This window comes from Neofelis nebulosa, chromosome 10 (assembly GCF_028018385.1).
Source record: "Neofelis nebulosa isolate mNeoNeb1 chromosome 10, mNeoNeb1.pri, whole genome shotgun sequence".
Taxonomy (NCBI): Eukaryota; Metazoa; Chordata; class Mammalia; order Carnivora; family Felidae; genus Neofelis; species Neofelis nebulosa.
In genome coordinates, this window is record NC_080791.1 from 62,126,330 (window position 1) to 62,190,180 (window position 63,851).

General features: G+C 41.2%; 4 protein-coding genes across 8 annotated transcripts; 3 read left to right on the forward strand and 1 right to left on the reverse strand.

Annotated features, from left to right (window-relative positions):
- Nucleotides 1–485: 485 nt before the first annotated feature.
- LOC131488676 (olfactory receptor 52H1-like) lies at nucleotides 486–1,436 on the reverse strand. Its single transcript, XM_058690537.1, has one exon. The coding sequence runs from the start codon at nucleotides 1,431–1,433 to the stop codon at nucleotides 486–488; it is 948 nt and encodes a 315-aa protein (XP_058546520.1). The 5' UTR covers nucleotides 1,434–1,436.
- An 11,048-nt stretch (nucleotides 1,437–12,484) lies between these two features.
- LOC131488677 (olfactory receptor 52B6-like) lies at nucleotides 12,485–13,674 on the forward strand. Its single transcript, XM_058690538.1, has one exon. The coding sequence runs from the start codon at nucleotides 12,500–12,502 to the stop codon at nucleotides 13,454–13,456; it is 957 nt and encodes a 318-aa protein (XP_058546521.1). The 5' UTR covers nucleotides 12,485–12,499; the 3' UTR covers nucleotides 13,457–13,674.
- An 11,352-nt stretch (nucleotides 13,675–25,026) lies between these two features.
- TRIM6 (tripartite motif containing 6) lies at nucleotides 25,027–40,322 on the forward strand. Of its 5 annotated transcripts, none has more exons than XM_058688000.1 (8): nucleotides 25,027–25,139; nucleotides 32,806–33,294; nucleotides 33,767–33,862; nucleotides 34,554–34,784; nucleotides 37,298–37,320; nucleotides 38,646–38,746; nucleotides 39,034–39,060; nucleotides 39,293–40,322. In XM_058688000.1, the coding sequence occupies exons 2-8, from the start codon at nucleotides 32,872–32,874 to the stop codon at nucleotides 39,853–39,855; spliced, it is 1,464 nt and encodes a 487-aa protein (XP_058543983.1). In that variant the 5' UTR covers nucleotides 25,027–25,139; nucleotides 32,806–32,871; the 3' UTR covers nucleotides 39,856–40,322. The 5 variants fall into 5 exon arrangements, with proteins under 5 accessions (XP_058543983.1, XP_058543986.1, XP_058543985.1 ...); XM_058688003.1 differs by having other exon boundaries at nucleotides 38,649–38,746; XM_058688002.1 differs by having other exon boundaries at nucleotides 33,770–33,862.
- Nucleotides 40,323–55,069: 14,747 nt separating this feature from the next.
- LOC131486596 (olfactory receptor 52B4-like) lies at nucleotides 55,070–56,032 on the forward strand. Its single transcript, XM_058686503.1, is given in 3 exon segments — nucleotides 55,070–55,454; nucleotides 55,457–55,542; nucleotides 55,544–56,032. Coding segments are annotated over 3 exon segments (960 nt in total).
- The last annotated feature ends 7,819 nt before the right edge of the window (nucleotides 56,033–63,851 follow it).

The window sequence follows — 63,851 nt, forward strand, 5'->3', positions numbered from 1 at the left end:
GGAGGAGCTACCAAATACAGAGTTGGCTATGTGGGATAGAGAATTGGGAGTAGAGCTTTAGATGTGGGAATTTTCAGCATGCAGATGGTTATTGAATTTATGAGCTTACTGAGTGGTAAACAACCTGTGAACAAAGTACTATTTTTTCTTTTCTTTCCTTTTCAAAATGTATTTAAAGAGGACATTGAAACAGGATAAAAGGACCAAAGGAAGTGTAAACCTATCTTGCATTTATACTTTTGATCGTAGAAAATTAGGATACTTCCATCTGATGTCTGCCATTTTCTAGGGACTTGAAAAATCCTTACCTTTCTTACTGTAATTCTACCAATGATTTTCTCCAACAGAATTAAGGTCTTGAAATTCATGGGAATTGAATCCGTATTGGAGGGCTTCCTGCTACTGATTTACATAAGAAATTCTATTAAATCAATACGATTACTTGACTTTTCATAATTTTTTCTCTCCATGTTCTCAGCCCAGAGTCACTTCATCCCTTTAGGAAAGAGTAGGAGGATGACCTTGTCCCTGATCTGCTTGGTTTTAACACCATAAATGATGGGATTGAGTGCAGGAGGGATTGCCACATAGAGGTTGGCAAACATGATGTGAAAGGTGCGAGAGATATTGTGTCCGAAGCGATGAGTGAGGACAGAGAACATGGCTGGTGTGTAGAATATGAGAATGACACAGACATGGGAACCGCAGGTGCTGAGGGCTTTCTGGCGGGCATCTCTGGATGGAAGATGGAAAACAGCATGAAGGATGAGAGCATAGGAAATACCAATGAGGACCAGGTCTGAGATAATAGTCATCACAGGCACAGCAAAACCATACCAGATGTTGATGGAGATGTCAGCACAGGCGAGTCGGGCAACCCCTATATGTTCACAGTATGTGTGAGGGATGATACGTGACTTGCAGAAGGGCAAACGCTTCACCAGGAAAACAACAGGCAAAATGACACCAAAGCTCCGACCCACAATGCCCACCATGATCTTGACAATTGTCCTTGGTGTCAAAACACTTGTGTATCTCAAAGGGCAGCAAATGGCCATGTAACGGTCAAATGCCATGCCCAACAAAATGGCAGAGTCCAGAAAAAAGCTGAAGTGAAGAAAGAACAACTGGGTAAGGCAACCAGGAAAAGTGATTTTCTGAGCTTTCAACCAGAATATGCCAAGTGTTTTGGGGACACACGTGGTGCACAATACGAGGTCTGCAGAGGCCAACATGGAGAGAAAGAAGAACATGGGTTCGTGGAGGCTGTGGTCCACAGTGATGAGGTAAAGAAGGATGCCATTACCAGCAAGGGCCACCAGATAGATAGTGAAGAAAGGAATCCCAATCCAGATGTGGAATTGCTCCAGCCCTGGGATCCCCACCAAAATGAAAGAACCTGGATTGAAACTTGTCAGATTCAATGTGGCCATCGTGGTAACTGTAATTCCTTGAAGACAAAATGTAATTTTTTTTCCTAGAACTGAGTGGCCATAAATTCCCTTTAAGTCTTTTCCAGAACTAAAATCCTTTCATTCCCAACACATAACAAACACTAAGGCAAACACAACCTACTTCTTGTCACAATCTCTGTAGCATTTACCAAAGGCTGCCAAGAGACATCAACTAAATCAATAATTCCCTATCTATAGACATTACCATAACGGTATTGTTACTATATTGGGACTATGTCCCACCAGATCCATGACCTGGGATCATTACTGGCCCCTTGTTGTCAACTAAAGTTCCAAGTTCAGTCTGAAATTTCTCAAAGCTGTAAGTATTGAATATCCTACCTGCCATAAGTCTCAGTAACATCTTACTGAGGTATCCATTCAAAGAAATAACAGGGGTCAGGTGCGAATTAGCAAATCTGCATTCCTTATTGCCAGTGCATCATTAGGACTCTGGCAAACCAGCCTACTACTGCCTATTTGCCCCACTTCTTCAATATCTGGAGGAAAATTTTCACCTAAATATTCTTCGGTCAATTCAACAATTCTCCACAACTCATTATTTTTTCACCTGCCAACTTCCTGACCAGCTACCTTATTCTTTCATCACATCATTCTCCCACCACTGGAGCATGGTGATCTGAGGGTTGACTGGGGCTCTTCTTTCTCTTTCAGTCCCTGTGTCTCATCTGCCAGCTCTCCTGATCCTCTTTAAAATCCCTGTTTGATCTGCCTACTCCACTTCTTCTCCACTTCCTCACCTAATCGCTTCAAATCATTAATCATTAATCGCTTATTGGAGCCATGCAATAAGACATCCATTCCATTCTTTCAGTATCTTGCAAGCCTTTTTCTTTATCTCATGCTTCCAGATTTCTCTCTTAAAATATGAAATTATTAAGACACTCACAACCTTATTTAAAAATTTGTAACTGCCATTACACCTATAGAATATATTTTATCTCCTGCTTGGGAGGCAATAGTTTCCTTTCATATTTTAGTTCTACCTATGTGAATGTGTCTCTCATTCTTCCCTACAAGGCATCCATATAGCCTTCCATAGATTTCTCCATCATTCCTACATCTCATTGCTTGGATTGCTGCCTTTTCTATCAGTGCAATATTGTCTTCTCTCAACATGTGTAAATTCTATTCCTTGCTCCTGATCCTTACAAGCACTAATGTCTCCAGGAAACCTTCTCCAGTAATCCTAAACCATGCAGTCCATTCCCCTGCTTAAAATCACAGCTCTTAATCATTTTACCAAAAAAAAAAAAAAAATCAGATGGCTGTATTGAATTTTACATGATTTTCCTGGATTCTCTTTCCTAGATATATGAGCATCTTCTGTTAATGATTGGGAATCCCTCTCGAAGACAAATTTTCTGTTCTCATGTTTCTCTTCCAGAGTAAAAGAAGGCAAGATTTCACATAGAATAACCATTCATACAATCTAAGGAATAAAACTGTTATTCCATTGTTTACTTATTTTTTCACTGTGTCCTCTTTGGGCCAGAAAGTATTGAATATATATATCTGTGTACACACACACACACACACACACACACAAATATCCTTGGCTTATTTTTGCTTCTACCATCTTCAAAGACAATAAAAGTGAATTGAGTGTTTTTTTTCAAATCTCATTCTAACCTCTGTAGTCACATCTCTGTCTCTCTCTACAAACTTTTCTGTCTCCCTCTTCTACTTATAAGACCACTGCAATTACATCAGACTCACTCAGATAATCCAGTATAATATCCCTATTTTAAAGTCAAGTGATTAGCAACCATAAATCTCCTTTGGCATATAAATAACTTACCAGCAGGTTCTAGGGGTTAGGGTATGCATATCTTTGCAGGGCCATTCATTAATCTAGCTACCATAACCTTTTTCTGGATCTTCCCCATCTGTCTCCCCAAGACCCCTATCACAATTACCACATTCAGATAATACTCACAGACTCCTTATTCTGATGTTAGAAAACCAATAAAGGGCTTGAAGAGGATAAGTTCAAGATGAGAACAGAAAGGTGCAGGAGGTAACACCATTGGGGAGGACATGTAAAAAGAAAGAAGCATACCTAGATGAGAGGTGAGGCATGGGAACAAAGAAATTTAATTCCACCCAGGAAAGACAGACACACCTGCACAGCATAACTTTTTATTTCTCATTGTTTTTCTCAGGGGATGGAAAGACTTCAAAGTGAGGGCTCTGAAATATAGGGAGACTCCAGGGACTCCAGTCAACAGTGAATACTATTAGGATTAGTGCGTAAATGTTTACATTAATATTTTCCTGATCTAGAAATGACATCATATATAAACATGCTTTGATTCAGAGTTTTAGATAGAGAGGAGAAACCAGGAAGTGCTAGAATTCCTGTGTAGACTAGTCATTCACAGATCATCAAAAAATAATGTTTGAAAGAAAAAACAAATTAAAATAACTAGGCTCCTGGTTCTGACTGGGGAGAATGGTGTGATAATAACCCTTTAAATTCTGGATCCCAAATGTTTATGTGAATGTTTGGAGAAAAGACAGTAGACTGGTTAGGGATGTGGGTAAGTTCTGATCATATGCTTGTAGATATAAACATCACCTTTTAGCCCATTGGATAGGGCTTTCCGGTTTCTAGTTGTAACTGCATCAAGGTACTTCTTAGACTGAAGAAATTCTGACTTCTGAGCAAGAAGAGTTAAACTTTTGCATAAACCACTTCCTCAGGTCATTGCAGACTATTCAATGTTTACCATAGGGCTGGAGATGTATCATTAATGTTCAGAGGCTTATGGCAGAAACCTTAAAGTTCTTCTTGAAACCTCTTTCTCTCACTTCCCTTGTTTTCTTTCATTTTATTGATTCTATTAAATGCATCGCTAAAAAGAACTACTTCTAGTCTTAGTGTCTTACACCTTTCACATTTGAATTGTCTTGTGTAACAGTATAATAAACATATAGGGAAGAGCAATCTTTGCATACTATAGAAAGAGCTGAAGTTACATTGTAATTTTGTGGTGCTAACTAAGCTCTCCATTTCACTGAATCAGATAAAAATAACAAGTTCAGAATACCTTCAGGGAAAATAGACCAGCTATTAAAGGTTGTAAAGCTGGGTGTATCAACTGTGGCACAGAAAAATGGGTAAAGTAACTTCCTGCTTCCCTAAAGGTATACTCTTTTGTCTCTGCTATGTCCCTGAGTTCTTGCAGATCTCTCAGCAACTTACATGAAATTGACTTTCTCTCATCTCAACCAGTCAGAGTGGAAATTCTGTAGCAAAAAATCAAATTGAGCACACAGGGACACCAATCTGGTTCATTCCAACAATATAGAAAAAGAAATTTAACATTTTAAATTAAAAACACATGGTATACATAAAAACTCCATTTAAAAAATCAAAGTAAAATAGTAACACATTGAAACATTTTAAAACTATACTGCTGTATCCAAGAAGAGCCTAAGGGAGACATGACAACTCAATATAATGAGGTTTCCTGGACAGGACTCTGGGTCAGAAAAAGGACATCAATTAAATCTAGAGAAATCTACTGTGGCTGTTTGTACTAAATTCTCCTTTGTCTCTGACCTAGGATTCCTGTGTCTTCCACCAGCCACCATGAAATGAATAACTTGTTAGTTTGCAAGTAGAAGAAAATTTCATACTCCTCACAGTTCTTGACAGACAATTTGGGATATAAAATAAATATACTCTGAGTGGAAAAACAGGTAAACAAAATATCCCTAAGAAACAGTGACTCACAGACATAAAAACTATCTTTACTATTGTCTGTCCTCTTTATTAAGCCATCAATATTATAATTCTTTGGAACAAACAAATGTAATTATAAAATGACTTGTTGAAAATGGAGCAGATATATACCATTCTAGAATGCTATATCATGATAAGTAGTGTTGAGTTACAGCTCTTACTTTTTTTTTTAATTTTTAAAAATGTTTATTTATTTTGAGAGAGAGAGAGAGAGAGAGAGAGAGAAAGAGCAGGGGAGGGGCAGAGAGAGAGGGAGAGAGAGAATCCCAAGCAGGCTCCACACAGTTGGCACAACCCTGATGCAGGACTCAAACTCATGAACACTGAGATCATGACCTGAGCCAAAACCAAGAGTCTGATGCTCAACTGACTGGGCCACCCAGGTGCCCCTTGAGTTACAACTCTTTCTAATAAACATGAGTTACTTCCTGAACTTACAAAACATGTAGTAAATGCTCAAAAAATGTTTATTATTATTGGCTCTTGTATATAATAAAGAATATATATGTATGTATATACAGGATACATATACATATATGTACATACACATACATGTACACATATGTACATACATGTGTGTACATATACATATATGTATATACAGGCTTTTGCCACTTTTATTCAACAGTGTACTGGAGGTCTTAGCCAAGGAAATTAGGCAAAAATAAAAAATAAAAGGCATCTAGATTGGAAGAGAATAAGTAAAACTATCTCAATTTATAGAGGACCTGACCTTGATATAGAAATTCCTAAGGAATCCACTAAAAATAATTATTAGAACTAGCAAATGAGTTTATCAAGGTTGCAGGTCAATATACAATATTTAAGATCAATATACAAAATTGTTTATATTTCTATTCATTTGTAATGAACAATCTAATAGCAAATTAGAAAAATGATTCAATTTATAAGAACATCATAAAGAATAAAATACTTAGGAAGAAGTTTAAGAAGTATAAATTTTATACTCTGAGAGATAGAAAATATTGTTGAAAAAAATTAAAGGAGATCTAAATAAATGGGAAAATTTCCCATGTTCAGGGATGGAAAACTCAACATTGTGAAGATGACAATACTTCCTAAACTGATCTGCAGATTCAACTCAATCCCTACCAGAATCACAGCAGAATTCTTCACAGAAATTAGCAAACTAGGGGCACCGGGGTGGTTCATCAATTGGACGTCGGACTTCAGCTCAGGTCATGATCTCACGGATTGTGCATTTAAGCCCCGCATCGGGCTCCTTGCTGGCGGTGCATAGCTTGCTTGGGATTCTCTCTCCCTGTCTTTCTGCCCCTCCCCAGCTTGCACTTTTTCTCTCTCTCAAAATAAATAAATAAACAAACAAACAAAAAAAAGAAAATTAACAAACTGATTCTAAAATCCATATGGAGTCACAAGGGATGCAGAAGAGTCAAATCAACTCTAAAAGAGTAAAATAGGACTTGTACTTCCTGACTTTAATTTTTTTTTAATGTTTCATTTATTTTTGAGACAGAGAGAGACAGAGCATGAGCAGGGGAGGAGCAGAGAGAGAAGGAGACACAGAATGTGAAGCAGGCTCTAGGCTCTGAGCTGTCAGCACAGAGCCCCACGCTGGGCTCGAACTCTCAAACTGTGAGATCATGACCTGAGCCGGAGTCTGATGCTTAACAGACTGAGCCACCCAGGCGCCCCTCATACTTCCTGGCTTTAAAACTTGTTATAAAGCCACAGTGATCAAGAACATGTGGTGCTAGCAAAAGAATAGGCAATTCAATCAATGGAAACTTCTAAAGTTCTTTCACATTCATTGTCTCAGTTGGCACTTTAAAAAGTCATAAACACACATGGACACACACATGTGTGCACACCACATCCATTTCAGTCCCAGCTGCAATCTGACACTTTGTGAAGCCTCCCCTAACTTTACCAGGCAGAATTATTCTTCTGGCCTCTGGATTCCATAGCACTTTGTATCACTACTTTATGGTAATTACTAGTACCCGCTCATGGTAAGAGGACATGATTCCCTTACCTATTTACCTGAAATGCTTACCAAAAAAGGGATCAATCTTGTCAAATTGTTGAATGAGCAAGACTAGGGACAATGATTCCTATATATCCTTTCCTTCCTGATGCCATATGAGTGCAATAGATTTTTAGGGGCAGTGAAGGAGTGAAAAGGTTAAAAAGACACAGAGATTTGAAGACAGACACTAGGCAGATAATTAATGAAAGAAGCCCAAGAGGAAAATGCCTTAGGGAAGACAAAATGATGAGAGGAAGAGAGAAGAGAGAGGGGGGTTGAAGGCATGGAGGAGAATGAGTATTGAAGCAGGAAATGCAAAAACAGGTTCAAAGGAAACTCTCATGCTAAGAGCCTCTGAGTTGGTGCTGACCACCACTGCCCACTCCCTAAGATGCTCAGTGTCTATCAATAGATTTCTTCTCTCTGGCTCTATGCCAGAGCATATCCTTGCCTGCCTTAGATCCTTGTGTTGAACAGAAGCATATTGGCCCAGATGGCAGGGAAGGGATTTGAAACTAAGGGAGGAAAGGGGACACCAAGGGAGGAGAATCCCCATTCCCAAAGGAGAAGAGGAAATAAACACCATATGGAGCAAGGCCCAAGATTCAACTCTATATATGGAGGAAGTTGAGCTGTGTATGAAATGTTGACTTGAGAAACTGTGATTCTGAGAAGGAGGCCTCAGGGAGGTAAGTGTGGGTCACACATTTTCAGGATGCAGAGGAGGTGACTAATATGGAGGAATGGATGGGAAATGGGTACAAGATAAGTAGACAGCTTTGTAGCAACGTTCAAGGAGAAGTGATGGGTGAAGAGGAAGAATGGGCTAGGTCACTTTGTTCTCCTGTGGAGTGAGATGAGGGAAGAGCAGTTTGAAGGGTCACTTTACAGGTGAGGATGTGAGACTAATGAGCAAATAGTCCTTGGCTGGTAAGGAGGATGCAAGAATCATAAATGACACACAGCTCTATCCTCAGACATTGAGAAACAATGGGGGAAATGTTATTTTATTGCAGTTGTAGGGGGAGGGGGAGCATTTATAAAGGATAACATTCCGGGGCGCCTGGGTGGCTCAGTTGGTTGGGCATCAGATTTCAGCCCAGGTCACTATCTCGTGGTTCATGAGTTCAAGCCCCGCATCAGGCTCTGTGCTGACAGCTCACACAGCACAGATTCTGTGTCTCCCCCTCTCTCTGCCCCTCCCCTGCTCATTCTCTGTCTCTCCCTCTCTCTCTCAAAAATAAATAAACATTTAAAAAAGTTTAAAAAAAAAGGATAACATTCCTGAATGGAGCAGTCAGGTAAAGGATTCAAAAACAAGTGGGAGTACAAATTCATTGGAATAGAAGGAACACGTTTTTTGGTGATTTCCCCAAAGCACAGAGAAGCAAGAATGAGAGGGCAAGAGAACTGGGCATACAAGCAGCGGAGGGTCTGAAAACAGGAGCTGCCGGAGAAAAAACCTAAAGTGGGGCTTTTGGGGATGCTACCCAGTTTGGGTGCCTGAACTGGAGTGAAGTCACAAGTCCCATGGATTAGCGATAGGGAGGTGCTGTCAACAAAGGCTGCCTTGGAGGCTGACTATCTAGGAGGAGAACCGGAGCTGGAGAAGCAAAGTTTGCATAGGGGCCAATGTGACCCACAGAGGTGGGAGCAGGTGGCGGAGGATGCACGTGGTGAGTGATGTGGGAAGCATGAGTGCAAAAGGCACAGGACAAGAAGAGGGTGTGAGAACAGAGGATCTGTGATTACAAACCCATGATTTTTATGGCATGAGTGTGTGTCCCTGACAGTGTGAACTTATACGGCTGTGTGGGTAGAAACCTACCTATTCTCTCATTTTTGTTAGCATTCACTACATGTCAACTCTATCCCAGACACCAGTGGATAAGACGCAGCCCCGACCCTGAAGGAGCTTCACAATACATTAGGGCTGAAAATACTTCAATGTGATAAGTGGAGAGAGAGGTAATTGCAGGGGAACATAGGTGCACAGAGGAAGCACATAGCCCAGCCTTGAGGGATGAAGAAAGTCTTCCTGAATGAGAAATATAAACTGGGTAAATAAAAGTGAGGAAGGAGATAGAGGAAGCAAATTGTAAACTCAGAGGCATGCATTTGATCCAGTATTAGAAGAGCAAGTGGGCAAGTTATTTGTGAGAATCATTCAGGCAGAAGGAAATTAGTATCTGTAATCAAGTAAGTACCATGCTCAAAATTATCTGTAGGAAACATAACTTAGGCATAGAATCTGGCTTAGATACTGGAAGGACTGCAGACTAGTTGGGGTGAGGACGTGGGTAAGTGGATCTGAAGCCTGGAAAACAATATGGATGGCAGATATAGATTTGGGAAGTACTAGCATAGGTGGGCTAAATGAAGCTAAGGCAGTGGACCAGATTAGCCAGGGGAAATGGGCAGTAAGGAGAGGTTAGAGACACCTGATAGCAAATACCTGATAGCAAATCCTGCTGGGACAGAATCACCCTTAATATGGACTGGAAAGGAAGATCAGGAGACTGGAAAAGCACCAGGGGAGGGTAGAGACGTCAAAGCCCAAAGAGATGTGTATGGAAGGACTGACTTTGAATATTTATTTTTGAGAGACAGAGAGACAGAGCATGAGTATGGGAGGGACAGAGAGAAAGGGAAACACAGAATCCGAAGCAGGCTCCAGGTTCTGAGCTGTCAGCACAGAGCCCAATGTGGGGCTCGAACTCATGAACTGCTGCGTCTTATTCACTGGTGTCTGGGATAGAGTTGATACGTAGTGAATGCTAACAAAAATGAGAGAATAGGAAGGTTTCCACTCACACTCACACCTGAGCCAAAGTCAGACGCTTAACCGATTGAGCCACCCAGGCGCCGCTGGAAGGACTGACTTTGGAAAAAAGGAAGAAAGACGCAACAGTAAGTAGTGGGACAGATTAGTAGAATAAGATATTTTTATGACAGCTGTTGTTATTTTTTGTTTGTTTTCAAGGTTATAAAGATTTGAATGTTTATAAATGCAAAAGATCTAAGAAGGAAGATCCAAGAATTTAGGAGAAACTGAAGATATAGAAGAGAGGGGATAAATTGGCAGAACAAAGTCCCTGAGGAGGTAGGAAAGAGGGGATTCAGAGGATAGATGGGGAAATTATTCTTTTAGACATACATACACACTTACACGCATATGCACATATGTATATATGCACATGTACAAGTATACAGGTGTGTGTATTTATCCATCTGGTTTTAAAAATAATTTAAGACCACACACACAAAAAGTAACTATGGGAGGTGCTGGATAATAAGTTAATTAACTTGATTGTGGCAATAATTTGACAATGTACACTTTGAATATATATAATTTTTACTTGCCTATTATTCAAATAAGTTAAAATTTAAAAAGCAAACTATAGATTTATTTTGAGAAAGCTGATGTCTTAACAATCACTTGGGTCCTCTGACTTGTATACATGGTGTACATCTCCATCTTTTTATGTTCTAAAAAACCTCAGCAGTAGTTTGCAGCTCTCAGTGTAGGGGCTTTGCAAACTTCAGTTACATTTATTTTTAAGTATGTGGTTTGTTAACATACATTTTGTATGCTTTTATGTTTATATTGTAATGGGACTTTTAAAATTTAATTTTCCAGTTGTTTGCTGCCAGCATAGAAAGTCACAATTGATTTATATTATCTCTAAATAAATCAGTAAAATAACTTGAAGAGGCTTTTTTATACCTAAGTGAAGTAAAATGTATTCCAGCTCTAACAAAGGAATCGTTGAAGCACAGGAAAAACAGTCACACGGCTTTCTCTAAAACTGGAGGAAATGAGAGGAGAATGGGTGCAGAGATAAGTCTGTAAGAGTGGAATAATTATATGAGGAGTTGGCTCCCGACAAAGTTGAGGTCTGGGTTATACAGGAGGAAAGTTCAGTTGATAGAAGAATAGGAATTTGGGCAGTGGTAAAAGTTGTATGTTCGTTGTGAGAACGTTGGAGAGGGCTGAGGGGTCAAGTGGCTTAATTCGTAGTACCGACTGTATGGTCCTGTCATTTTCTCCACATCCTGACCATGTGAGCTGAGGATCACACTGGTTAGATGCAGCAGAAGTCTAGGCATTTCCAGGGAGAATGCTGCAAAACCAGTGGGAACTGAGAAGCTATTGATCCCGGAAGATGGGATGGGCATCTGGACCAGACACGGAGGAAAGGGAAAAAGTCTTGTATCAGTGGCTCGGAAACTTTACCATGAGTCAGAGTCACCTGGTGGCCTCGCTGAAAAGTAGATTGCTGCCTCGAAGCCCAGGTTCTGACTCATGAGATTTGTGGTAGGGTTCAAGAATCTGCAAGCTCCCTGATGATGCTGGTGATGCTGATCAGAGGACCTCACCTTCTGAAGCATCACACCACACCTTCCTTCTTGTTCCTGGTGACTGCATCACACTTCAGAGCCAGATGGGTGATTAAGGAAGCACCACACAGTTTAATAAGGCTTCCAAAGACAAAATCTCATGTGATATGCCAATAGGACAACAATCATGCTCATTTAAAAGATCAGAAAATTGTTTCTTAGAAACCACAGTGAAGTGTCCAAAATTACACAGTGTAATTGACAGAGCAGATATCTGACCCAGGATTTTTTTTTTTGTTTTTTTGCACATAATGTCTAGTGTTCTTTCTAAATGCCACAGCTGCCTTCACTACCTCCATACTTGTCAGAGCATCAGTGATGGGGGAAAGAGATATAGTGTCTGCAGTGCCCACAGCCCCCAATCCTACTCTTCCACATGGTCTGATAAGAAGAGGTAACTGTTGCTTGGTGGCAGACTGTGGCCCTTCTGTGCAGAGCCTGAGCTTTGCAGAGTTCATTACAGTTCACATACCTGGAGAGATTATAGAGATTGTTTTGGTGTTCTAGCTATTCCTGTTCTTTTCAGAACCTGTGACACTGTACTGAGTCTGGCAAGGTTTTCGAGCCCCACAAAGCTCTTAGAACTATGTTGAAAACCTCTGAATAAGAACACAGAGCCTTTCTGTGGGCAGGGTCTATAACCGTGCACATCGTGCAGAGCCCGTGTGTAATTGTCTACAGAGAATATGCCTGTGCCGACCCCATAGTGGTTGTAGGACCTGTGTGTACAGACCTTGTGGTTGTTTGCAAGAGTTTGCAACTGTTCACTCTGCTAGTGTGTACAAAGTCTGAAGTTATGTTTCCCCTCTGGCACAGGCGAGGGCTCTGAAGAAAATCATGGCCCTTTCATCTGCCAGGAGCATGGCTGCCGTGAACGACTCTGACACTCGCACGACAGGCTGCCTCCTCACTGGCCTCCCTGGGCTGGAGCACCTGCACATCTGGCTCTCCATCCCCTTCTGCGCCATGTATGTAGCCGCCCTGGCAGGCAACGGCATTTTAATTGGTATCATCCTCTCGCAGCCAAGCCTGCGCGAGCCCATGTACATATTCCTGTCCATGCTGGCCAGTGCAGATATCTTGCTCTCCACTTCCACGATGCCCAAAACACTGGCCAACTTCTGGCTAGGTTCCAGCCACATTTCCTTTGATGGCTGCCTCACCCAAATGTTCTTCATCCACTTCCTCTTTGTGGCCGACTCTGCAGTCCTGCTGGCCATGGCCTTTGACCGCTTTGTGGCCATCTGCTCCCCTCTGCGATATACCACAGTCCTCACGAGCACTGTCATTGGGAAGATCGTCGCTGCCACCCTGACCCGCAGCCTCATCATCATGTTTCCATCCATCTTTCTTCTCAAGCGCCTGCGCTATTGTCAGATCAACATCATTGCACACACTTTTTGTGAGCACATGGGCATCGCCCGTCTGTCTTGTTCTGATATCTCCATCAATGTCTGGTACGGGTTGGCAGCTGCCCTACTCTCCACAGGCCTGGACATCATCCTTATTGCTGTTTCCTACATTCACATCCTCCGAGCTGTCTTCCGCCTCCCTTCTCAAAATGCCCGGTCCAAGGCCCTGAGCACATGTGGCTCCCACGTCTGTGTCATCCTACTCTTCTACGTCCCTGCCCTTTTCTCTGTCTTTGCCTACAGGTTCGGTGGGAGACGCATCCCACGCTATGTCCATATCCTCCTGGCCAACCTCTATGTGGTCATCCCGCCTATGCTCAATCCTATTATTTATGGAGCAAGGACCAAGCAGATTTGGGAAGGGGCTAAACAGATGTTTTCACATCTTGCCAAGGAATCTAAATAAGTGTTCTCAACTTGACCTTAACTTAATCCCTTTCTGTATCTATTAATTGATCCTACGTTCACCCTAACCTCGTCTCTACGTCTTCCAGTTATCGCCATGCTATTATCATCTATGTCCCAATTAATTCACATACATGCTCTACTCAAACCTACCTTTGATTTCTTTTCTTAGAAATCTACAGTAACAGCCACCCCACCTTCTTCTACCTATTATTCAATATCTTCTGGTCCTCCACCGTCTCAGGAGAAATTGATTAGGGTAAGGGTGATAAGTTATTTGGAGTTTCCCATCCAAACAGGACTTTTCTCAGTATCCACTTGCATTTTCTCCTTAATGTGTGTATGAGAGATATGTATTATATATTCTATAATATATATTTTATAATACATACAATATGTATAAATATATATTATATATATATAGTATAAAAGTGCTTGGTATATAATAAATGCTTGACAAATGATAGCTTTATTTGTATTCTTGCTTTAGTTATTATTAATTAATAGCTCATTCAACTCAATTAATAGCTCATTATCTCATAATTAATAAAAAGTTGTCCCGAGACCCAAGCAGATTGCATAATCATACATGAATTTTATTTCTACATAGAAGAATAGGAAAGGGAAAACAAGATTTAAAAAAAAAAATCTAATTTTTATAATAAGTGAATTTAACCAAATATAATGTTTAAATATCAAAATTAAATGCCTTTAGAAATTGTTGTAGATGTTGCTTTAATTACACCTGCTCCAGGGGCACCTGGGTGGCTCAGTCAGTTAAACACACAACTCTTGATTTTGGCTCAGGTCATGATCTCAGGATTGTGGGATTGAGTCCTGCACAAGGCTCCACATGGAGACTGCTTGAATTCTCTCTCCACCCATCCTCTCCCCCACTTGTGTGCATGCTCCCACACTCTCTCTCTCTCTCTCTCTAAAATAAAAACAAAAATAAACAAGTACACCTACTACAAAACACATATACTTAATCACTGTTTTGCAGATACACTAAATTCATCTCCTCCTCAGATCCTGGTACCTGTTAATCTGTTGCCTGAAACATCCTCTTCCTATATCCTTTTTATTTTTTGAAAGAGAGAGAGAGACAGAGAGACAGAGAGACAGAGACAGAGAGAGAGAGCACCTGTGCATGCACAAGTAGGGGAAGGGCATAGGGAGAGGGAGGGAGAGAATCTTCAGCAGGCTCCATGCTCATGACCTAAGGCCAAAATCAGGAGTCAAAGGCTTAACCAACTGAGCACTCTGATGATCCACTCTCTTCTTAATCTTTACATTACTCTCCTTTCCTTCAGTTTTCTGTTTATATGTCTCTTCCACAGAGACATCACTATGATCTTCCAATAAAAAATGCCTCCCCCCCCTTTTTTTTCATGGCAAAAAAACAAAACCAAAACCAAAAAAATCACCATAAGGAAAGTCAAAAGCCAATGTCATACTGGGAAGAAGTATTTTCAAATTATATTACAGATGAATGGTTAATTTTTCCTAATACACAAGGAGCCCATAAAGTGTAGGGGGAAAAAATGATCAAGAGTCTGACGAAAGATGACAAAGTCAGTTGGAATATGCTTAACTATTAATAAGTGAAATGAAATTAAGGCTATAGCCTAGTTACCATTCCTCACCTATCAGATTGGCAATATGAAAAGGATCAACATCATGTTGGCAAACAATTAAGAAAACAAGCTCTTTCATACATTACTCATGAATATAAAATACAACAGAATTTTTGTGGAATTTGGAAATACCTCAACCAAATTCTCATGCATTTCTCCTTTGATCCAGCAACCACAAAGGAAATTGCTTTCCAGACTTACCTTCACAGATACAAAACAACATGTGCACAAGTTTAGTAATTATGGCAAGTACAATTGCCATAGTATTATACAAACTAATGTATTTGAAAAACTTGAATGAAGTCTGAATCCCTGAGCCCCAATGCCATACCCATATGCTTACTAGGAGTGGAAACTTCCCCAAGTTCCACAAAGGCTTTAAAGCCACTCAGACTTGACTTAGAGAAAGTCACCATATTCAGTACATACCAGCCGTTTGTCACTAGGCAATATGGAACCTCTTTAAATTTCTTTTCCTTCTCTGTAAAAAAAGTAGCAACACCTACTGCAGAGTTGTTTTGATTATTTAAGAGATTAGCCTGACAAAACAAAATAAATGGTGTTTTAATGGATATTTTGTTGCTACCAAATTTGTCACTATTATAAATTTTTTAATGTTTATTTTTTGAGTGGGGGGGAAGGTAGAGAGAGAAGGACAGAAGTTCCAAAGTGGGCTCTGTGCTGACAGAGCACCTGGGTGACTCAGTTGGTTAAGCGTCCAACTTCAGCTTAGGTCTTGAATTAAAAACTATATATTTTTAACATTTATTCATTTTTTGAGAGACAGAGAGAGACAGTGTGAGTGAGGGAAGGACAGAGAGAGAGAGAGAGACAGACAGACAGACAGAATCCAAAGCAGGCTCCAGGCTCTGAGCTGTCAGCACAGAGCCCGATGTGGGGCTCGAACTCAGGAATCGTGAGATCATGACCTTAGCCAAAGTCGGACGCCTAACCAACTGAGCCACCTAGACACCCCTAGGTCTTGAAATATCAAGAATCATGATAAGAGAATTATGGAGGGGCAGAGACAGAGACAGAAACAAAGAGTCAGGAGCAAGACCAAGAAAGGAAAGAAAATATTCCAAGAAGTTGAGTTTTTCTGACAGCTGACTATAAGTCTCAGAATGTCCAGTGAAGAATTTCAAAATTTGGAGAGGGGTGGTATGTGGAATCAAAACTAGGGATATCCAGGGCCTTATGGAGATGAGAGTCTGAGCAATGACTTCGAATCATGAGCTTCTTGTATGTGACAAAACAAAGATAAAATGCATAGTGACATTGTTTGTGAAGGTCTCAAAGCAGTGAGTGGTGGTGAGCATCCTGAGGAGGGAGGTATGATGGAAAACTCATTGTTGTCTTTTCGGTGGGGGAAGGGCTGGCCTTCTCTGAAGCAGAGGGTCGCTCACTTGATTCTGGGGCATCACTCCAACATTCTACGCCCCTTTTGGACAAAATGGACTTCAGCTATTCTCCACAAGCCAGTCGAGTTCTCCCAGGCTCCTTTCTGTCTTAAATGCATAATGATGGACTCCGGGACTTCCTAGATGCTTACAAAAATATTTGGATCCTGGGGCGCCTGGGTGGCTCAGTCGGTTAAGCGTCCGACTTCCGCTCAGGTCATGATCTCACGGTGGGTGAGTTCAAGCCCCGCGTGGGGCTCTGTGCTGACAGCTCAGAGCCTGGAGACTGTTTGCGATTCTGTGTCTCCCTCTCTCTCTCTCTGACCCTCCCCTGTTCATGCTCTGTCTCTCTCTGTCTCAAAAATAAATAAACGTTTTAAAAAAAAATATTTGGATCCTAAAAACAATTGGATGTATTGACTCTGTGATATGGGGGAAGGCTAAGCTGTAAAACCAAACTTAATCAATACTTAACTATTAACCATGCTGTTATGCTTCAATTCGACTCTCCTAGTTAATTATTTTGAACATATGGGATGTGGGCATGTTTTTCTTTATTTATTTTTTATTTTTTTATTTTAATATGAAATTTATTGTCAAATTGGTTTCCATACAACACCCAGTGCTCATCCCAACAGGTGCCCTCCTCAGTACCGATCACCCACCCTCCACTCCCTCCCACCCCCCATCAACCCTCAGATTGATCTAAGTTTTTAAGATGTTTTTCTTTGTGTTAAATCAGGAAGGAAGAATAAACATCCCTGAGGCCGAGGCCTCAATATCACCATCTACTGGCCTCTAGCAATATCCAAGCCCTTTGTATTTGCTGTTCAAGGTCCTATCACAGCTCTTCCTTGCTTGGGATACACATTCCTTCCTCTTTCAATTTTCTGATTGGTATTGCAACATTACTGACAAAACCACAGACTGAGAACGACTGGATGTACTTTGAATTCCTCCCTATAGCAGGCTTTTCCTGCTCCTCCCATCACTTTAAGACACTGCCCCATTCCATTCTTTTCTCTTTTACCCCTCCCCCATCCCCAGAACTTTCCCTAGCTTCTGGTCCTGATCTGTATATGCAAATATAGGTGGGTGAAGCCAGGTGTCCTTTAACCTTCCTACAGAGAGTTTCGCCTCTCTGTCAGACTTCAGCAGTGGACTGTGTCGAGTGGAGAATTGTAGAAATTTTGCAAGTTTACGATGTGATACAAGCTTGGTGACAGAGCGCAGAAAAGTTGACCTTGGGCCATGAAGTAGCTGTGTAAAGGCTATTGTCCAGCACACCCTGATACAGAAAACTAAATGGAATGGAAGAGGCAGGCTTGAAGCCCTGAATAAAGGCATGGAGCCACCAGATAAGAAATATTGAAAGGCCCATGGCCCACACTTCTCTTTCTTTTTCTGCTCCAAGAAATAAGTCCAGTTTCTTCCTTCCTTCCTTCTTTCCCTCCTTCCTTCCTCCCTTCCCTCCTCACTCCCTCCCTCCTTCCTACTTTCCTTCCTCTCTTGCTTCCTTCCTTCTTTTCTTTCTTCCAATATAAGTAAGAGCTTTACTGAAATATAATTCGCATACCACACAATTCATTTATTTGGAGTGTATAATTCAGTATCTCCTATTGTATTCATAAAACCGTGCCACTGTCACCACAACCGATTTTAGAACATCCCCATTTCCCCTCCTCCCCCAAAAAAACCAGTGTCCCTTTTTCTTCCATCCCACCTCCTGGCCTTAGGCAACCACTAAACTACTTTCTTTTTTTATAGATTTATCAATTCTGGACTTTTCACATACTGAATCATACAATAGGTGATCCTTTCTATGGTTTCTTTCCCTTAGCAGACTGTTTCCAAAGTTCCTCCATGTTGTTGCATGTATCAGTACTTCATGCCTTTTGATAGCTGAATACCATGCCATTGTATGAATATACTACATTTGTTTACCAATTTATAAATTAATGGAGTTTATAAATTCTTGCAGTTTCTTCACAGAATCGACAAAATTTGTTATTTGTCTTTTCAACTCTAGCCCTCTAAGTGGTGTGAAATGGTATATTATTGTGGCTCTGAATTGTATGTCCCCCCTAATGGCTAATGGTCGTAAGCCCTGTTTCTTATAAGTCCCCAGCTAGTTTTCATCTATACTCTTGGGAATGGGACTACAATGTTAGAAAGATTAATGAATAAAATATGTTAAAGTGAATCCAATTCATTTAGGATAGTAGATGCCTTATACTTAGACTTATGTTCTAGTTTTCTGGGAGCCATGCTTCCGTCCTCATCTCTTAAACAAGATTATAATCTCTTGCCCATTTTATTTCCCCGAGTTGTCATGAATGTTGAATAATGGCTTAAAAGTATTTGGTGATATTAAATGTATGATACAAACATGGAGGAAGAAAAATGATGAGAGTTTGCTCACAAAAGTGGCCTTTCCAGCTAGATGAGACCAGATATTTGTACAGCAGAAGCAGTATTCTAGGCATACTCAGTGTGGTGTAGAACTGTGGTATAGAAATCACCATATTCCTGTGCTTGTTCAAGTAAATTTCTAGGTCTCTGTGTAAGATGCTAAGGGACTACAGGAGAGGTCATGGTTGATTGCCCAAGAAAGAAGACAGCTCTGGCTCCCAGCCTCTTCCCTACCTAAAAGGAGATACCTCTTTCTCCACTCTCTCCCTATTTCAGACACAGAGATAACTGATAGACTCTATTAGAAGACCATTATATAAGTCTGTCCTCATTTTGCTTCTAAAAGTCTCTGGATACAAGTGTAGAACATCTTGCTGACATGGAATGCAGCAGTGTGTTCTACAGTTCAAGTTGTCCTGGGTCTTTCCCATAGTCCAGAGGAACATAGAATCTTTGGCTCCTGAACTAAAGCCAAAGCTTCATAGAGGACAAATTGCCTGGCAATTCAAGTGAGTATGGAAAGAGCTAAAAGCAGTCAGAGAAGGATCTTTTAACTCAAGTGACCTCAACCCCACAGGAGAGGCTTTTACAGTAAGCATGGAAACTAAACATGGAAAAACGCTAGAAATTCCAGCATCTAGGGTATGGGTATTGTATGGTCTGAGGGCCAGACGGGTTCTTCCCTCCACAATGATGGAAAGCACGAGTTACAATGCTACAAGTCCCAGAAGCGATTCAGAATTTGAAGAGGCAAATGAGCACCCAATGATGAGATCAACAGGTAAAGTATGGCTCAGACCAATAACCAAGTCTGCAGTGATAAAAATAATGTAAGGACACAGGAATCTGGGAGAATTACTAATCCTGAGACTCCTTTTACTCTACATTCCCCCACTGACTTTGAGATCTTGACAAATTCTCCTACCACAGACATCTGTCCATTCCTGCTGATCGTGACTCCTTGGTAGCCAGATCAGTGACCTGTATCTGCTAACTGCTCAATATCCCATCTTCTTTGCCCTGTGATTCTCACAAGGGCTCATACCAGACTTCACAAGTCAGCGACTAACAGTCTCTACCCCAACCCCGTCCATGTATTCCTTTCTAGGACACTTTGCACTCCTAGACACTTTGCACTCTAGGACACTTTGCACTTTGCTCCTCCTGTGAGAGCAAAGAAAGCCCGGTTAAGTCCAGAAATCACAGAACACACCCTCTTTTAGAAAGGGTTAAAATTGAGGTCAGAAAAGGCAGACTATTCTAGAAACCCACCAGGGTACATGAAAAATGCAAAATGTGATCTCTAGTGTCTAGAGCCTGAGATACTTGTGGGAAGCAAAAAGGAGTCATGCCCTTCTTTCCTTCCCCCCGTCTTCCTTTCTACCTTCCTTCCACAAGCCAACTCTGAATAATTAATATGTTCTGTACATTGTTCGACACCCTAGATATACACATAAGAATGCAGAAATTTCCCCTTATCTTAGAGTTCAGTGTATTTTTCTTCAGCCCTTGTTTTCTATCATTCTTACATATGCCTCAGAGATCTCAGTGAATCCTCTGACTTTAACCCCCACATATTATGTTGGCTCACAAATCTATACTGAGTCTAGTGGCTAGATACTTGGAAATGAGAACTTATTAATCTCATCTGAATGATATCCACGTAATGCACACTCGATTTAAAGCAAAAACAAATGTGCATTTTTCCCCTAGCAAATTGCTTAATCTCCATCATTCCCCACCTTGGTGTAGAGTCTCACCATCCTCCCAACTGCTTAATGTAAAAATCTACCTCAGATTCCTCCTTCTCCTCCTTCAAATATGTTGCTGTCACAGAGCCTAATCTTTCCAGCTCAGCAGCTTGTATTATCAGTTCTTTCATATCTCAATATATTGCCTTAATTTAGTTTTATCTGGACTGATATGCCCTGATTCGAGAGACCCCCCCGAAAACAAACCACCAGAGTCCAGAGTCAAAGCCAAGCAGCGAGGGTCGTTTATTGCAGGTTCGAACCCGGTCCTCCACGCACTCGTTGCCTGTGATGCTAAGAGGCCCCGAGCAAGGATCTTACAGCTTCTTTTATAGACAGGCACAAACAAGTTAGGGATTTTTTTTGAGGTTACAGAGCTGTTATTGGTTGACATTTAAATTTGAACGCTCAGCAGAACTTGATTGGTTCCTGCCTTTATTTCAAACCATTCAGCAGAACTTGATTGGTTCCCACCTTTATGTCAGACTACCACCGGGCGCGCCCTGGCTGGTTTCAGAAACGGCAGGGCAGAAGAGAAAGATCATTTCTTTGCAGTTGTGAGTACACCTGGTAATTTTTCTCTTAGCCTCTCAGGACCAGTTCAATCATCAGGGAGTTGATCTCCCTGATTTCAGCATTGTGTACCTCCTAGCTGCCACCTACCCAGACACCCAAAAGATCTACCCAAAATACAAATAATTGCACTTTCCACTGCCTATAAGATGATAAAAATCAAACCCCATAGAAGATACTTATTGAATGGAAAGTAAACTAGCAGACACATTACAGGAAAACACCTACTCAGTACCTAATATGCCAGTTAACTTTACGCAAACATACGTAAGTTGAGTTTCTCAGTTTCTTTGTAAAGCGGATTTCCATCTTTCACTGTCTTTTCTGTGATAAGCTGAATTTCAGGAGCAAAAACTGAGTTTTTAAAGGCCTATAAAGAGCGAGGGTGGTGCATTGGGTTTGCATGAAGTAGGGTTTCAACATTGCAGGGAAATAAGAGTCAATGAAATAAGAGAGATCAAGAAAACCTTGGTAAGAGAACTTGAACTGATTTGAAAGATAAAAAGACATTTTAAAAACAGCACAACAGTGTGCCACTTGGCTTGGAATTTCAGAGTGGCTAATCTCAGGAAAAACACAAGTCAGAGAAGAAATGCAAATTGTATTGAATGGGATCAATTATCTACTATTTGATTTACTGATTTATCCTCCTGTTTTAAAAAGCCTTTGATGAAATGAGTTTTGAGCTAATTCCTGTGCTAGATACCATCCTTCCTTTGCATCTTTTCCAGACTTAGAGCTCAGACTTTTCCTTTAAAAAATTGTTTTATTCCCGGGTGACTCAGATGGTTAAGCATCTGTTTTCTGCTCAAGTCATGATCTCGCAGCTTGTGGGTTTGGGTCCCACATTGGGGTCTGTGCTGATGGTGTAGAGCCTGCTTGCACCTCTCTTTCCCTCTCTCTCTGTCCCTCCCCCACTTGCATGTGCACTCTTGCTCTCTCTCAAAATAAATAAATAAACCTAAGAAAATTTTTTTGATTATTGAAGTATAGTTGACATACAGTGTCATATTAGTTTGAGACGTACAGCGTAGTTGACGATTCTATCCATTACTCGGTGCTCACCACAGTAAGCATAGTCACCATCTGTCATCATACCAAGTTATTACATATTATTGACAATATTCGCTATACTGTACTTTCTCATCCCTGTGACATTTATTTTATAATTGGAAGTATGTATACCTCTCAATTCCCTTTATCTATTTTGTCCTACCCCAGGCCTTCTTTAACATCAGGGCTCCCTTGAGCTTTTTCCTTGGCCCTTTGCTCTGTTTCTTCAGGGTGCTTTCCCTGGAAAGATGTTCTTTCAGTGTGCTCCCTTGAATATCACTTCACATTTCTCTTCTTCTTACTTGCATTCTTCTCTTAGCTCACCTCTTCTTCTTCATGTCCTTCATTAGGATGTGAGAGTAAGAAATCTGGATATGCACCTAGAGTTACTTATCCTTAATCCCCACCTACACATTATCATCAGCTCACATGGAGAGACAACCAATTATTTCCCAGATCCATTCTCTTTCATCCAAACTCAACAGCATCTAGTTAAGCATGTTTTCCTCTGTACTAAAGGAACAGAGGAATTTGTCACCTCCAGACATCTTTACCCTGCTCACTGCAGCCAGGTGATCTTTTCTTACATGACATTTACAAATTCAGAACATGTCATTCCCTACCTGCCCCATACCATCACACACACACACACACACACACACACACACACACACACCTTATTAAAACTCTTTAGTGGCTTGCCAACAATGTTAAGATAATTCAGTGGGGAAAGAATATGGTCCTGGGACAACTGGATATCTACATGCAAAAGAATAAAATTGGACCTCTATCTCACACAATAAAAATTAACACAAAATAGATTGTAAACCTAAATATAAGAGCTAAATTACAAAAATTTTTAAATTTTTTAATTTTTTTTATTCTATATTTGAGAGAGACAGAGTGCAAGCAGGGGAGGGGCAGAGAGATGGAAATAGAATATGAAGCAGGCTTCAGGCTCTGAGCTGTCTGCACAGAATCCAACGCAGGGCTCCAACTCACGAGACCTGAGCTGAAGTTGGATGCTTAACCAACTGAGCCACTCAGGCACCCCTAAATTATAAAAGTTTTTAAAAAATATATAGGAATAATTCTTCATGACCTTGGATTAGGTAATGCCTTCACAGGAATGACAATAAAAGTGTAAGTGACAAAAAAGGAGTTTCATCAAAATTCAAAACTTGTTTTTCTAAAGAATGCAATCAAGAAAATGAAAAGACAATCCTTAGCATGGGAAATAATACTTACGAATCAGAATTCATAAAGGACTTGAATCTAGAATATATAAAGAACTCTTAATAATAAAATGACAACCCATTAAAAAAAAATAGGCCAAGGATCTGAATAGACACTTCTCCAAAGAAGATATGCCAATGATAGTAAAGTGTATGAAAAAATGCTTACCACCATTAATCCTTAGGGAAATGCAAACTAAAATACCAATGAGATACCACTGCACACCCACTAAGATGACTATAAAAGACTAAGATGAGTATAAGAAATACTGGCAAGGATATGGAGAAATTAGAATCCTCTTACACTGCTGGTGGGAATGTAAAATGGTGCTGACAAACAATCTGGAAGGTTCTCAAAACAGTAAATGCATGATCTGGCAATTCTATTCTTAGGTATATACCCAAGAAAAACAAAAGGCCTAAGTTAAAAAAAAAATTGTACAAGAAAATTCATAGTCACATTATTCATGAAAGCCAAATAATAGAAACAGTCTAAAATGTCTAAGAACTGGGGCGCCTGGGTGGCTCAGTTGGTTCAGCATCTGACTCTAGATTTCAGCTGAGGTCATGATCTCACTGCTCCTTAGTTTGAGCCTGGGTTGGGCTCTGTGCTGACAGCTCAGAGTCTGAAGCCTGCTTGGATTCTGTCTCCCTCTCTCTCTCTGCCCTTCCCCCACTCACCCTCTGTGTCTGTCTCTCTGTCTCTCTCTCAAAAAATAAATGGACATTTAAGAAAAAAATTAAACACTGATGAATGGATAAACAAAATGTGGAAAATCCATGCCATGGAATACTATTCAGCCCTCAAGGGAATAAGGTACTCATACATGGCACAACATGAATGAACATTAGAAGTAGTATGCCAAGTGAAAAAAAGCCATGTTGCCCAATCCCCTGTCCTGATTTCGATCTGGACACCCTCCTCCTTGCAGGCTCCCATCCCCCAACCCTCTTTCCCAGACCGAGTCAGGCTCCTCTCCTCAGTTCTCTTGGGGCAAAAGTTTGCCCTTCCTTTTCTTCTTAAGAGTTGCTGTGCCATTGAAACCTTACAGCTACAGCTCTCAGTCTTCGTAAGCTTTGCATGTATTCACAAGGACCTAAATACACGTATCCATCGTCTCTCATAGTGTACATGGGTCACATAGGTTAAAATTGCAGATACAGTTTTTAAGTTAATACCTTTTAATGATGTCTTTGCAAAGCATACCATTATGGTGCGAGGCGGTTATCTTTACCTACACGTATACGTTTGGATTCTTTTATTCAGACAATTTAATTAATAGAGCGTACGGGTGTATTATCAGTGTTACTCAACACTGACGTGAGATCGGAAGACTCCGGTAAAGTGAAGACGATGCACAAATGCCCTCTCTGGCGCTCAGGTGCTCTCCCAGGCCCCAGACTCGCGGCTCCCAGGTGAGCGGAACAGCGCCCCCTCTGGCAGCTGGGGCCCCGGCCACCACACCCCTGGATTGCGGGCCCCGCGCCGCGGGACGCGCCGGCCCTATCAGCAACCTCTGGCCCTCGCCTCGCCCCGCCTCTGGGCTCGGAGTCTCTGGGCAGGGGTGGGTGGAGGCTGCCGCTCCTGCGAGTCCTCGGCTCCGATCCAGACCCAGAGTCCAGGTTAGTGAGCAAGTCCTCTTTCTGGCCAGCCACCGCTGTCCCCGCTGGCGCTGGGAGCCCCGCCCGCCCTGCAGGCTGGGGTGCGGGGGGGGACTTCGCGGGTGGACCAGAGCGACGGAGACCTCTGCGGTTTCGAGTTGACTCGAGTTTGGCAAGGGAGCGCGGAAGGCCCGGCGACCCCTGGCTTGGGAGCCGGGAGTAGTCTGTGTAAAGGGTGGTGTTAGGGGGCGGTAAGGATGCGGGGGAAGGGGGGTGCAGCCCTGGAAGTTTTGGGTTCGGGAATGGGCGCAAACCGTGGGACGACGTGGATTCTGAGGTCAGCACCCCCTCCCCCGTCTCGGCCGCTCTGCCCCAGGAAGTGACACCGCTCATCCTCCACCCGGGAGGCCTTGACCTCTCGCCAGGGGGTTGGGGGTGGTGGTGAGCCTTCCGCCCTCGCCAGACCTGCGGGTCCGTTCGGAGGCGGGGCTGGCCCTGGAGCCCTGCCTGTCGAGGAACCGAGCAGGCCCCGCACCCTCTGGCCCTCACAATCTCCTTAAAACTACTTGGAGAGTCTTGACCACCCGGGGCTGCTCACAGCCAGTTCCTCTCCGGCTTCTCATTCTCTCGACGTGCCGGCCACCGGGAGATGTCTGCCTTTCTGTGACGCGCCACTTACTGTCACTTCTGGCCGAGGTGACAGGGCAGTCAGTATAAGACATGAAGTCCCTTCCTTTTCCGAACTCATGATATAGATGACTTGATCGTTATTTCTTTTCATCCTCACCCCAACTCAGTGAATTCAAATTAGTGACAACGTTGATTAGTTAATCGAGGCAGAAATGTGTGCTTGAGAACCCCCAGTGTCCAAATTCTGCCTCCGACCCTGACCTTTTTGAGTTTAGGTTTCATCCATCTATAAAATGGACAGAGAAATATTTGTACCCTACAGTTTGGGTGAGTATTGAGGGTTTAAACACATAGGCGACTACAAATAGTAAATTATCAAGTCATTATTCTTGACAAACTCAATGCTGAGATTTTAAAATCCAGTTAAAACGATTTTTGCAAGAATAAATAGAGTGGGGAACATAATATGTTAAAATGCACAATAATAAAGAAGAATATGGCTAACATCTAAAGTTAAAAATTTAAGAGTTTTTAAAAGTTGGGATTTCAAGTGGGATTCACAAATGCAAGGGGAAAATAAGGATTTTATGAACTATTCTGTAGAAAAAACCCCTCAGTTAATGGATTATCTAAAACTCAGGGAGAAGAAGAAAACCTGTGCAGGACAATATTTTAAGAATTTGCAAAGTTATTACAAGTTTCTGAAACGCATGGGATAGAGATTCTTTCGATGTAAATTTAAAAAAAAAGTGAAGCAGATAATATTCCAATTCAAATATTTATCAAGTGCCACCTGTTAGATAATCCATTCCAGATAACAGGTTAAAGTAGAATAACCCTACACAAAGGTTAAAAAAAAATACCGTTATTCCCTAAGCATGAGAAACTAAACTCACTTATGAAAGCAGTTTCCACCCGATTGGGTTTTTGCTGCTTTTTCAGTAGACCTACCAGCTGGAGTGGGGGGGTGGGCAGCCCTGGCCATCTTATTTCTAATTTATTGTGAGCCCCCAGCCTGCGCTAACCTTTACTATTCCCTGCCCAGTCACTGGCTTTTTTTTTCTGCAGCCATTTTGATACTGAATTGTGAGCTTCCATTCTTTCCGATGTTTCAGATCTAAATATCAGCCGTTCTCTGATTCTTCCTCTCCCCACCCTTTTCTAGCTACTTTGCCCCCTGTGTTGCATCTGCCTGTGGAGGAAGCGCCCGTATCTAAAACAGTGCTTTTGAAGCCTTCCTGTCTGTGTATAGGCATCACCTGGGGATCTTTATTGAATTGCAGAAACTGAATTGGCCAGGGTGAGGCTGAGATTCTGCATAAAGAGTTCCATTGGATGCCAATGCTGATAGCCGACCACCTGACCTTCTTTTTCAGGCATCTGCTTCTGATTTAACAGTTCTGCCTGGTCATGAATTTGGCCTCTTTCATTTGCAAATTTGACCTACTGAACTCAGGCACCTCAGGCTCTGGGATCTGCGCTCACACGGCCGGGCTGTCATCTCAGCCTGGCCACACTGCTCTTGAGACCGGCCTCCAAGGGAGGCTGAATTGACCTGTTATGTCCTCTCTGGGCTGCGCTCCGCTGCTGCGGGTGGTCAAAGGCCTGCAGGGATGTGGGCAAGGGTTACTCAAACATGCTAGCTCTGTGCTCCCCTCCTTCACAATTTCTTCTTTTCTGCAGCCTCAACTTTATACACGTTGAGAAGCAACATCAACTCTTACATCATCTTTTCTGCTCAAAAATCTTTGTCTTGAATATCTATAGTACTGCATTAGGTGAACAATAACTATAGAAATATGGGACCACATGTATAATTTTAAATTTTCTGGTGGCCTCATTAAGAAGAAACAGGTGAAACGGATTTTTTAATATATTTTATTTAACTCAATGTGTCAATTTTTAGGATGAGTAATCAATATAAAAACAGTTAATGTTGCATTTTAGATTATTTTTTCTAACAAAATCTTTGAAATCTGGTGTGTATTTTAAATTTAAAAGATCTCATTTTTGACTAGCCACACTTCAAGTGGCTACCATATTTGACAGCTCAGTTCTAATTTATGCTTAAAGATAGAAAGCTACGCCTTCAATTTTTCTCAATACATTTCTTCTTTCTGTTTTTGTCAGCTCTAATGAGTTCTAATTTACATCTATCAAGTTAACTTTAAGCACACAATTCTATGAGCTTTGATATGTAGACAATTGGTAATCACCAACATAATCCTATATAAAGGGCATTTCCATCACCCCCAAAAGTTTTTGTGTCCCGTTGCAAGTAATCCCCTTCTTACACCCCTGGACATTGGCATCCACTAGTCAGTTTTCAACTTGTATACTGTAGTTTTGTTTTTTCTAAGATTTCATATAAATGGAATCATATAGAAACTTACCTTTGGTATCTGGCTTCTTTCCCTTTATATAATGCTTTTGAAGTATATCTTGCGGTTAAGTATCCATTCCATTTTATTGTTTGGTAATATGCCATTGTATGGATATACCAAAATGTGTTCATTTACCAGTTAATGGTTTTATGGATTATTTCCAGGACTTGGCTATTATTGCATTACATTGCTTTCAGGAGGCAGAAATGCCCCGTGGCCTATCCTGTACATGAAGGTCACATTTGGGAGCCCAGGGCTAGTGTGCTTTCAGCGAGGCAGTGCATTTGTGAACTGGCTCTTTCATGTCCCAGACAAGGCTCCAGTTAGGCAAGCAGACAAATGGCTTCCAAGGAAAGTGATTAAATGCCAGAACACACACACTCACTCTATACATACATACATACATACATACATACATGCACGAGAAAGATGTCTTTAAAAAATTCTCTTTGTGATTTAAGACAATAGTAATATAACAACTGAAAACTTCTAATAATGAGAATAAAATAGTGTTTTTCAATGAGAAGGACATCTGTCTTAATTCAGCACAGGCAAGAAATAAAATTAGAGTAAGTTCTAGCATTTCTAGCTGTCTAGTTAGAGAAGCTTCTAGCTTTTTTAACTGACCCTTACCCCAGGCACACAGAGGCAACTGGCTCAGGCTGAGCTTTCTCATGTTGTCCTTAAATGCCATCTCATTAAATCTTGTTATGAATGGAAATAGTGGATTTTCATCGTAGGTCCAAAAGAAGTAAGAAGATATGACAAGTGGTAAGAAAGTGCCTCATGAATTCTTGTAACAGATACTTATTTAGGGCTATCTATCCACCAGACTTTGCTCTGTCCCCAGTAAAAATATCCAGAGGCCCTTTTCCTTGTGGTGAGAGGTAAGAGCACCAGAAGATCAGAGAGCAGTGCCAGCTTAGGTGTAACCATAACTAGTTTTTGCATTGGCTCAGACAATTATCACAACTGTACTCCTAAGGGAGGAATGATTTCAGCAGTGCACGAAAGATGAAGCCACATCTCAGATCAGGAATTACTCCAGTGTTCCAAAACTAGACACTGATAAATTCAGGATTTAGACCTGGGTCCATGTTACTCTAGTACCAATGCCTTCTTTTCTGCCCTATACTGCCAGGGAAAAGGAGGCAGCCTGAGTCTGCAAGATGTAATGCCAGGAATGAAGCAGAGTTGGGCTGGGGAAGGAGCCTGTAGATAATTTAGAAAGAGCTGTTGGATGCTTTCTTTTTTTAATTTATTTTTTAACGTTTGTTGATTTTTGAGACAGAGACAGAGCATGAGTGGGGGAGGGGCAGAGAGGGAGGGAGACACAGAATCGGAAGCAGGTTCCAGGCTCTGAGCTGTCAGCCCAAAGCCCAGTGCAGGGCTCAAACCCATGCACCGTGAGATCATGCCCTGAGCTGAAGTCAGACGCGTAACTGACTGAGCCACCCAGGCGCCCCTGTTGGATGCTTTTAAATGCTAGGAAGAACTGGGATTCCATCCTGAAGCAGTGTGGCCAAAAAGTGAGACCAGCGCTGGTCAGGATATGGACAGAAGCAAGCTGAGCCACTTCATGACCGGAGTGCCCTTGCAGGTGATGTGGGTAGCATGAAGAAAACATTCTCTCCCTTGAAGGACCAGGCGGGTCTCTGATTAATAACCTGAGATTTGAAGCTGCATAAAACTGGATTGTTATCTTTACTTTGTCACTTATTCACTCTGAGACTTTTGGTAGTTAAACACCTTTTTAAGAAATTCACTTTTCACATTCAGAAAATAGATGTTATTAATTGGCTCTATAGAGTCAATTAATTGGCTGATAGGATTGTTGTGGGGATTGCTTATATAATATCTGTAAAGAGTTCAGTCATTGCCTAGCACATAGAAGTGATCAGAAAATGGTATTGATGATTATTTCCTTCATACACATTTCATATACACTTGTCTGCATTAATCACGGTTATCTATCTTTGTGTCTTCGAGAGTAGATTTGTTTCCTGCTGGGAGTCTAAATAGTATGTGCCCTTGGGGAGTATTTGTTTCATTCATCATTATCTCCCCAGAGCAGCTATAGAACCATGCTTGACTTTCCAGTACTCTCCCATCACATGCCTTTTATACAAGCTGAGAGGCGGGGAGAACTCTGCCCTGGAGGTCATGGGTAAGCCCCCTCCTCTTCTTTCTTCCTCTCATGCACTTTGTTTATTAAGATATAATTCTCATATCATGAATTTCACCCTTTTAAGGTATATTTTTTGGTATAGTCACAAATGTATTCAATAAGCACCACTATCTAATTCCAGAATTTTCATCACCTCATAAAGAAACCCTAAACCTCTGAGCAGTAACTCCCCATTCTTTCTCCCTCAGCAACTAATCTATTTTCCCTGCCTAAGATTCACCTACTCTGGACCTTTTGTGTAAATGGGATTCTATAATATGTGATCTTTTGTGTGTGGCTTCGTTCACCTGGCCTGATGTTGTCAAGGGCATTCACGCTGCAGCATGTATCAGGACTTCATTCCTGCCTTCCTCCCACTTTTACACACTTCTATCCCATTAGTGATTCAGTGCTTGCCTGAAATGCTATAAGACCTCTTTGTCCCTTCATACATCTTCCTTAGGTCTTTCTCTGGGGACTAGTTCTACACTAGAAGGGCACGTGGTCTCAACAGCCCCACCTTTCCCCTCTCCTCTCTCAACACATGCATCCCTTAAGTCTCCTGTCAAAATTTATGACAGGCCCTGGTGAAATTTCTTCATCAAGCAGGACCTTTCTCATTTCCACATCCTTAAAGCCCCGGGTCTGTGTCTGATTTTTACCACCTTCACCACCGAACATCTGTTTAAAGTTCTGACTTTGAGGACAGAGCCTTGGACTAGGATTATGGACATGTTAAATTCTGCCAACTCTATGACTTATAAGCTGTTTGATTTTATTATGTCACTTAATGTCTGTCTCTATTGTTTTATCAAAGAGCCAAAAATACTTATTTATTCAGGGTTTTTTCTATGAGGGTTAAAGAAATCAGGGGAATGTGATTTCTAAATCACAGCTAGGTATAAAAGTTTTATAAAAATATTACCTCATGTTATTGTGGTCATTGCTGGTGTTTTTGTTTTTTCTGGGAAGGTGACCATGAGGGATGAAAGGGCTCTGTAGGGAACAGAGCTGTAAGAAGGTGGAAGTGTCTTCGCAATAAATGAATCTCACAAGAAAGCTCATGAAAAAAGGAGGTTCTGGATTTTTATTCATCAAAAGTTGAGGACCTTACACTTGAAACCAATATATCACTGTATGTTAACTATACTGGAATTAAAATGTAAAAATAAAGTTGAGGATCTATGTGTAGGCACTGGTATTTCTGAGCTACAGTAATGGACAAAAACAGTCTCCGATCTCTAGCACTTATATTCTAGTGGGAGGATTCAGGCAATTAAAGATGTACATTTAAGTGGTGATAAAAAGAACAATGAAGCAGGTTAGTATGTGAAGAGTGATTTTTATAAGAGTGGCCGTGCTTCAGTTGGTTAGACAGAGCCAACTTTTCTGATAAGAGAGCATGAAAGCAGAGTGTGGAATGAAGTCCCTGAGTCAGGCGGATATCAGGGTGAACGGTCTTCTGTGAAGCAGTAACAGCAAGTGCACACATCCCGAGGCAGCCGCGTGTTTGGTGCTTTTAACCAACTGAGCCACTCAGGAGCCCCTGTTTGGTGCTTTTAGTACCGAGGGTGTGTTTTGGTGGATGAGAACAAACAGATGGTGGCTCACACAAGGCCACTTCTCATGGGCCACAGTTGGTCCCTCCATCCAGTAGGAGTAAAGGGAAATTATAATTCTTGCTCTACTGAGAGCACAAATTGACGTCTAGTATGAGTTGGGGTAAATAACATGTCTGAAGCCAGGATAAGAAGCCCTTGTTGCCCCAGGTATCTGATCTCTTTGTTCAGAATACCCAACATCCTTTTAATCACCTTTCTTTCTTTCTTTCTTTCTTTCTTTCTTTCTTTCTTTCTTTCTTTCTTTCGTTTATTTCTACTTGAGAGCGAGACAGAGCATGAGTGGGTAAGGAGCAGAGAGAGAGGGAGATACAGAATCCGAAGCAGACTCCAGGCTCTGAGCTGTCAGCACAGAGCCCAACTTGGGGCTCGAATTCATGAACTGTGAGATCGTGACCTGAGCCCAAGTTGGACACTTGGCTGACTGGGCCACCCAGTATTCACCCTCATTTCTTACTCTGACCCTTTTTTTTTTTTTCTTTTTTAATATATGAAATTTACTGTCAAATTGGTTTCCACACAACACCCAGTGCTCATCCCAAAAGGTGCCCTCCTCAATACCCATCACCCACCCTGCCCTCCCTCCCACCCCCCATCAAACCTCAGTTTGTTCTCAGTTTTTAACAGTCTCTTATGCTTTGGCTCTCTCCCACTCTAACCTCTTTTTTTTTTTTTTCCTTCCCCTCCCCCATGGGTTTCTGTTACGTTTCTCAGGATCCACATAAGAGTGAAACCATATGGTATCTGTCTTTCTCTGTATGGCTTATTTCACTTAGCATCACACTCTCCAGTTCCATTCACGTTGCTACAAAAGGCCATATTTCATTTTTTCTCATTGCCACGTAGTATTCCAACTCTGACCCTTTTTTGTTTGCCCATCTACCCAGGATCTGTGAGCAGGAGGTGTCTTAGAAATCTCAGCTAGGCGGGCGGGAGCCAGGAGAATAGCTACAATGACCTCAGCAGTCCTGGTGGACATACAAGAGGAGGTGACCTGCCCCATCTGCCTGGAGCTCCTGACAGAACCCCTGAGCATAGACTGTGGCCACAGCTTCTGCCAGGCCTGCATCACAGGGAACAGCGCAGAATGGGTGATAGGCCAAGAAGGGGAAAGCAGCTGTCCTGTGTGCCAGACCGGCTACCGGCCCGGGGACCTGCGGCCGAATCGGCACCTGGCCAACATCGCAGAGAGACTCAGAGAGGTGGTGTTGGGCCCCGGGATGCAGCTGAAGGCGAGTCTCTGTGCACACCATGGAGAGAAACTCCAGCTCTTCTGCAAGGAAGATGGGAAGCTCATCTGCTGGCTTTGTGAGCGGTCTCAGGAGCACCGTGGTCACCACACAGTCCTCATGGAGGAGGTTGCCCATGAGTACCAGGTGGGAGCCCACATGGCAGGAAGGCAGGAGGAGCAGGGGGCCTTGGCAGGAGATTGTAACTTTTCTTCATGCTGCAACCTAATTTCTTTATAGTTTTCCTGTTTACCTAGAGGATGAACCTAGAAAAGGCCCTCACTGACCAAGGGTAACTTTATCTCTTTCTTGCTCAAGACCTGCTCTGCATGAACAGAGGATGATGTGGGGGTAGGGGGCGGCGCAGCTAGGGGCCTTGGTGGATCAAGTGTGAGGAATATGGCAGCAATGAGAGGAAAGTCCTTCGGGCAGGTTTTTCCCTGGGAGGAGAGACAATCAGCCTGCATCCACTCTACATAAAAGATCCTTAGGCCTTCTCAGTTCTTCAGCCCCAGCAGGATAAGCTTCTGAGGTCAGCATAATCTCTTCCCCATTTACTCTGTTCTGGGCACAGAGACAAGCTAGCGCTTGACCCTGCTTGACCTGATGTTTCTTTAAGGAGAAGTTCCAGGAGTCTCTGAGGAAGCTGAGGCAAGAACAGCAGGAAGCTGAGAGACTAAAAGCTGTTATCATAGGGAAGAGGACATCCTGGAAGGTAAGAGAGATTTCTTCCTGAAGGTGTCCTGGGACAGGAATCAGGGCAAGGCATGGGAACCAAGGGCAAAGGAGCCCTGGTCCTGTCTGTTCCCTCATTTGACTGGAAGAGCTTCCCTTTGCCCCATCCTCACTGCGACCCTTACAAACAAGGGTATTGTTCTTGCTGTGGAGTTGGGGAAGGAGGAGTCAGAGAATGAATACATCAGAAAGGAATTCAGGTTTTTGAAGATAGTTACATAGGAGAGGAAAGGCCATTGGTGGCCTCCAATTCCTGATTCCAGACCTTATTCTATGGTTTCAGGCTCTGAAAGCTGCTGGAAAGACAGGTCTCACACAGGCCGATCATTCCCACCTTGGTACTCTGAATTGGAAGGAGAGGCCAATGCAGATCCATGGGAGGCCATGGAGGCAGCTTGGAATCTAGACCTCACCCAGGAGCCATAGTCTATATCTAGGAGGCCTAGATAAGGTAGCCTGGGGCTCATAGTCTGGGAAGAGCTGAAAAGAGAACAGAAGGGAAGAACAGGTTCTGCAGGACTTCCTCCCCCATTTACCCTCTCCTGGTGAGACCTGGCCCCAAGAGCAGTGCTGAGCCTGACCCCCCCCCCCCCTCCACCGCATCCCCACTCCAGAGAGGAGACCCTCAGCTCAACAGATTAGCAACGTCTTCCTCTTGCATGTTCTTAAAGAATCAGATGGAACCTGAGAGACACAGGATCCAGACACAGTTTAATAAGTTGAGAAGCATCCTGGACAAAGAAGAGCAGCGACAGTTGAAAAAGCTGGAGGAGGAAGAGAGGAAGGGGCTGAGTATTTTAGAAGAGGCTGAGGATGAGCTGGACCAGCAGAGCCAGTCACTGAGGGAGCTCATCTCAGACCTGGAGCTTCGGTGTCAGGGGTCGGCAATGGAGCTGCTGCAGGTGAGACTTGTGAAGGAGCCCCTGATCTGACGGTCCAGGCAAAGGGAGACTAACTCTCCTTCCCTTCTTACACGGGACTGATGACCTGGTGGGGGCAAGAAAACAATTCGTTTGGCCCACTTGGGCCTTTTACCTGTTAAACTGTGTAGAGGTCATGGATAAAGAATGGAATAATTAAAGTACAAATGCTAGGGGAATGTCTCATTTTTACTTATTATGTATAAACTGAGGTCCAAAACTTTATTTGATACAGTGGAGAAGATCTGTTATATCCATTGATGTTCTACAGCAGCACTTCTGAATCTCGGCACTATTGATATTTTGAGCTGGGAATTCTTTGCTGGGAGGGGCTGCTCTGTGCATTGTAACATGTTTAGCAGGATCCCTGGCCTCCACCCACTAGATGCCAGTAGCTCCACCCCCCACCCCCCACCCCTGTCCGCTCTGACAACCAGAAATCCTCCAGATATTGCCAAATATCCCTTGTGGGGCACATAATGCCTCTTCTCCTGTTGAGAAGAGGTAGGCATTCGGCACCTGTTGTCTCTGATGCTGACTTGGGATTTGTCAGGTACTTTTCACCCAGCTTAGTCCCCAGCAAACACCTACAAAGCTCAAGTACTTAGAGGTTCTGTATGTAATCACCAACCCTTCTTTGCTTTACTGTCTTCTTAGGGCAGAATCATTTAATGTGTTGTGATAGAAGTTCGAACAGGTCTTTTTAAGGCACAGAGAAGACTGGACTCTGGGGTGTGTGTGCGTGAACGTATGTGTGTATTGGGAGGGTGCCAGGTGTCAAATCTGGAGAGGTTTCGTGCAGGAGCTTGAATTGAAGTTGAAATCTGAGCAGGTATTTTCTACATAGTGTGAATAGGATGACTATGAAGTGGAGACAGAATGTACTTTGTAACCTTCTGGAACCTTCAGGCTGTTCCTTACTTTCTGTTTGCCTACTTGCTTTCCTCTTCTCCCTTTGGTGGTAGAATAATCATTGCCTGTTCTTGCGCCCTACTATTGGAGTCATTACTAGAATGTCACTATGACATTCTTCCGCACTCCTCCTGATTTCCCATCTTCATTTTATTCTTGCCCTTTTGCTTCGTCTTTGACATTGGGTTACCTGGATGCTTCTCCCTGCTCCCATTCTTGCCTCTCCACAGACCCCTCAAGATGTAAAAATTGCTCCGTACATGCAAAGGGATCATCAGTGTATGTCGCTCGCCCAGGCACCTGTGTATACTCTCACACCCATTAGCATGACTTGCCCAGGGGGCGTCTTAACTTGAGTGCCGTCTCACAGTCAGTTTTTCTAGAGCTTGTCCAGCACAAACACATTCCTCTTCTCTTTTCTGTATCTATGGGGCATTGCTGCGCAGTAAGATTTGATAGCTGCTGCAAGCCCACAGCTTTCAAGTTTCAAAATATGACCCCTGAGAATAACACTAACAAAAGAAAAAGAGCCATGACGTGGCACCCTGATTTGCCCATTTGGGTTCCTCAGTACAGCCATGCCTTAAGGCCCACACAACCTTGGGTATTTGGTGTAAGTTGACATGTATCCACCACCTCCACTGCTTCCCACATGCAGGCCAGTTTAAAGATAGCCCCGACACAGAGAAAATAGATGAAACCGTTGGCCTTTTTTTCAGTCATTGTGGTAACGAGGCAGAAGTTAGGGAGACCAAGTGGGAGGCTATGAGGCATTTCTGCTCAAGTGAGGCAGGAGGTGGCAGTGATGACAGTGAAGACCAGGTGGCTAAAGAAGTTGCGAGCATGAAATGGACTGGCTTGGCCTAAGATGGGACGTCAGGGTGAACGTAAGGTAGTTTTTAGGATGATACTTTGTCTAAATGTGGTGACTAAATGGATGCTGGTAACACTGAGGAAGATGGAAGATACGAGACCTCATGGTTGCAGAAAAAGTAAGTTTTCCTTTAAACATTTTGAGTTTGTGGTGTCGGTGGCTCATTTGCTGGTGCAGATGAGAGTGATCTGAGCAGAAGTTCCGTCTTAGGAATCATCAACACATGTGTGTGTCAAAATCAAGAAAACTGGAAGAAGTCAGCAAGGATAGCTTAGAGGGCTAGAAGAGGCAAAGTTTGAAAAATAACCATAGTTAAGACTCTTGTATCCTTAGCAACTAGAATGTAAGCATCTCAAGGACAGAAATTATGACTTAATCGTGTGAGATTCTCTAGTGCTAATAGGTGATGTGCATATATAACATTACACACACGCATGCACACACACACACACACACACACACACACACACACACTATTGTCAAAATAAAGGTGCTATTGATGAGTTGAATCATCTCCCAACATTCCTACATAGGGGCTCAGGGACAGTCTACTTTGAGTTCTTATCTCCACTTTGTGGCCTCTATATTGGGTCCATCTTTATTTCCATGATATCATGGGGTTGTGGGGATGGGATAAGGAATGGATGAGGCTGTGTTAGAGGACAAGACCTATAACTCCTTGCCTTAACAATTTCTCTTTCCTTCCTAGGATGTGAGTGATGTCATGAAAAGGTATGTGTAGGAGAATACAGGGTGGTTCCCTTGGATTGACAAAGGTTCCGATACCCATAGCATTATCTTGTGGTCAATGGAAAAGGAAAGAAGAAAAATCACAAGACGGGAGATTTAGGACTATGATGTCCTGAGCTGCTCATCATGAGGATTTTTGGGTTCCCTGAACTAAAGGGAATGACCTGGTTTCTATGGTAGGAGAATTTGAGTGATGGGGCGGGGATGGATGTCACAAATTGGGGACAGTGGTTCTTAAGAATAAAAGGTTACAGTATCATTTACTCTTCTAATATCCTATGATGGAACCTTTTTGCCACAAAGCTCTACCTGCTTCCAGCCCTGATTCCAGTAGTTTATAGCTACCTCAATCTACACAGGGATTTTCTTTGTCCATGTCTTTTATCAGAGGGAAATTTCCCATCTGTGTTTCCCAAGGTCCAAGAATCAGTTCTTGGGGCATCTGCCTTCAATTTCCCTTTCTCTCTTAGCTTTAGAACAGTCCTGCCTTGCTACCTATTTCTCCTCAGACTTCCATTTTTCTCAATTCCAATAAAAACATAGATGTGAAATCTTGAGAAGAGTTGTTTTAGGCCTGGAACAAAAGCTGTTCTCTTCTCTATCACATACTCTAGAATTTCATCCATCAAGATGACGGCTAAGGTTGTCCACACACCTGGTACCTTTACGCTCCTCACAGACACATGAAATATGGAGACTGTTGTCCTTTCTGAAGTCTTCACTCTCAGTTTGGAGAAGATGTCTCCTTTCTCCAACTGGCGTAATATTCCTAGAGACAGGCCTCTTTTTGAAGGCCTTTCTCCCTAGGCCTCTGGGAGACCCTAAGGCCTAAACTCAGTCTTCAGAAGAAGCCCTTTACTCAATACTCTCAGAGCCCTGGCAGCAGGTTCCTGGCAGTCTCCCTTCAACACAGCCCCTTGTAGTAGACCCTCTGAGGTGGCACTTGTAAGCATTTTGTATCTTGTTTAGAGGAAGCGAAGGATTTCCCAGTCACTATTTTATTTAATTTTACATAGTCTTAAGATGTAGAGAGAGAAGGGAAAATGATTGTATTTTACAAAAACAACAAAACCAACCAAAATGAGGCTTTGAAGGGTTAGATCGTATCATAGTTTACACAGATGCTGAGAAGCTAGTTTCTAGTCCAGGTCTTTGGTTCCAGTGCTAGGGCTCTTTGCTGAATTATGCTAATTTTCTTCAAGAAAGAATGTTGAAGTTCTCCCAGGGACCTGGGAGATGAGGGAGACGGGTGTTGGAAGAACCCAAGGGCAGCAGTGCAGGAGATTCATAAGGTCTCTTCTCTCTAGAAGTGAGTTCTGGACCCTAAAGAAGCCAGAAGCTCTGCCCACCAAGCTGAAGAGTATGTTTCGAGTCCCAGATCTGAAAAGGATGCTGCGAGTGTTTAGAGGTGAGGAGATTCAGGGGACAGCTTTTGGATGTGGAATTATTGTAGCCCAAGCAATAAATAGAATAGAGCGAAGAGTTGATATTTGGGGAGAGTGGTGCAGAGAGAGGTCAGAGAGGGAGGGACATAGCATGCTGCAAAAGATAACTGTTCATATTTAAGGAGGAATGAGATGGCCAACTTGCATCCTTACAGAAGTCCCTGCCTCCCCCATCAATCCATGATGGGGAGACAGCAGACCTGAGACTGTCAATTCTGTGCAACATGATTGACTCTGATTATCATTACAGAACTGACGGATGTCCAGAGCTACTGGGGTAAGTAGCCAGCATGGCATCTTTGAGCAACATGTCCTTATTCTCTTTCACATGCTCCCCCCCTACTCTGACATACCCACATACTCTAAGGCACGAAGTGTTAATACCATCCCTCCATACCCCCATGTAGTCCCATGTAGTTCCAATTCCTCCACTTCTGTGTTTCCTCTTCTCAGTGTCTTAAGACCCACGTACCTATCCTCCCCTGCTGATGTTGTATCTTTTCCCACAGTGGACGTGACTCTGAATCCACACACGGCTAACTTAAATCTTGTCATGTCTAAAAACCGGAGACAAGTGAGATTTGTGGGTGCCACGCTGCCTGGGTCTTACCTGGAAGAACATTATGACTGTGGTATCCTGGGCTCCCAACATTTCTCCTCTGGGAAACACTACTGGGAGGTAGATGTGGCCAAGAAGACTGACTGGATCCTGGGGGTGTGCAGTAATTCAACGGAACCCACGTACTGTTTCAACCAGTTTACGAATAATCGAAATGTTTACTCCAGATATCAACCTCAAAGTGGATACTGGGTGATTGGGCTACATCATAAACATGAATATAGAGCCTATGAAGAATCTTCCACTTCCCTGCTCCTCTCTATGATGGTGCCCCCTCGCCGGGTTGGGATTTTCTTAGACTACGAGGCTGGCACTGTCTCCTTTTATAATGTCACGAACCATGGCTTTCCCATCTACACCTTCTCTAAATATTACTTTCCTAGCACCCTTTCTCCATATTTTAATCCCTGCAACTGTGTGGTCCCGATGACCCTGCGTCGCCCAAGCTCTTGAACATTCTGCCATCTCCACTCACACCTGAGCAGTACCCTCTAGTCTGAGGTCCATCTGTACCTCAGTCTCTCTTTTCTGAACTTCTGTATTCCTACACTCTCACGCCTTTCACTTTGAACATGTACTCAATGCTAGAATATACCCAGAGATGATAGTGAACATCCCTGACTAGTTAATTACAGAACTTTGGATGGGTGGGGGGTAGCTTTCAACATGTTACCATTAAGCATGATATTTGATGGAGTTCTTTTTATTGTTGTTGATTCATGGGATCAAACTTTTAGGAAGTTCTGTTCTATTTTCTATATTTTTTAAATATTGAATGGAAAATTGAATTTCAACAGATACTGTCTATAAGATGGAGATTTCTTGTGTCATTTTTATTCTGCTATTGGAGTACATTGATTTGTTTCCATTTTTAAATGCAACACAAAGTCCTGAAATAAATCACTATTATTCTTCACATGTGATACTGGATTTATTTTTGCTAATACATTGTTTAGGTTACATTCCCATCTCTGTTTATGAAAGAAATTGACCTGTAATGTTACATTCTTAAAACATCACTGTCAGGTTTTATAAAATGCAACAAATGAACAAAGTGTTGTATTTTTGTGTAAGTATATATAGGATTGAGTGCTAAAAACCATTATAATGTTAATTTTGATGGCTTTAAATTCAAAGAAAGAAATTTTAATTTCAGTTTTTACTACAACCTTCATGGATTTAAAATTTTAAGCGTAGTGTTTGAAAATTTAAAACAAATCTCCAAAATTCATTGAAGTAGAAAAAGGAGAGAAGAAAATGATAAATCCAAAACAAGTTTTTCTCCCAGAATGGGAGGAAACATACAAAGAAAATAATATAAAGAATTTTAAGGAAGAGAATGATTTTTTCCAGCTTTACCCCCTTTCTTTATGGTCAAATGTGAACAGCTTTGTGAATGAGCTGCTATGACTTTGGCAGAGGTGCTATATGCTTTTGAGCCAGCTGTAAAAGAAATTATGAGGTGGATGTGAGAGTGGAAATAGAAGTTAGCTAGAGCTGTCCGATATGGTAGCCAAGAGCTACCAGTGGCTATCGAGCACTTCAAGTATTACTATTCTGAATTGAAGTCTGCTGTACATGTAAAATGCACACCTGGTTTTGAGGACTTAGTTTATTTTTTTATATTCATTTATTTAGAGAGACAGAGAGCAGGTGAGAGTCAGAAAGAGAATCCTAACCAGGCTCTGTGCTTTCAGCTCAGAGCCCCACATGGGGCTCAATCTCATGAACTGTGAGATCATGACCTGAGCTGAAATCAAGAGTCAGATGCTTACCTGGTTGAGCCACCCATGTGCCCCAATGACTTAGTTTTAAAAAAATGTAAGGTATCTTACAACTTTTCTATTGTAGATTGCAATGATAATATTTTGCGTATACGGGATTAAATAAGTATATGTTAACTACACCGGTTTCATTCCACTTTTTTGATGTAAATGCTAGAAAATTTAAAGTTACATATGTGGCTCACGTAGCTTTTCTATTGAATAGATCTTATTGTAATGCAATTTCTATCCCTATGGGGGCCTTGTGTAGGCAGATATGTTCATCTCTACACAGACCTCCTGCCCCTCTGAGGCATTTTTGTAGAAGAAGGTAATGGCAGAGAGAAGATCTCAACATATCTAGATATTTACAATGTGGGAGATCATAGCAAGGGATCATGGCCAGAGAATATGACTGCCTAGTCTGGTCCCTGTCTTTAGCCATCAGTCTGCTGGACTTTTGTAGTTCTTTCATGGTTTGAGGAAATCCTAACAAGTTCATCCTCAGGCTCAGCTCTGGTGTCTGGGGGGAGATGAAGTACAGGATATAATCAGAGCTCAATAATGGCTTGCTGTAGGGCAGGGTTTTACTTGAGAGATGAAATTTGCGGGAGACCAGAGGCCAAGTGCACACTCTTCATCCTGATTTCCATTTCACTTGGAAGAAATGTGAAAGGAGATAGAGCCGGCAAATGGTTGTCCACAGAGCTGGTGGGTGTTCACGGGTGAGAAATGATAAAAGGGAATCGGCCTGAGTAATTGCTCCCTTCTCACTTAGTTTCCCAGGAAATAAATTTCAGGAAAAAGGAGTTAGCCCAGCTGCCGTCTGCCAGCAGAAGTGTTCCATGAATGACCGTAGACAATAAGGAAACACATAGTACTAGCTGGGATTGTGTCGGTAAGGTCTGGGGAAGGTTGTCCAATTTGAGATTTGGAGGAATGAGTTTGCAGCCCTGACTCCTGGGGAAATCTGGGCAGAGGCCTACTGGCCTTGACATTTTGGGCACAGCAGGACAAACCTGCTGTGAAAAGTAAATCCAAACACGTAACTTAGGATCAAACACTAAAGACATTTATTTCTTATAAAAATCAAACACGAGTGTAATTAGTGCTGTGTGGCACTGTTTCATGTGAGTTTCATGCACCAAGCTTTCTTCCTCCTGAGTCTCTGCCATCCCCAAGGACAGTATTGTCATAAGCATCAAGCCAGCAGAAGGGTAAAAAAAGCCTGGACAGGCAGTTTGCTTCTTAAATTTTTCAGTTATATACGGAATTCATAATTTCTGCTCACTTTCTGTTGCTGAGAATAGCCATCTGGCCATACCTAACTGCAAGGAAAAATGTAAAAATGTCTAGCCACATGCAATCGTGTACAATCAAATTTCAAGGGAAGGAGAGTGCAGATTTTTGCAGAGACCTAGTGGTCTGTTAGGTGGGACAGTCAGGAGTGCCTGGAACCTAAGGCAATTCCTCTTCCTCATTACAAAAGACTCAGGATCTTAGTTTTTTTTCTGGAACCATGTTTTTTCCATCTTGTAGCCTAAAACTCATAAAGAAAAGGGGAAGAGATGAGATGTTTTGTTGTCATACGCATAGGCATAAGCTAAATAAAAACCATCTTTTTAAATTAAAGGCCAAGCTACGATCAAAGTTAAAGGAGATAGAATAAGAGAAATAGAACTGGTAGAGAGTATTATCAGGATTTTCAGGAGGTTAGAGACAACCAGATCTGGAATGTATACTCTGATCTGATTGGATGAACTCCTGTACAGATTGTAAGTGGGTTCTGTTCAGTCTCTTATCTTGTCACTGCCAGGAAGACATCTGCAGAGACGAAGTACTAATGAGAGCTGAGCTGAGGGGGTTGGGCCTATGGACATACATAAAGACACGAAATAATTCAAAAAGAACTAGAGGAAAAAATATGGATGGACAAAGTTACCTACTTAAATAAATAGATGTTCAGAGGTGGCTGAGTGGCTCAGTCGGTTAAGCCTCCAGTTTCAGCTCAGGTCATGATCCCACGGTTCGAGAGTTTGAACCCTGCATAATGGCTCTCTGCTGATAGCGCAGAGCCTGCTTCGGATACTCTGTCTCCCTCTCTGCCCCTCCTCAACTCCTGTGCACTCGCTCAAGGAAAAAAAGAGATGTTCATTTAGTTACTGAACAATGAAGTTAAAGGGGGAAAAATAGATGTTAAATAATTACAAGGAGCTGAATATCAATAAACTACTGAGACGATTACGGAAAGAAAATGAGAGGTCAAGCTTCCTCTGCCTTCCTTTATTATGATAATTCCATATCACAAGAAGAAGTAGAACCTCTATTCACCAATAATAATATAACACTTGATAGGAAGACAGTGTTACAAAATTAGTAAAAGTACCATTGTAGAAGATAATATCAAGAGATGTTCTTGAGATTAAAATGTAATAGCACATTTTGTTGATAAATCCTGCTAAAGAAAAGCTATACCCATACGACTTAAATATTATGGTCATTGGTTTTCTCCTATAGTCTTGGATTGATGTACTTCTCTAACAAAGTTAATGTCTGCTTCTAAATAAGGTAATTGCAATAATTGTTCTATGCTTATTACTATAGGACATTTGCACACTGACCTGCTAATGTTATCAAAGCCAAAATGAGTCATACAGAAAAAAAAAAAAAAAAAAAAGATTACCACAGTGTATTGGAGGAAACTATACAATAACTTAAGGCCTAGAGAGACTTGAGTCATTAAATCATCTTTAATAACCATTGAAGAGGTTCTAAATTTTGTCAATGGACTAAGAGGAATTAACAAAATAGTTCATTGGATAGAGAACAAATTAGGACCAGTCGTACTGCATGTTTGAAGATTAGTTGATATCACAAAACAAAAGGGATTTGTATGTGTTTGACTGTTTTGTTGCTGTTGTTATTGTTATTATTCCTATCAATAAAGCCAATTTGTCTTCATACACAATGTAAGTTTACAGTCTTACTCCAGGGTTACTTGGAGCCTCTTGTTTGTTATTTTAATCTACTACATAAATGTCTAATAGACTTCCCTTTTCTGTATTTCATTTTATGATGGCATTTCAATAGTAGCACTATTGGGTTACATTCCATGCAGCATATCAATGATACCACCTCTTATATATCTTGTGCTTAATTTCAGTGGCTTCTAGAGCAACAAGGGCATCCTTGTGCTACAACAGAATGTTCAGATGGCTCTGTCCTTAGGATCATGGAATGAATCCAAATCCCTGTTACTTCCATGTCAAAGACACATTGGAAGATGGTAATTGGAATGTGTGCCAGTGGCCATGCGCTGACAGCACAAAACAATCTGTGAGCTTTTGGATCTGCTAAGGAGCATGTATAGTCTTTGAAAATTATACTTTATTAATGGCCACCAACTATTTGATCCATGATCTGTCAATCACAGTACCTAGAGACTATCCTCTTTTAGTTTGGACCAATAATGGATATTCCAAGACAAGTCAGGGAACCATTTGAAATGTAAATGGTATTACAAAAGAGTCAAAAGAAATTCATAATACTCAAAATGTAGGAGAAGACTTCAATAGCTACCTTACCGAAAAATGATACTAAGAAATACGAAAGTTGAATTGTAGTTTGTGTTGACTAAGGTAATGATAAAAAATTTAAGTTGAGGGGCGCCTGGGTGGCGCAGTCGGTTAAGCGTCCGACTTCAGCCAGGTCACGATCTCGCGGTCCGTGAGTTCGAGCCCCGCGTCAGGCTCTGGGCTGATGGCTCAGAGCCTGGAGCCTGTTTCCGATTCTGTGTCTCCCTCTCTCTCTGACCCTCCCCCGTTCATGCTCTGTCTCTCTCTGTCCCAAAAATAAAAATAAAAAACGTTGAAAAAAAAAATTAAAAAAAAAAAAAATTTAAGTTGAAAGCTTATGTTGGGAAAGAAAGTAAAATATTTCCATATGCATATTTTGACACCACAGTCGGGGATGTCAATTGGAACTTTAAAGTAAAAGAAGAAGTGAGAAAATCAGCCTAGTACGATGAACCGTATACATTGTATATGGCTATTGACATATGACATGGTTATAAAACAATGGAGACAAATATAAGATTATTTTGACTCTTGGGCCTTGGTTACGGATAACATTGAGTGGGTTGAACTCTGGGGAAAACAAAACAGCTTTCAGCTCCGTGTGGTGGTGGCAGTGTAAATTTGAGAAGATGGTGGCCAAAGCATATTTGCCCAGAGTATAAATTCAAGATCTTGGATTTAATCTGTGAGTAAATGGTCAGCCATGATGAGTTAAGAAACTGGAAAACATTGGGGCGCCTGGGTGGCTCAGTCAGTTGAGCAACTGACTTCAGCTCGGGTCATGATCTCATGGTTCGTGGGTTCAAGCCCCACATCGGGCTCTGTGCTGACAGCTCGGAGCCTGGAGCCTGCTTCCAATTCTGTGTCTCCCTCTCTCTCTGCCCCTCCCCCACTCATGCTTTGTCTCTCTTTCTCTCAAAAGTAAATAAAATGTAAAAAAAAAAAAAAGAAACTGGAAAACATTAATTGGATATATTAATCTAGCAGCTGAGTTGAGGATAGACTAGAAGGGGGAAAGCTAACAAAGACTAGAATATCTGGACACTGAAGTGTTTACACTAGTAATATAAACCGAAGGATTACTAGCCCAGTGAAATAGATAAGATCTGGAAAGTGATCCTTTGTATCTCAGTGATAGGCACTGATATAAAAATACTGCCCATGGCATCTGTAATGGCTTGTAATAGTACAAGGCAATAGATATTGTCATCACCAATTTTCCCAAATAGGACTTCGAGGTTCAAGAACATTGTCACAGCTCCATGGAATATAGCTGGGAATGGAAGATTTTTTTGTAACTTACTATACATTCTTTCATCTTCTGTGAGTGGATTAAGGGGCAAAAGACCTTTTTGAACTGAATGAAATTGAGAAGGTTTTTCTGACTATGATTAGGGGGTCGGAGAAAGAGCAGAACAAAGGCATTCCCTGGGCAAGTAGCCATGTCCTAACCTTTCTGCTATAGAATGAAGAGTAGGGGTAATAGAACATGGGTTTGGAAATTACTTGTCTGAAATCCCACCAATATTATCCAGGCCACACTCTAGGGCTTCACTTCCATGCCCTCTCTGACTGTGTGTTGAATCTGACATCCCTATCTCCACTCTCAGGAGAGGAGCTTGGTGCTGAACTCAGATAGTGAGAAGTTCAGGATCTGAACTGAGCTATGGTGAAGTTCACAGATAAGCAACCATCATCATCTCTGCATTGACTTAGTGTGTGACTCAAATATTAGCACACAGTGAGTACGTGTCAACATAGTTGTCTCCCTCTCTGGGTTCTACTCTCCTCATCTCTGCATTTTATTTCTGCAGTAGGAAAATCCCCTCCTGTTTCTGTCCCTATAACTCTCGGTAACGGTGAAACCACTGAAAATAAATCATGTGAAAGAATTGCCAGTAGAGGCTTGTGAGGACCTGCCTGCTGAGGACAAGTACCACCAGGTCATTCAGTGGCCACACAACCGCTTTGAGAACACACATCCCTGAGGAAAGCTATCCTGCTGGAGGAGATGGAAGGATTGAAAATAGACATGATAATACTATTGAGGTTGGTGGCCGGCTGTTCATGCAACGCTCGTGAAAAAATAGCAGGAAAAGGAGATGAATCTGAAGCAGAATAAGAGCCTGAAGAGATTACAAACAGTGGTATTCATTGGATACTTTGGGGGGAGCAAAGAGAGTTTTTCTACTGTGAGGAAGAATATAGAGGCTAAGAGGCCCAGAATTGGGGTCTGTTGTACAGCTGAAGTTGCATGCACTAAAGTGGCTGATTGTTTAGCTCAGGGTCACTGAAGATAATTTCTCAGATGCCTCATGAATCCTTCATTAGCCTTGATCCAGGTACTTTCACAATCCTGGACAATGCACCTCTAGCTCCCTGCTTTGTCTTGCTGAGAAAAAGACCTTTTTTCAGGGAAGTTCTTATCATTTGCCCAGTATGTCAGGAATGTGCTTACTGATACATCTCCCCTTAAACCATTTCTTTTCCCTTGTTTTCACAAGGAGTTTGGTCAGTCAGTAGCCCTTTCTCAGATAGGAGCATATCTGACTACTTGGCCATGTTCCTCCAATTAATAGTGAATTTTGTGAGGGCTCACAAAATTATCCTTTTTCTCTGTGTGTTTCCAGAACCCAGTATGCTGAAGCACGGTGTAAGTCTTCAAAATGTTTAACAAAACAGCCAAGTGGCAAATATTGGATGAGTGTAATGAAGGATCAGGACAAGGAAATAATAAATAAGCCCCTTTAAATCCTTGGATGTTTATAATAAAAAGGATCGGAGGCCACCGTGGAACGTCATTGGAGGGGCTCAGAGATCTTTGGCACCCTGAGAGCTAAAGAGGGTCCTCATGCCCAGAATATTCGTACTGCCCCCCAGATAATACTTTCCACTCTACTTGGACAGCCCTTATTTGTGAGTCTAGTGTCGTGGTATGCTGGTAAACCAGCTCACCAATAAACAAACAAATAGAAAAATTAAAAAATGAATAAACAAATACATTAAAAAAAAGAATAGAAACAGGGCCCTAATTTGTAGTATTTGCCAGTTTTCACGGTGCATATTCTCCTACTATGGCCAATTTCGCATTGTCAGCGTAATGTCACAGAATGCTGTGTTTGAGAGACCTGCACACAGTTGACTTTGCCAGCCAGTGACTGTGGCGCTAGCATACAACTGCTCAAGTCTTTCCAACTCTGTCAACTTCACTGTCGACGACAGTCCTAATATTGCTAACCACCTGCCTTAGATCCAATAACATACAGTCTGGCTAGGGTCTTCCACCCTGAAATTATACTCCACAGAAAGAAAATATCACCTATTTGCTTCAAGTGGAGTTCCTGTGGGTTAGGATGGCATGAATCACCACAGGAATTATTAGAGTGATGGGTGAGTTTATATATTTGCCTCAAGGTCTCAAGGACAGGTATCACCCCAGGGAGCCCAGAAGCAGAGCCGCCTTTTAGTATCTCTCCCTCTGACGCACATCTATAGGTCAGATATTTATGGCTTTCCAAGCCTGCGCATCCCCTCCTCCACAATACCATCCCCAAATCAGGTTTACACATGTTAGCATTGTTGGCATTAGTGCACCAAATAGTCTTGTTTCCATTTGAATGGTAGTTAGTAAAGATTCATCCCGTTTTTCAACTTTTTTTTTTTTTTTTTTTTTTATTTTTGGGACAGAGAGAGACAGAGCATGAACGGGGGAGGGGCAGAGAGAGAGGGAGACACAGAATCGGAAACAGGCTCCAGGCTCCGAGCCATCAGCCCAGAGCCTGACGCGGGGCTCGAACTCACGGACCGCGAGATCGTGACCTGGCTGAAGTCGGACGCTTAACCGACTGCGCCACCCAGGCGCCCCAAGATTCATCCCGTTTTAAATCAGCACAAATAATTTGAAAATCCGTATATGTTTAAAACACTAACTCTAAAAAAATACATTCCTTCATAATTTAGAAAAAACTTGAACTTAAATACATGCCTTTGTGAGCAAGTCATTTAAACTTTGGCATTTTTGATAACGCTTTAATATGTGGGAAGATTTACATTTTTTCTTAATCTGTTTACATTACCTTTGTGAGTCAGGGTTACTAGGCTGTCTGCTATTAAAAAAAACAAAACAAACAAACAAACAAACAAACAAAAACAACCAAAATATCTCCACAGGAAATTTTAAGTGTTGGACAAAATGTAACCCTTGTGCAGTGCTGGTAGGTGCAGGTGTTATGAAAAACAGTATGGTGGTTCTTTAAAAAAAAATTAACAATAGAATTACCACATGATCCAGCAAATCCACTCTGGGTATATATCCAAAAGAATTAAAAGTAGGGTCTCAAAGAGATATTTGTATACCTGTGTTCATAGCAGCATTGTGGGTAATGGGCGAAAGGTGGAAGCAACTTAAATCGTAACCAATTGACAAACGTAATGTGGTTGCAATATTGTGATTTATTAGAAATGTATGTATTTGGTCATCCAGACAACCAAAATATATTCCTCATATGTATTTGGTCTTCGTTCCAGGTTCCTGACTCACAGCTCCTAAAACCCTTGGAATTTCCTGTGATTAAGTGCAATAAAGGTGTCTTTAGTTATGTTAATGAAGGTGACTTTTGGACACCACCCAAGAAGCTGGTAGCCAGGAAGACTAACTTGTGATTAGAGGGTAGGAACTTTCAGTCCCACCCCTGACTTCCTGAGGGGCTAGAGGTTGAATCAGCCAATAGCCGATGACTTAGTCAATCATGACTTTGAATGAAGCTTCTATAAAAACCCAAAAGGACTGGGTGAACAGCAGGTGTTTGGGGCAAAGTGGTGCACTCAGAGAGCTTGGAATTTCCTCGCTTTTTCTCCATACCTCATCCTACGCATCTCTTCCATGAGGATGCTGATTCCATCCTTCAGCTGACAAATGTAAGTGTTTCCCTGAGTTTAAAAGAACCTAAGGAGGAGGTTGTGGTTGTACAAGTCAGAAGCCCAGGTAACTGCCTGGGACTTGCACCTGGTGTCTCAGATGGGGGCAGGGGTAGGTAGTCTTGTAGGACTGAACACGTAATCTGCGGAATCTGATGCTATCTCTGGGAAGGTGGTGTCAGAATGAAGTTAATTCTTGGACACCCTGGTCGTTGCCTAGAATTGCTTTGTGTTCTGTGGAGGACCTCCCCCATGTTGGAATTGGGTCTGAGAACCTGTAAATGAGTTGTTTCTACATATAATAGATTATTCAGCCTTCAAAAGGAAGGAAATTCTGACACATGCTACAAAATGGATGAAACCTGAGGACGTTTTGACAAATAAAATAAGCCAGTCATAAGACAGATAGTGTATGATCCCACTTATATGAGATATTGAGAGTACTCAAACTGATAGAGACAAAAAGAATTATGTTTGCCAGTGGCTGGGGGGAAGCGGGGAATGAGTAGTTGTTTAATGACTATAGAGTTTCAGTTTTGCAGATGGAAAGTTCTGGAGATCGATTGCACAACAGTGTGAACATGCTTAATACTACTGAACAGTACATTTAAAAATGATCAAGATGGTAACCTTTATGTTATATACATTTATCACAATGAAAATTTATTAAAAATGTAAAAACAGTTATGAAATGGATGGGTAAAATATGATTCTATCATAAATTGATGTCTTTTGCATCCATAAAATCGTATGTTTGAAATATAATAACTATTATAAATCTCTATAAAAGATATAGTTTGGTTATGAATGTAAAAAGATATATATAAAAGAGCAAAGAAAAAGTAAATTAAACCTCACTCGCAACAGTTGTCCTTTTTTTTGCATTTCATTACTATTATTTTATTTTATTTTTCTTTTTTTTTAAATTTTTTTTAACGTTTATTTATTTTTGAGACAGAGAGAGACAGAGCATGAATGGGGGAGGGTCACAGAGAGAGGGAGGCACAGAATCTGAAACAGGCTCCAGGCTCTGAGCGGTCAGCACAGAGCCCGACGCGGGGCTTGAACTCACGGACCGCGAGATCATGACCTGAGCCGAAGTCGGACGCTTAACCAACCGAGCCACCCAGGCGCCCCTCATTACTATTATTTTAAAGTGACAGTTTCAGGGGGCACCTGGGTGGCTCAGTCGGTTAAACATTTGGTTAAACATTTGATTTTTGGTTTCAGCTCAGGTCACGATCTCACGTTTTTGTGAGTTTGAGCCCTGCCTCAGGCTCTGTGCTGAGAGTGCAGGGTCTGCTTGGGTTTCTCTCTCCCTTTTTCTCTGCTCCTTCCCCACTCGCGCTCACTGTCTCTGTAGAAATGAATGAATAAACTTAAAAAAAATTAAAGTAAAAATTTCATGATTTTATATGACTTAAAAAAAATCAGTCAAACAGGATATTTTTGGCAAAAAGTCAATGAGTATAAGGATGCAGAGGTAGTAGAAGTGCATGGCATGACAAACGAGGGGTGAAGGATGAATTATGCACTGTGTCTGAGGAGCAGTTACGAAAAATGAAATGGGAAATATTGCTGTAAATGTAGCCTGTAGCGAAATGCCTGACCGCCTGAGGTACCAGGCTGAGGTGGGAATTCTTGATAAATTCCTCGACGAATTGAATAGTGAGAGGCTCCCAAATCCCATTCCCTGGCATCATCCAACACCCATAAAACATTCTGAAACTCTGCCAAACTCTCCCTGATCAGGGAATCACCAGATTTCAGGGTATCCAAGCACCTTAAATGACACCCAGCAACTGAAGTCACGTATTTCTATTGCTCAAAGTTTATTCATTCTGTCATATTTCATTCGATAAATATTTATCATGTGCCTACTGTATGCCAAGAACAGTTCATGTTTATGCTATAAAGAAGCAACTCGGGGCACCTGGGTGGCTCAGTTGGTTAAGCGTCCAACTCTTGGTTTCAGCTCAGATCATGTCTCTCATTTCTGAGTTCGAGTCTCTGACTCCCGCTCTATCTTCCCCTCCCTGACTTGTGCTCTCACTCTCTCAAAAATAAATAAACATTAAAACAAATTTTTTTTTAAAGCAAAACCCTTACCTTTATGGTTGTCAGCTGGTATGCTTCTCTTGTCCTCTGTGTAATCTCTCTCCACATGTTCTCTGATTCATTTGTCTATCCTCAGCTTTTTAAATGGCTGCTGGCCTCCAAGAGGGCAAAATGGAAGTTGCCAGGTCCATATGCCTTGGAATGCACACCTCATTTCAAGTCTATTTTATTGGCCAATGCAAGTCATAAGGTGATCCCAGATTCAATGGGTCAGAGAATAGACTACACCTCATGATTGGGGGAATTGCTTTGTGTGTGCAGCCAAGGGAAGAATTATTGGCAGCCATTCTTGCAAATGGCCACACTCGATAAACAATCAGAATGACAGATGGCAATGGTACAACCACCATGAGGGAACTTTTAATACCTAACAAATCTATGAATACATTTATTCTTTGACCTTGATAGTTGTACTTCTCATAATTAACCATAAGATTTATCAGTAGAATTTTCCAACTAAAGATGTGAGAGGAAAAGAAAAAAAAAAAAAATGAAGAGCCCCTCAGGTGCTGATGGAACAATGCCAGAAGGTCTAACATATGTAGTTGGGATCCCAAAATTGAGATGAGAGACTGAGGTAGAAAATAATTTTGGAAGTAATAATTACTGGAATTTTCCAAATCACATGAAGGTCATAAATTTATTTTTTATTTATTATTTATTTATTATTTATTACAAAAGCTCATTGACCCTCAAAGAGAATACAAATCAATAAACTGTGTACACTAAAGAGATAAAGTAAAAAAGAGATAAAGTAAAAAATCTTAACAGCTGCCAAAGGGAGCAGGCAAATAAAATACAAATGTTTAAGGTGATTAAGACTCACACCTCTTCCACTAACTGTTAAGCATGTTAACAGTTTATAAATGCTCATATACTCTTGGGCAATACTTAAACATCATTATTCATGATTCTAAAATTTCCAACTTATTAAAATCCAGGGGATGAATATAACTTCAACCTAAGTCTTTTTGTGAGGAAAAAAGCTCTACAAATAGAAATCATTGGTACATAGTAATTGTGAGTATTTAATATTCCCTTTGAAAATGAGTCAACATTCATTAAATAAGCCTCTAGCAAGACTAGATTAGGTAGAAAAGGCTTTCTTATCAGAGCATCTTGAGAGAAGCAAGAGAGTAAGAGGGTCAGGGGGAAGGGAGGGTAATGGGAAATGATTTTAGAGACCCAGCCCATTTGGGAAGAAGGTGAGGCTGATGGAGACCTGCTCTGTCCCCGGAGCCCTGGTATAAATACTTCCCTCCAGAGTTCCACAAGAGAGGATAAACAGCCCAACTCCTGACCCACCAGCCAATTTTTATTATGGATCTCATGGCCTCTGTTCCTGGAGACTCAGCCTAAGGCTGGTGAGTGAATTAGACATCTGGGGGTGGAGAGGTTCTGAGATCCACGTAAGGACTGGGCTGGTGTTCTGTCCCCAAAAGGCCGGAGGTGACGGGCCTCTTGGAGGCTATTGATACATCTGGACAAAGAATGGTAAAGACCAGAAGCACAAATCTGATTGGTTCTAGCAGCTGTGGAAAGTGAGGTCTGGGAGGGTAGCTGAGAATGTATGGGCCAGATGGAAGTTCCTGTAGGGTGGCAAATCAGGAGAAGCAATCCAGTTAATGGCAGGTGCCCTCATAGTTCTACGAGAGATGAGAAAACAGAAAACACATTTACTTAGACTATGGACCCCTACTGGAAAACCATGAAAAAAGCCTTGAGAATGGCAGCAAACTGGTCACCTGCCCCAAGCCAGATGTTGGAGGGAATTTTGGGAAAGGGGCCAGGGCATCTCGGCAGGTGTGAAAAACTAGGAGCCGATTTTCCTCCCCAGAAAGAAAAATCGCAGCACCAAAAGAGGGAGCTGGAGTGGAAGAAATACTGTTAGTGAGCATAAGATTTATCTTAGCCCCTGAGCTAGATATTTTAAGATACCTTGTCATTTAACATCTTCAGAAACCCCAGGATGAAGGTATTTTATTATTGGTTCCATTTCTTCTTCATTCTGGTGAAAATGGGATTAGACATGGCTGTCTTCTCAGGAGGTGCCCTCTGAGCCCATTACACCTGTAACATTTTACTGATCTCATCTGCTTACCTACCCACAATTCTCTCAATCTATAAGCCCAGTTAGGACTCAAGCACAGGACATGATGTCTGAAAAACAGCCCATGCTCCAAATAAGCTTGCTGAATGATTAAGCTAATGAATGAAGGAAGGTGTATTAGGAAACAAATGGTAAAATTACATGTTAGTTTCTATCAGAAGAATCTTAGAAATGTCAAGTACTGAGACTCCCCATCCCCAGAAATAATGCCTTTCTTTTTCCACTTTCAGTCATTTCTAGACTTAGCTCCCCAAGGTATGAACATGAGACACACAAGCCCTGTTACCTCTTGAAGTTCTCTTGATTCTCTTCACAAGTGAGCAAACTGTATGCACTGAAGTCGGAGAAATTTCAAACTCATTTCTATCAATTATTGATTGGGAAATTGGACAAGAGTTTCATATTCTCTGAGTCCCTCTTTAGGTGTGAAATGGAGACAATATCCACTCCCTAGAGTGGATGTCTGCTCCCTACATGAAGAGCATACAAAGTGCCACGTATAATGTGCATACTGCAATTCCTGGCATAAAACAAAGCTTAATAAATATTAGTTTAATTCCTCTGTGGCTGTATTACATTCAGATCCATTCTATTCCTGGAACCCAACTTACCTTTTAGCATCCAATCTCTTCAATTACTATTCCAATAAACCTTCACAGGTTATCATTCAACACTAATAGCTTTAAGACATCTGATGGCTGTGTCCTGTGTGAAGGGTGAGGTCTAAGTATGAAGTTGTGATCAGGTTCTTCACTGTTTGTGCAAGTCCCTATGCACCTGTCACCCTACGCTGGAAGTGTTTCATGAATATACTGTGCATTGATTGGTATGCTCGCCTTTTCTTATGCTGCCTCTTGTCTACTAAATTAGTCAGTTTCAAGTATCTTTTTACACTCTTCCCAGTCATGAATAATGAGTTTCTCTATTTATGCATAATCCTCTTTGAAAGTGAAATACAGACAGTAATGTCTCTGACTTTGGTTAGTTGGAGGTAAGGATAATTGACTGTCACTCACTGCGGTGCAGACCATATCCTTCATTCTTGCATATTTCCTATTTGCATGTTCTGAGAAGATGAAGAGTGTGAGATATGACAAAAGTCCTAATATTCACAAGGAATATTAGAATAATTCTTTCATCTCTTTGTGAACAGAAAGTGAGATCCCAGGTCATCTGCTCCAAGCATGACAACCATAAACCACACTGCTGTTAGCCATACAATCTTCCACTTGCTGGACATCCCCGGGCTAGAGGACCAGCATGTGTGGATTTCCATCCCCTTCTTCGTTTCCTATGTCATCACCCTGCTTGGGAACAGCCTGCTCATCTGCATTATCCTCACAAAGCGTAGCCTCCATGAACCCATGTACCTCTTCCTCTGCATGCTGGCCGGAGCAGATGTTGTCCTCTCCACGTGCACAGTACCTCAGGCCTTGGCCATCTTCTGGTTCCATGCTGGGGAGATATCCCTGGATCGCTGCATAACTCAGTTCTTCATCATCCACTGCACTTTCATGTCTGAGTCGGGGATCTTGCTGGTGATGGCGTTTGACCGCTACATTGCCATATGCTCCCACTGAGATACACCACTATTCTTACACGTGCACTGATTGGAAAAATTGGCGTGACTATAATTCTGAGAAGTTTCTGTACACTTTAACCCCATAGTATTTCTTTTGAAAAGATTGACTTTCTGCCAAAATAATATTGTTCCACACACCTTTTGTGAACACATTGGCTTGGCCAAATATGCTTGTAATGACATTCGTGTGAACATCTGGTATGGATTTTCCATCCTAATGTTAACAGTGGTTTTAGATGTGGTGCTAATTTTTGTTTCCTATGTGCTGATTCTCCGTGCTGTCTTCCACATCCCTTCCCGAGATGCTCTCCACAAAGCTCTTAACACATGTGGCTCCCATGTCTGCATCATTGTCCTCTTTTACAGCCCCGCGATCTTCACAACACTTACTCAGCGGTTTGGACGCCACATTCCTCCTCATACCCACATCTTGTTGGCCAACATCTGCATGCTTGCCCCACCTATGCTGAATCCCATCATTTATGGGATTAAGACCAAGCAAATCAGAGAGCAGGTGGTTCACAAGTTGTTTACAAAGCAGAAATCACTTTGGTTGAAGAACTGATTTTTCGGAATCTCTAGCCATATGTGAAGTGGTCTGTGGAAGTGGTGGGTGGGAGAGATAAGCTGAAACACCAGGAGAAAGCTCAGTGGGTTCTGTCTATGGAGCAAGACCACCAGGGAGGTTGGAGGACTCACTCCTTCATTGTCAAAACAACTGAGCTCAGTACCATGTTGGACTGAGCAAGCCCACTCCTGCAAAGACCCTGGGACAGGATGCATTGATTTTCAGAAGTCATATGTCCTTAATGACTCTAGGATGATCTTTAGAAATGGATGAAGTGAGAGCCGTGCTCTGGCCTGGGATTTTGCTCAGCTATTTCTCACTGGGTTTCTCAAGCTCTGAGACATCTCCTGATGTTTATAGACAATCACATACAAACCTCTACTCCTTAATGGCCTTCATTCTGGCTAATGATATTCTTGGAATCAGTGATCCCTGTGTTTTGCAGTTATTCCTATTACATTATAATTTATATCCGATCAGCATGCATGTCTGTAATAAGAGAAAATAAATGAATTGTGTTTTGTATTTGGCAGAAAAACCCCTGAGGAGACTGAGGGGATTGAAAATGGTCTCTCCTGTAGTTTCTGGGGGGTGGTGTGTGCTGGGAACAGGGACCCTCCTATCTCAACGTCAGGCTATGTTCTTCAATGATCCCCTCCTCAGCAGGGCATTCGAGGCCTTTAATGACCTGATTTCTGACTTCCTTTATAGCAGCACTGCCATGTCACCTCCAAGCAACCCGAGCATCAGACACACTGGGCCATTAATGCCTCACCTTCCCCAGATCATGCCATGCTCTCCATGTCCCTGATCTGCCTTGGGATAACCTCCATCAGCTTGTGGAAAACTCCTATTCCTCCTTCCATGCCCACCTCTCATCTCTTCTCTTCTGTGGTCCTTTCTCCAACCACATCTCCTGCCCAGTATGCTCTTTAATTGATACTTCCTTCCTGAGCAAGATAGTGTGTTGTCCATATTTCATTTTAAAATATGTATCTTTGTAAAAATCTATGTTTCTTGTAGAAAATATTAGAAATTAAGAAAAAAGACAAACATGAAATGGAACTCATAAACCCATAAACCTTACAGCCCCTGAACAATTTTATTGTTAAAATTTTGTCTTCTATGGCTATCTATCCATATCTATATACTTCTATATCTGCATGTACACCTGTATGAGTCTGTGTTTGTATTTTATCTCCATCTGTATCTAAAGCTTGATCTACTCCTTTATCTACCTGGAAAATAGTATCATACGATACATAAACAGAATATTGATTGTACTATATATGTTTCTTTTCCACTATGTATAACTAGTTTTCTAGCAGTACTTGTTGGCATTGTTTCTAATACATATGCATTTATACAATCAATTACTATGCCTATGAAGTAGTTTACTGCAGAGTGTTACTATATTTAATGAAGCATTATTATTTTAAGCCCTTTTTGCATAGCATTATGACTATTTACAAATTTAAGGCTCACTTCTATTTGCCACTTAAGTTTACAGACCAGATATGTTTAGATAAATTATTTGTAAGTAACAGTAAAACCTTGGATTGCGAGTAACTTGTTCTATGAGTGTTCTGCAAGACGAGTAAACATTTCTAATAAATTTTAACGGGATAAATGAGCAATGTCTTGCAATTGGAGTAGTACGTGACGCCCAATGTCACATGATCACAACTGAGCCAAGGGTTCTTGAAATTTGCTTTGGTATACAAGTGCTTTGGATTACAAGCATGTTTCCAGAACGAGTTATGCTCACAAATCAAAGTTTTACATATCGTCTTTTAATATAAGATGTAAATACTCAACGTAAGACAATTGGAAAACAACAAAAATATAAAGAAAATCCCTAGTCAGGAGGAAACCACTGGTAACAGTTTGGTGTATTGCTTTACTTTCATTGTTCTTTGCATATATATTTTCATACATTTTAAATATTATTGGACATTTGGAGCTTTCCATTTTTAACTATATAAATAAGACTTCCCTGAACATACATCTTACTCTGGGTATTTCAATTTTTTATTTTCAGGATGGAGTCCTAGATATGCTATTGCAGATTTTATAGATTTTTTTTATGAATCTTATAAAAATGTCCTCAGAAAGGATGAGGATAATTTATCTCTGTACTAATAATGGAGTTGCACAGTTTTCTTTAATTTTTTTTTTTTTTGCCATTTAAAAGGACAAAAATGTTATACTGCAATTTTTTTTATTTTAGCTTGTTTTATTTTTTTATTTTTTTAAATTTACATCCAAATTAGTTAGCATGTAGTGCAACAATGATTTCAGGAGTAGATTCCTTAGTGCCCCTTACCCATTTAGCCCATCCCCCCTCCCACAACCCCTCCTGTAACCCTCAGTTTGTTCTCCATATTTATGAGTCTCTTCTGTTTTGTCCCCTTTCCTGTTTTTATATTATTGTTTCCCTTCCCTTATGTTCATCTGTTTTGTCTCTTAAAGTCCTCATATGAGTGAAGTCATATGATTTTTGTCTTTCTCTGACTAATTTCACTTAGCACAATACCCTCCAGTTCCATCCACGTAGTTGCAAATGGCAAGATTTCATTCTTTTTGATTGCCAGGGAATACTCCATTGTGTATTGTGTATACATATATGTATGTATATATATACCACATCTTCTTTATCCATTCATCCATCGATGGACATTTGGGCTCTTTCCATACTTTGGCTATTGTTGATAGTGCTGCTATAAACATGGGGTGCATGTGTCCCTTCGAAACAGCACAACTGTATCCTGTAAATAAATGCCTAGTATGCAATTGCTGCGTCGTAGAGTAGTTCTATTTTTAGTTTTTTGAGGAACCTCCATACTGTTTTCCAGAGTGGCTGCACCAGCTTGCATTCCCACCAACAATGCAAAAGAGCTCCTCTTTCTCCGCATCCTCACCAACATCTGTTGTTGCCCGATTGTTAATGTTAGCCATTCCGACAGGTGTAAGGTGGTATCTCATTGTGGTTTTGATTTGTATTTCCCTGATGAAGAGTGATGTGGAGCATTTTTTCATGTGTCGGTTGGCCATCTGGATGTCTTCCTTAAAGAAGTGTCTATTCATGTCTTTTTCCCATTTCTTCACTGGATTATTTGTTTTTTGGGTGTTGAGGTTGGTAAGTTCTTTATAGATTTTGGACACTAACCCCTTATCTGATATGTCATTTAAAAATATCTTCTCCGATTCTGTCAGTTGCCTTTTAGTTTTGCTAATTGTTTCCTTAGCTGTGCAGAAGCTTTTTATTTTGATGAGGTCCCAGTAGTTCATTTTTACTTTTTTTCCCTCGCCTCTGGAGACGTGTTGAGTAAGAAGTTGCTGTATACTGCAATTTTTACTTATATTTTTAATTGATATTGAGGTTAAACATACATTAGATGACCATAGTTCATCTTATAAGGTAATAGTAACAATCATTTGTGTACTTACTTTACAGGTCCCAGGCAAAACATTTTATATACATTACCTCACATCACCTTCACTTGCACTTCATAAAATAGGTATTACAGATGGGGAAACAGAAACTCAGGAAAATGTCAGAGGCAAAGACAAATCCATTTTATTTTTATTTGTCAGGTTGTGCTCTTGACTACTAAATCCCCCAGATGATTTTAGTTATTTTTGGTTTTGCCATTTAACTCTCAAAACTCTAGTTTCTCCTTATCTGTTTTCATTAATTTTAAAATGTATTATAACAATACATGTTTTCAGTCTCATTTTTAAGTATTTATCCAATATGTCTAGATTATGTTTTTATTGTTTTTATAAACTGATTTAATTATTTAACATTTAAATACATTAATAGCTATATGTATGTCTTTTCTGTCTTTTTCCATTTCTTAATCATAGAAAATTCACTATAAGCAAGGATTTGAGTATTATTCATATTAATTTCACTACTTTCATTTTCTCATCTCTAAATTAGGATTACTTTATAAACATTATAGAGTTCTTATGAGGATTAAATGGGTTACTATATGTAATATGTTTAGAATGTCGTTAAACATATACTTATGTATATTAGCTATTATAATTATTGCTTTTTATTTTCATTCGTCTTAAGATAACTTTTTCACATTTAACAACTGCAAAACATCTTTTTTAAATTAGTTAATTAATTAATTTAATTTGAGAGAGAGAGAGAGTGCATGCAAGCAGAGGAGAAGGGCAGAGGGAGAGAGAGAGAATCCCAAGCAAGCTCCATGCTTAGCATGGAGCCCAATGCAGGGCTCCATCCCACAACCCTGGGATCATGACCTGAGCTGAAAACAAGAATTGAACACTTAACCAACTGAGCCACCCAGGCGCCCCTACAAAACATCTGTTAATTTTGAATTAATTAGGGACACCGGGGTGGCTCAGTCGGTTGGGCATCAGACTTTGGCTGAGGTCATGATCTCATGGTTCGTGGGTTTCAGGCCCTCGACAGGCTCTGTACTGACAGCTGAGAGTCTGAAAACTGCTTTGGATTCTGTGCCTCCCTCTCTCTTTGCCCCTCTCTCGCTCATGCTCTGTCTTTCTTTCTTTCTCAAAAATAAATAAACATTAAAAAAATTTAAAAATAATTATATATTCACAGAAAGTTGTATAGTAACTATGTACTGGGAGTTCATGTTTCTCTCTATCAACCTGTTTTCCCCTATGGTAACACCCCATGTTAGTTAACACAATATCAGAACTGTAAGGTTGACATTGGTACAAACCACAGAACTTACTAGACTTTATCAGTTTTATGTGTACGATTTGTATGTGTGCTTGTGTGTGTATAGTTCTTTGTGTGTGTGAGTGTGTGTGCGCATGTATGCCTGTAGTTCTAAATCTATGACGTTAGATTCACAGAACCTCCACCATAGTTATGATACAGAATTATTCATCACCACTTATGAGATCTTTTGTTGCCTTATCCACATCCCTCTCCTTCCATACCTAGCCCCTGGCAACCACTAACTGGGTGTTCATCTCTAAAATTTTGTTATGAATGATACGTAAATGGAATCATACAGCCCATAACCTTTAGAGACTGGGTTTATTTCACTCAACATAATTTGCTTGGTATTCATCCACATAGTTCTGTGTATCAGTAGTTTATTTCTTTTTATTGTGTAGAATTCCCTGTTATTCTACCATGGATGTACAAAGGATGTACCATAGTGTTTTTAAACATTCATATGTTAAATGATGATTCAGTTGTTTCCAGTTTGGGGCTATGAATTAAGCTGCTATGAACACTCATTCATAGGTGTTTGTGTAGATGTAAATTTTCATTTCTCTGAGATTAATGCTTCAGTGTGCAATTCTGGGTTGCACGCTAAGTGAATATTCAATTTCATAAGAAACCACAGTCTGTATTCCTGAGTGGCTCTACCGGTACACGTGAGTGATCTAGTTTCTTTGTATCCTCACCAACATTTGGTGTCCTAGTTTTTGTTTTTTTTTTTTTTTGTCATCGGTATTTTTTATTTCAGTCACTCTGATAGCTATGCCATTGTGGTTTTAATGTGCATTTCTCTAATTACTAATGATGTGCATTTTCCATGTGCTTGTTTGTTACATTTCTCCTCGATGAAATATCAGTTTGTGTAATTTGCCTGCTTCCTAGTTGAATTTGTTGTGTTTTTACCACTAAGTTTTAAGGATTCTTTACATATTGTAAATGTAAGGCCTTTGGCAGATGTGTGGTTTGCAAATAAATTTTCCCAGCCCATAGCTTGTTTTCATTCTCTTAATGGGACTTTCTCAAAGTAAAAAGTTTTAATTTTTAAAACTTTTTAAAGTTTTTAAGTTGATAAGCCCAGTTTATTGATTTTTTTCCTTTTACGGGTTGTGCTTTTGGTGTCATCTTAAAACTCTTCATCTTGCTCCAGATTTTGGAGAGATTTTCTTCTGTTTCTTCCAAATGTTTTATGAGTATTCATTTTATATTTAAATCTATGATCAATTTTGAGTTAACTTTCTTTCCTTCCTTCCTTCCTTCCTCCCTCCCTTTCTCTCTCCATTTTTCTTCTTTCCTTCCTTTCTTCTTTCTTTCTTTCTTTCTTTCTTTCTTTCTTTCTTTCTTTCTTTTCTTTCTCTTTCCCTCTTTCTTTCTTTCTTCCTCCCTTCCTCCCTTCTTCCCTACCCTTCCCTTCCTTTCCCTTCCCTCCCCTTCCCTTCCCTTCTTTTTGGCCTATGATTGTTCATTGCTCCAGCACCATTTGTTGACAAAAGCTGTTCTTCCCCCATTAAATTACTTCTGTATAATTAATTGTCCAAAATCAGGTGGACATATTTATGTAGGCCGGTTTTGAGGTTTACTATTCTGTTCCAGTGATCTCTGCATTTATCCTCTGCCACTGACACACTATTGTTGATTATTATGGCTAAATAGTTAGCTTTAACTTCAAGTAGAGTGATTTCTCACACATCATTCTTCTTTAAAATTGTTCTATATATTTCAGGTCCTTTGCTTCTCCTTATAGATTTTAGAATAAGTGGGTCTATGACTACCAAAAATGTTGCTGGGATTTTGATAGGAATTTCATTAGATATATAGATAAAATTTGGAAAGATTGATATATGATCTTTTTATTATGCTGAGTCTTCTGATTCATGAACCTAGTATGCCTCTCCATTTATTTACGTCTTCTTTGGCTTATTTCATCAGCATTTTCTAATGGTCAGCATACAGATCTAATGCATATTTTGCTAACTTTATATGTAAGCACTTTTTTCTTTAGATGTATTTGAAAATGGTACTTTCTCATTTCAATCTCCACATATTTTTTAGGATATGAGAGGAATATGCAAACTCAGAGTTTGCTGACTTGAGAAAACAGACACTACAAATAAAGATATAAATAAGCATTTGAATAACACTTGTGATAATGGACCTTGTTGGGTCCCATGGTCAAAGATACCTACCTGAAGAAGGAGACTTTAATGACAGATATGAAGGATTAGTTGGACTTGGTTAAGTAAATTAGGAGGGGCAGAGAGTTCAGGAGACAAAACCACATGACATGAGAAGGAGCTTGACTCTGGTGAGGTACTGTAAGAGGGGCAGCAGGAATGGAATACAATGATCGGCTTTAACTAAGACCAGAAACTCTCTGTGATCCCCTCACTAAGTGCCAGGTAGACATTGTTAATAACTTAAGTTTAAGGGGCGCCAGGGTGGCTCAGTGGGTTAAGCGTCCGACTTTGGCTCAAGTCATGATCTCGTGGTTCCTGAGTTGGAGCCCCACATCAGCCTCTGTGCTGACAGTGTGGAGCCTGCTTCAGATCCTTGGTCTCCCTCTTTCTGTTCCTCCCCCATCCATGTGTGTGCACATGAGCGTGTTCTCTCTCTCTCTCAAAAATAAATATTAAAAAAATTGAATTAAATTGTAAACCTAAAAGCAATGGACACCCAAGGAAATGTTTTGTTTTCAAACATGGCGTGATCATATTTCCATTGCAGAAGATAATTTTGGTTGTTCTGTAAAGAATGTATGTTGGGTATGTAGAGTGTGTTAATCAGGAAAATCATCAGGAGGCCATAGGGCAGAAAAGAGGTGATGCCAGTGTGGAAAATAGTGTTAGAATGAGAACGAAAAAAAGTAGATGGAGTTTTAGGTATATACCTTCTGATGGCATGTGGAGGGTGGGTGGTTTCTTGTATTTGTGTGGGTTTGTGTGAGGGGCCCCAGTGGAGGGAGAGCAGTGCCCAGACATGACTGAGACCATGCATGTCTCCTTCACTGTCTTGCCTCTCCAGCCTGCCCACAGTACCCACATTCATTATTAATCCTATCTCTTCTGGAATCTCTGAACTGAC

Bases quoted from the DNA above. Each gene is read 5' to 3' on its own strand.
- LOC131488676 (XM_058690537.1), bottom strand. From the start codon at position 1,433: ATGGCCACATTGAATCTGACAAGTTTCAATCCAGGTTCTTTCATTTTG.
- TRIM6 (XM_058688000.1), top strand. From the start codon at position 32,872: ATGACCTCAGCAGTCCTGGTGGACATACAAGAGGAGGTGACCTGCCCC. The intron at 33,863-34,553 runs GTAAGAGAGATT...ATGTTCTTAAAG, and splicing joins GGAAGAGGACATCCTGGAAG to AATCAGATGGAACCTGAGAG. The intron at 37,321-38,645 runs GTATGTGTAGGA...TCTTCTCTCTAG, and splicing joins GTGAGTGATGTCATGAAAAG to AAGTGAGTTCTGGACCCTAA.
- LOC131488677 (XM_058690538.1), top strand. From the start codon at position 12,500: ATGGCTGCCGTGAACGACTCTGACACTCGCACGACAGGCTGCCTCCTC.